Genomic DNA, 72,089 nt, shown 5'->3' with positions numbered 1-72,089 from the left:
GGAAAGGCTTTCTTTGTTTCTTTTTGTTACTGACAGGAGATCAGTTAGATTCATATTCACAATAATATTAAAAGAGATATAGGAGGATAAGGACTAGATACTAAATCCTAGTCACATGTTGGTAAAATTAGATAATCTTCCCATGTCGTTGAGGCCTAATTGATGCAAAACAAAGTCAAATCAATAACCAAAGCCAGACAGAACGTCATCTTTTATTATAATATCCAAAAGGAAATGTGAGGTCTTCATATGACTTGGCCAACTAATAAAAGACTCATGTCTGCTTTAAAAACATAAATGTATTTTATCATATATTATAATATTTCATATGTTTTCTAATTGCTGTTTGAATGATGTGACATCACCCCTCATGTGTTTGTCACTTTGTCTTTGTCCACAGTTAACAGCGTGTGTCCATGGCTCCACAGCCATGCTGTATCCCATGCACTGGCAGCACGTGTACATCCCTGTCCTGCCGCCGCATCTGCTGGACTACTGCTGGTCAGTATGCACACGGCATGGCATCTTATTGTCATGTAATGTTATGTCATGTTATGTCATGTAATGTCATGTAAGCAGGGACAATGAAACATTAACCTTGTATAGGACCCAGGAGAGATGCACTGCAGGCTTTCCCCCAGAAAAGTAGTTTAGCCCGGTTGTGTTTTTTTGAAGAGGGCCCAGCTGGAGCCAGTCCCAGACTGATGGCAGCGTTAATGGAGAGCCCAATAGTTTCTGATAACACAATCATGGATGGAATTGAATTTAAAATTTAAAGACAGATTCCATAGGGCCCTACATTAAGTCAGTGCTAAAAGCTGACTGGAGATTTGAAAATATGACTACGTCTAAAGGCCCTGACACACCAACCCGATTATCGTCCGTCTGACAGTCTGGCGAGGTCGGTGACCTGAGTCTGTTTGGTGTGTTCTGTGCTGTCGTCAGTCGGAGGAGCCGTCGGCCTTCATTTGGGCCGACCTGACTTGCTGGGTCGGAGGGCGGGCAGTCGGACTCAATGACCCATCTGATTGGTGGAGAGCTAACACGGAAATGACGAGCGGGATGAGCGTGACTAGAGTCTCTCAAAATCTGACGAAAAATCTTTTAAACTGACCTTTGTCGATCTGAAATGAAGACAGATTCAGCAACTGCACGGCCTATTTCTCTCTTCAAATGTTTTCAGAAACACGTTTCGCTGAACTATATTTGTAAAATATGAGATCGTATTCTAAACGAGCTGCCATTATGCCCGGTTGTAAAATCCGGGAGCAGCCAGACCCACGTGACGCGTTCGTCCAATCAGCTGCCGGTTTTCATTTTTCTGGGCGATAATACAGATTAGCGCCGCCTGCTGTTATGGAGACGTGTTACGTCTCGCACACGCACAGAAGTCGGCATTGCTTCGGTGTGTTCCGAGGAACTTTTTGGACCAACTCTGGGAGGCTGATCAGTCTGCCGACGGTCGGCCGTCGGGTTGGTGTGTCAGAGCCTTTAGTTTCAAACCAAGCCGCCCCACAGTAACTGTAGTTTAAATGTCTTAAAATACATTTACATTCTGAAGTCCCTGGGCAGGTAGGCAGCATGGATGTCCCAACCTGTCTGAGAAAGTCTGCATGCTGTGATGCTTTTATATTTAAAGGGCTAAAGTTAAGACATAAACAATAAGAGAAACTCTCAGGTAGTGTCCCTCTGTTGAGCTCCGCTGCAGAGAAAGGCAGGCCTCGCTACACAAACAAAAGTCTGAAACCTCTTATCTCACTTCAGGATGACATTTAGGATGTTTGGCATTACATAAACATGTTTCCTAACTGCATTTAGAAATCAAAACAATGTTCTCTTAGGATAGGAATCCTAGATTAAATGCTTAGAGTTGTGAGAGAGTCTCAGGTACTAACTGTTGTATGAAACTGGCTCTTTTCTTCCAGCGCCCCCATGCCCTACCTGATCGGAGTCCATTCCAGCCTGATGGAGGTGGGTGTCATCCAGCAGATAAAACCCTTCTTCATCTGCTACTGACAGGTTTATAATGGTATCCTGGTGACTCTGTGACTTGAGTTGACTGTGTGTGTGTTGCTTGTAGAAAGTTCGAGGCATGGCTCTGGATGATGTGGTGCTGCTGAACGTGGACACCAACACCCTGGAAAGCCCCTACGATGACCTGCAGAGCCTGCCCAGCGACGTGGTGAGGGACTGCTGCGCAGCATAGCCCGGCCCAGAGAAGCGCTCGGGGTGGGAACACTGCCAGATGAACGTGTTGTCGTAACCGCTGTGACTTCATGTCCCGCAGGTCTCCTCTCTGAAGAGTCGTCTGAGGAAGGTTTCTACAACCACCGGTGACGGCGTGGCCCGAGCCTTCCTCCGCAGCCAGGCGGCACTGTTCGGCAGCTACAGGAACGCTCTGCAGATCGAGCCGGTCAGTACGCCCTGTAGAGCAGCAGGGAACACAGACAGAGTGGGGGGGGGGGGCACTTTTATCAATCCTTTCCTGTGAGTGACACGGTGTGCCGTCCTTCACAAGGGACAGAGGGTAGATGCTAGATCAGATCCGCTAGACGTGTGGACGTCAAAGGACATGCCTCGTGGCCCGCCTTATTCTGCGTAGAACCCTAACCCTGGTATTCTTACCCTAACCCTGGTATTCTTACCCTAACCCTGGTATTCTTACCCCAACCCTAACCCTGGTATTCTTACCCCAACCCTAACCAATCCCCACTCCTCTTGCCTAGACCTAACTGCGTCGATCATTCTGGCAAATCTGATTTAGCATTCACCAGGAAAGAGCCAGATCAGTGTGTTAGTGAGCGGTGCTGAGCCTGAAGCCAGAGTTTCTGAGTCGCCATGGCAACGCAGACCTCCCAGTGTTTTTCACACTGTTGGGATAGAACTTCGTTGTTTATTCTGGTGAAAGTCATGTGGATGTGGGTGTGGTTTAGGCAGGTGGTAGGAGGCGGGCTCAGTGCTGACATCACGCTGACTCATTAGCCTGTGTGCTGGATGGGCCACGCCAGAGGAAGACGCTGACACTGTCCCTTCATGATGGGACAGTGTCAGCGCTGTAGAGTGAGCAGCTGTCACGTTACAGTCAGATAAATATATTCACTTATGAATTTACACGAGTCTTTTTCTGCCAGCATTCCTCTATGGCCATATCTGCAGCAGTAGTGTTGCTTTGTGCTGTGAACTGTTCTTAGAGTCTTCGTAGCTCTCCATTATAACAGTCTGTTCTTCTTGACTGAGTGGGCGCCACCGATCGGTCCATCTTGTGCGGTAGAAGAGTCACATGACACCAAACGCCCACTGTGCTCCGAGCCTAATGAAGAAGCCTGCTTAGCAGAGAGCGTGGTGCCCGTTATCTGTGAGCCTGGCTCTGTCCAAACCCTTGGTACTGCACCCCTCGCTATGACATGTTGACTGTGTTGGAGTCAGCCATCACTGTGACAGCTGTTGTGTTCTCCTGCACCCACAGGGAGAGCCAATCACATTCAACGAGGAAACCTTTGTGAACCACCGATCCAGCGCCATGAGACCGTTCCTCCAGAACGCCATCCAGCTGCAGCTCTTCAAACAGGTCACACACACATACACACACACAGACTGCTCACACGCACACACGCACACACGCACACACGCACACACACACACACACACACGCACATACACGCACTCACACATACGCATGCACACCTACGCACACATGCACACACACACACACACACACACACACACACACAGAAATACAGACATACGCACGCACGCACACATGCATGCACACACAGACTGCACACACACACACACAGAAATACAGACACATACGCCTACACAGACTCACACACGCACACACATAGACAGACGCACAAACGCACGCACACCGACAAATGGACAGACAGACAGACGCACGCACAGACAGGCACAGGCATGTACAGACAGACGCACGCACAGACAAGCGCACACATGTATAGACAGACGCACGTACAGACAGATGCACGCACAGACAGACAGACAGACGCACGTACAGACAGATGCACGCACAGACAGACAGACAGACGCACGTACAGACAGATGCACGCACAGACAGACAGACAGACGTACGCACGACAGACAGACAGACGACAGACAGATGCACGCACAGACAGACAGACAGACGCACGTACAGACAGATGCGCGACAGACAGACAGACAGACGCACTACAGACGACACGCACAGACAGACAGACAGACGCACGTACAGACAGATGCACGCACGCACAGACAGACAGACAGACGCACGTACAGACAGATGCACGCACAGACAGACAGACAGACAGACGCACGCACAGACAGACAGACAGACGTACAGACAGATGCACGCACAGACAGACAGACAGACGCACGTACAGACAGATGCACGCACAGACAGACAGACAGACGCACGTACAGACAGATGCACGCACAGACAGACAGACAGACGCACGTACAGACAGATGCACGCACAGACAGACAGACAGACAGACGCACGCACAGACAGACAGACAGACGCACAGACAGACAGACAGACGCACGCACAGACAGGCGCACGCACGTACAGACACACGTACAGACAGACAGACGCACGCACAGACAGACACGCACACACAGACAGACAGGCACACACACACCCCTCCTTTTACACTCCTTTGATTCTTGCTGCAGTTCATTGATGGGCGCTTGGACCTGTTGAACTCCGGAGAGGGTTTCAGTGACATCTTTGAGGAGGAGATCAACATGGGCGAGTATGCAGGTGAGTGGCAGAGTGCACGTATACTCTAAAGAAGGACAGAGTGCACGTATACTCAAAAGAAGGACAGAGTGTACGTATACTCTAAAGAAGGACAGAGTGCACGTATACTCTAGAGAAGGACAGAGTGCACGTATACTCTAAAGAAGGACAGCGTGCACGTATACTCTAAAGAAGGACAGAGTGCACGTATACTCTAAAAGAAGGACAGCGTGCACGTATACTCTAAAGAAGGACAGAGTGCACGTATACTCTAAAGAAGGACAGCGTGCACGTATACTCTAAAGAAGGACAGCGTGCACGTATACTCTAGAGAAGGACAGAGTGCACGTATACTCTAAAAGAAGGACAGAGTGAACGTATACTCTAAAGAAGGACAGAGTGCACGTATACTCTAAAAGAAGGACAGCGTGCACGTATACTCTAAAGAAGGACAGAGTGCACGTATACTCTAAAGAAGGACAGCGTGCACGTATACTCTAAAGAAGGACAGAGTGCACGTATACTCTAGAGAAGGACAGCGTGCACGTATACTCTAGAGAAGGACAGAGTGCACGTATACTCTAAAGAAGGACAGAGTGCACGTATACTCTAAAGAAGGACAGCGTGCACGTATACTCTAAAGAAGGACAGAGTGCACGTATACTCTAAAGAAGGACAGAGTGCACGTATACTCTAAAGGACAGTGTGCACGTATACTCTAAAGAAGGACAGAGTGCACGTATACTCTAAAAGAAGGACAGCGTGCACGTATACTCTAAAGAAGGACAGAGTGCACGTATACTCTAAAAGAAGGACAGCGTGCACGTATACTCTAAAGAAGGACAGCGTGCACGTATACTCTAAAGAAGGACAGAGTGCACGTATACTCTAAAGAAGGACAGCGTGCACGTATACTCTAGAGAAGGACAGCGTGCACGTATACTCTAGAGAAGGACAGCGTGCACGTATACTCTAAAGAAGGACAGAGTGCACGTATACTCTAAAGAAGGACAGAGTGCACGTATACTCTAAAGAAGGACAGCGTGCACGTATACTCTAAAGGACAGCGTGCACGTATACTCTAGAGAAGGACAGAGTGCACGTATACTCTAAAGAATATACTCTAAAGAAGGACAGAGTGCACGTATACTCTAAAGAAGGACAGAGTTCACGTATCATTAAAAGAAGGACAGCGTGCACGTATACTCTAAAGAAGGACAGCGTGCACGTATACTCTAAAGGACAGCGTGCACGTATACTCTAAAGAAGGACAGAGTGCACGTATACTCTAAAGAATATACTCTAAAGAAGGACAGCGTGCACGTATACTCTAAAGGACAGCGTGCACGTATACTCTAAAGAAGGACAGAGTGCACGTATACTCTAAAGAAGGACAGAGTGCACGTATACTCTAAAGAAGGACAGAGTGCACGTATACTCTAGAGAAGGACAGCGTGCACGTATACTCTAAAGGACAGCGTGCACGTATACTCTAAAGAAGGACAGCGTGCACGTATACTCTAAAAGAAGGACAGCGTGCACGTATACTCTAAAAGAAGGACAGAGTGCACGTATATTCTAAAGAAGGACAGAGTGCACGTATACTCTAAAGAAGGACAGAGTGCACGTATACTCTAAAGAAGGACAGAGTGCACGTATACTCTAAAAGAAGGACAGCGTGCACGTATACTCTAAAAGAAGGACAGCGTGCACGTATACTCTAGAGAAGGACAGAGTGCACGTATACTCTAAAGAATATACTCTAAAGAAGGACAGCGTGCACGTATACTCTAAAGAAGGACAGAGTGCACGTATACTCTAAAGAAGGACAGAGTGCACGTATACTCTAAAGAAGGACAGAGTGCACGTATACTCTAAAGAAGGACAGAGTGCACGTATCATTAAAAGAAGGACAGAGTGCACGTATACTCTAAAGAATATACTCTAAAGAAGGACAGAGTGCACGTATACTCTAAAGAATATACTCTAAAGAAGGACAGAGTGCACGTATACTCTAAAGAATATACTCTAAAGAAGGACAGAGTGCACGTATCATTAAAAGAAGGATTACTCAGCACACAGTGCGTTTACATGTACAGCAGTAACCGGGGTATGTTGGTGAATAACCAGGTTCTGCCAGTTCTCCCCGTATACATGAGCGGGGGAGAACAGGAAGAATACCAGGAGTAACTCTACCTCCGGTACAGTAGGTGGCGCTCTGTCAACACACAACTGGCTTTTTCTTCCGGTTGACCTATGTCAAAATGACACCAACAGGCCACTAAATTAAAGTCATATTTCATTCACACACACTTGTCCCAGCGTAGGAAAGCCCAGTGCTCTGCCAGGTGACTCTAGATCTGTAACCATTGCAGATGGACCGCAGGCTCTTTGCTGCCGATGGGCCCCCGCTGATTTGGGCAACGCTGTTTTGTTGTATCATAGCAACGATTTGTATTATTTCTGGTACAAAAACCACTCCAGCGGAGTGGGGAGGGGCAGTTGGAGCATGCACAGACGCTTAAACCGGTCATCCCCCGGTTACTGAAGGAGTTCTCTAGCTCCGTTAACTGGGTTATGAGAACTCAGATTTTAACCAGGGTTAGGTGTTTACATGGCATTTAAGAAATCGGGGAATTGCCTTAACTCAAATATAATTGTTTTTTTAAACTGCATGTAAACACACAGAGAGAAGACATGATACATACGTGTGTTGTTGACGATGCAAAGGCCAGACATTTCTTTCTCGGTTCCATTTCCTGTTTTGTCCTAGCCTTTTGCTGGCAGCAGAAACTACATACTGTTAATGAGTGAATGAGTTGTTTATTTCCGTGTCTGGCCTCTTCATGGCCCATGCATTATAGGATTATTCAGACACAATTTAAATAAACACGTTCCTAGTGCTGACACAAAACAAAACCTGTCACTGTAGTGATGTGACGTTATTAATATTATTTCCATTCTTTACAAACAATCGCTGTTGATTGGGACACTTTGAAACGGCTTGTTCGTTGTTATGAATGAACAGCGACCCAGTGATCAGTCCCCATGACTGGACCGACGGAAACAACAGCTGATCTCATTGAAGCCATGTTTGTCCAGTCATTCCAGTCTGAAGCATTACAATGACTTGACCTAGTCAAATTTCAAACAGCAGTAATTATGTAAGGCGAGAAACTATTTATTGCCAGGCAATATACAGAAAGAGAGGGACGCTACAAATTAAGGGGAAAGTCAAATGTTAAGACTCCCAGGTTTTGAACTAAAAGGACAAGCTTCTGTTTATCTGTCAGTGGCACTACATTGTGGAATAAACTACATAATGAATTAAAGCAATGTCTAAACATATTCCAATTCAAAAAGATGTTCAAAGAAATGATATTCCAGAATACAGAGAAACACGGTGCAATTAATAACCTGGGCTTATATTGAACAATTTGTGGTATGTGTATAATTATTGAATTACTGAATGACATTGCTCAGTGGTTTGACTTCAGATTGTTACCTGTCCCAGTACTTGTTGTTGACCTGTTACTGTTGTCCCCCCACCCAGGCAGTGACAGGACCTACCACCAGTGGCTGTTCACTGTGAAGGTGAGCCCACAGAAACAGCAGCCTCAACATCTGGACATGGCATGCTTTCTATGTCTGTCTGTCTCTCTGATTGTCTGTCTGTCTCTCTGTCTCTGTCTGTCTGTCTCTCTGATTGTCTGTCTCTCTGTCTCTGTCTGTCTGTCTCTCTGATTGTCTTTCTGTCTGTGTGGGTGGTGGTGATGGTGCAGTGGATATGACCCATGTCTTTGGTGTGGGAGACCTGGGTTTGATTCCCACTGTGATACATCAACCAATGTGTCCCTGAGTAAGACACTTAACCCCTAGTTGCTCCAGAGGTGTGATTCCAGTCAGACTTTGGTTTTGCTTCTGTAATGGACAAAGCAGTGTCAGGCTTCAGAGCTTCACTCATGTCCTTCTACTGTCTGTGCTGTCATGTTCTGTCTGAGAGCAAACCTTCATGTTACACTGTCTCCCTCTGATAACGGGTCAATGTTCTCTGACAGAAAGGAGGCGGGGCTATCTTCAACACGGTGAAGACCAAGGCAAACCCAGCCATGAAGACCGTGTACAAGTTTGTAAGCACGTCTCTGGCTCTCCTGTTGTAGATCAGAACATGAAGCGTCCGCTGGAAATGAGAACCATGTGGTTTTGTTTGACAGGCTAAGGACCACGCAAAGATGCGTATCAAAGAAGTCAAGAGCCGGCTGAAGCAGAAGGTACGTAGCTCTACACACGTAGCTCTACACTGCTGACAAACCATCCAGGACTATTGTTGTTGCTACGGTCACTCTGTTCCCCTGCTGTGTGAATGTGACAGTTTGAATCTAAAGCTCCAGTAGCACTAATACTGAACCCCAGTGTTCTCCTGGGCCCCCCCCACCCCACCCCCTGTGCAGGAGCAGGCAGAAAACGGCTTCTCCACAGCGGGCTCAGCAGTTGCCTATGACGACAACACAGCCAGCGGTGTGGTCAGGAGGGAGGGGCCTCTGCAAGCCCTGGACGACCACCAGCCAATCACTGTGCACTTCGGACAGGTGGGCAGACATGAGACGGGGGGGGGGGGGAGTTATACCAGGAGATTATTCCATACTATTTATGCCAACTACAGTTCCCATAATGCTTTGGGTATGTAAAAAGGAAGTATAAAGTTGCCTTGCAGTCAGAGAGTTAGTCCTTTTGGTAGTGTTTACACTGGAGCGGTCAGAGTCAGCTGACTAAGCTTAAACACCTGCAGTTCTCATAATAATAATAATAATAATAATAATAACAAGGTTCTGTCATTTATTTATGGTGTAATATCAACCGGAAGTGCAAGTCACACTGAATCGAAACATTTTGAGGCAAATTGCAGAAATATGGCACTAATGTTATTTTATAAATAAAATAGAATAGAATTGAATGGTTTTAAAGTAGCTAAATATTGTCCATGAGCTGTCCCAGCCACTGCTGCAGCTCCCCCTGATGTTAACCACACTACAGTAACTCACTCCCTGCATCCACCTCACACAGTACCCCCCCACCGGAGGCATATTCCACAAACACAGACTGTATATAAAAACATAAAAACAAATAGATAAGCAGGGCTGCTTTTAGACAATACTGGATATTTATAAGTCTGCTTTTTGCATGAATTTGATGATGTCCTTTGATTTGTCAGGTTTTTATTTGAGAGGAATAGTTCAAGAATAGCACGATGAGATGACTTCATTTTCTGTTCTCATTCTGTGCACTGCTCCCTCTATCTGAACACTGACATTGTCGACTGCAAGGTTTAACAGTTATATCTTTCTATTGCCATAAAAAGTCTCCGAACATTGTTCCAGCATAAGTATTCCTGTGGGGCTCTCTGATGATGTGGTAGCTCTGCTAAATGATTGTTCCTGTGTTGACATCCTGTTTCCTGCGCCAGGCTCGGCCCCCCACGCTGCTGAAGAGACCGAGCAGCAACGTGAGTCTGGAGAGCAGCGCGGACCAGTAAGCCTCTCTCAGCCCACTGGCCACACAGACTCACATTTAGCCAATGCATCAACTGTCAGGCACATTCTTTAATGTAACATTACAGCCCATAATAGATGGTGTTAACTAGTGGGTGATGAGGACCGGGTGTAATCTGCTTCACTCCAGAGAAAGTCTGCTTTTTCAAATGTGCTTTTATCAAATAGAACACAGACAGTACAACATATGAAGATATGATGGACAATATGTATGATACATTCCTATTAGACACAACATAGAAAAGGTTTTAACCCATACCAACAAGAAAAAGAAGCCTCTGTCAGTAGATAATGAATTGAATGAGAGAAACAGCCAATAAGCTACGAGGTTTAGCTGCAGAACACTGGAACAGAACAAAAGACTTCAGTCCCATGACGTGACCTATGAAGGCTTACCCTCTTATTCTAATTCATTAATATTGTGTTCTCTCATTCTAATTGTATAATAATTACTTCCATCCATTTAGTAAGAAGAGTGTCTGCTGCTCACAGACAGTTCCACACACATATCTAACTAAGGTATTTTTATTAAAAAATGTTCAGAGTATGCAAGATATAGACAAAATACAACCAATCAAAAGTAATCCTTAACATCTACCCAACCACCAGACCAACATTGCTAAATGAAACTTTATATGTTTATGTTTAGGAGAATGAGATAAAGAATAAAACAAATGATGAGAAATCAGTAACTACAAAGCAGTATACAATATAATTGGTGTTACAAGAACGGTTGTCAAATGGTATAAAACCTCAAAACAGACCCTGCGGAGAGAAGATCGTATCTGCTCTGGTTTAAGATATTGCACTCATCAGAAGAGGGTTATGTCAGGGTAATGCAGCTTGTATGTAAAATAGGCGCCATTCTTCACTACAGGTGGAAGGTTATGGAGGCCGTTACTAATCAGTATCAACTACAGTGGGTCAGACTAAGACTGCTACGTTTTGGTTCAAATCTTCTGCTACGTTTCCCCCTCTCATTCCCCCTGCTCTGGCGTTTCCCCCTCTCATTCCCCCTGCTCTGGTGTTTCCCCCTCTCATTCCTCCTGCTCTGTTGTTCCCCCTCTCGTTCCCCCTGCTCTGATGTTTCCCTCTCTCATTCCCCCGTGCTCTGGTGTTCCCCCCCTCATTCCCCCCTGCTCTGGCGTTTCCCCCTCTCATTCCCCCTGCTCTGGCGTTTCCCCCTCTCATTCCCCCTGCTCTGGTGTTTCCCCCTCTCATTCCCCCTGCTCTGGCGTTTCCCCCTCTCATTCCCCCTGCTCTGGCGTTTCCCCCTCTCATTCCCCCTGCTCTGGCGTTTCCCCCTCTCATTCCCCCTGCTCTGGCGTTTCCCCCTCTCATTCCCCCCTGCTCTGGCGTTCCCCCCTCTCATTCCTCCTGCTCTGGCGTATCCCCCCTCTCATTCCTCCTGCTCTGGTGTTTCCCCCTCTCATTCCCCCTGCTCTGGTGTTTCCCCCTCTCATTCCCCCTGCTCTGGCGTTCCCCCCTCTCATTCCCCCCTGCTCTGGCGTTGCCCCCTCTCATTCCCCCTGCTCTGGCGTTTCCCCCTCTCATTCCCCCCTGCTCTGGCGTTTCCCCCTCTCATTCCCCCCTGCTCTGGCGTTTCCCCCCTCTCATTCCCCCCTGCTCTGGCGTTTCCCCCTCTCATTCCCCCTGCTCTGGTGTTTCCCCCTCTCATTCCCCCCTGCTCTGGTGTTTCCCTCCCTCTCATTCCCCCCTGCTCTGGTGTTTCCCCTCTCATTCCCCCCTGCTCTGGTGTTTCCCCCTCTCATTCCCCCCTGCTCTGGTGTTTCCCCCTCTCATTCCCCCCTGCTCTGGTGTTTCCCCCTCTCATTCCCCCCTGCTCTGGTGTTTCCCCTCTCATTCCCCCTGCTCTGGTGTTTCCCCCTCTCATTCCCCCTGCTCTGGTGTTTCTGAGCCCCTAAAGCGGAGACATTAGGAAACACTTCTGACCCGTTTTGGTTCTGAATCTGCGGAGGTTGTGTTTCAAACGGAGACCTTTGGCAACACCGACACTGACGCCAACGTTTCTCCTCCTGATTGGGTCTTATCGGTCACGACGTCTCCTTCTCTGAGACTAAAGCTACTAACATTACCATGGCAACTACCAGCAGTGGGCGGAGTCTCCACGCTGCCTCCTGTTTATACCCAGTATACCAGAATGTTGATGAGATATGAGGTTTGGGCGTGTTAGTTTAAACAGAGATTAGTTCTACTACTGGGGATTAGGGGTGTTGAAATGAATCATTGCATCGATGCATGGCGATGCGGACGTGGACGATTCTTCATGGATGCAGTGACAGACCATAATGGATTATTGCCTACTGATGTTTCTTGTTGATTTTCTGGTCGCTGCTTTGTTGTTTTAGCCTTTTGTCTGCTCTCTGCTGTGTTCAGACTCTGCTACATTCAGGAAGTGTCTTTTTTAAGAGCAGATGCAATACAAAGGGGAGTTTATATAACAATAAATAATAATATTGAGGAGGTGACGCGTCGTCATGCATCGTGATATTGAATCGTGTCGAATCGTTGACAGGATAATCGTTCTCGAATTGAATCGAGAGACCAGTGAAGATTCACAGCCCTACGAAGATCGCTATTGGCTCAAAACTCTGATTAAAAACCAAAACGTAGCAGAGTAAATGTTACCTCAACCCGTTCCCAAATACAATTGCAAAGAGATTTCTATCAGCAAACACATTGAGTTCATTGGTTGGTTTGTCCATGTGGTCTAATTTCCTTTTCACCCATCGTCATAGCTTCCTTCAGGTTGGTTCAAATGAAGTGTAATGAATGAACAGTAACAAACTAATCCTAAAAACTAAAACTGAAAACTCTGAAGATTACTAATCCTCAACCGTCCTTTTCTTCATTTCCCTCTTTCTTCCTGCTCCTGTTGTCTTCCTTCTCCTCACCGTAGCTCTATGCGTCCTACTCGCCACTACACCGTCTTTCTGTCGGAGGATTCGTCCGGAGACGAGCTCCAGTACGACGAGGACTCCATCTCTGGCTTTCCTGACAGCTTTCTCTTCTCCGTCCCGTTTGAGTGGTCTCCTCTGTATGCATCTCTCTGATTGGCTTTGCACTATTGAACTCTTCTCTTTTCTTTCTGATAAAATGTGTGTGCATGTCTTTTAAAGCTTTACGCTCATTGGATAGGAGAATCCTGGGATTAGGTTTGGGTTAGAGGGCTAAGAGAAGAACTGTGATTGAGATGAGGCCCTGGTGGATCAGGTGTGTCTCATGTGTACAGGGATCCCCCCCCAGTGTATTCCAAGCCTGGTGGCCCACTGGGCCTAAGCTGCCCCCCACCTGGCCTAAGCCAGTGGGAATTATTTTTTTATGTATTTTAGAACGTTTTTTAAACTACAGTTACAGTGGGGCGGCTCGGCTGGAAACTTAGACGTAGTCATATTTTCAAATCTCATAACTGTAAACGGTTTCTCAGTTGATTTTCCCAAACAATTTGCTTGATCATGTTTATTTATCACTGTTGTGACGTAAAATGACTTATCCCAGGACAGAAGATTGTATCCATATGGCCCAACAGGTTTCAGGCCTATTGCGTCACATTAGTTCATCAACATGCTACTGACTTAAAGCATGGTACCAACCATCACAATACATGGGTCAGGTGTCCCCCAGAACCTGTGCCAACATCTCCGTGGTTCACCCTTTACCTGGACACTGAAAGGCATTTGTTGCTATGGATACCATCCAACACGACACTACTGTGAGTGGTCGTTTGATTTTCATTTCAGCAGACACAGAGTCTGTCTCTGTGGCCGGTCCTAAAGGTGACTGTTGACGATGAGCGGGCCGATACAGTGGTGTAAGAAGTTTGCTAACATTAACCTCTGACCTCTGAAGCCCTCTAGCTTCATTAGTTTCCCTCTCTGAACTAGATAATAGGAATGTCCTTTTCTAAGTGTCTCAGCAGAGTGAAACAACACTTTTTTTCTACACTTCTCTTAATGTCAACTAATCCCATAAAAAGACCAAAACTAACAATACAATACTTCCCCCTTCCATACACTGTGTGAACCACTCAGCCCTGAGCCCGCTGACTCCTACTGAAGCTGGCAACAGTTCCTAAAACATTACTCAAACAGAAGTAGTTAGTGTATTTTTTGTGGTCTATTTTAACCCGTGGATTAATAAACATGTAGTGGGGTAGTTATTTGGCTCCAAATAAACTGCAGTGCCCATGTTCATCCTAATGAAGAACTATTAGATTTCGTGGGATTTATTGACAATAAGCGTAAGAGAGATACTAAGTTGGAGGAAGTGCAGGATTAAGCCTGGCATGTTCATCGTGGACTCTGAAGAATAAAATGTAGGTGCATCTTTAGTTGGGGTCAATGGTCCTATTACAGGTTGGATACAGTGTCCCCGTGAAAAGAAGAGAAGTGCATAACCGTTCCACTGTCCCTGCAGGCCACAGCCGTACCGCTCCCTGAAGGAGGTCCAGTTGATAGAAGGGGACGATCATGGGTTTGGGGCAGAAAGTCACACTGCCCCTCCCAGCCCAGTTAATGATAAGTTCTCCAATGTCCACCTGCTCGGCGACATCTTCGGCTGCCAGGACGAGCCTGACAGCCAACCAGTCACCTCGGCTAAAAGCCTGGAGGACCTAAGGACTCCCAAAGACTCCGAGGAGCTACAAGCCAAGTTCACCTACCAGGTCAGAGGTCCAAATGCTCTGCAGCCAAACGCTGTTTAATACTGTCTACCAAAGAGAGGTCCAGAGGTTCACAGCAGGTTCACATGAGGTTACTTTATTGGTACCCGTAGGTAGATCTTGTAGGTCTTGCAGCAATGATAAGGATTGTTGTTGACCACCTGAATCTTCATCTAGCACTACGGTCGTGTGAAATAAAACCTTAGCTATGTTGATTAGGGCTTATTACTGTCGCACACCGGGCTGATGCTGCTGGCGACACATGCCATGAAGACTGACAGCGCAGATTACAAAATGAAGAGAGAGAGCGTAAATAGTGAGGGGCTAAGAGAAGAGACAGGCTGGGGAAAATGACAGAAAGTGTCCAAAGTTTGGAATCAGTTCAAACGTAATTAAAACTAAAACTCTGTACAGTGTGTCTACTGCAAAATCAAACTAGCTTACCACACTAATAGCACAACGTCAGCGCTTCAGCATCTCAACAGAAAACATTGAGTCTAAGAGGAGCCGACTAAAGTAAATCACAGAGTGGTATGGACGATGAAACTACACCAAACACAGCAACTACCAAAATCAAAGACAAGAACATACGTAGTGGTGACCACAGTCTGATCTAAAGAGACGACTTGTTGACTATCCCTTCGGAAAAACAGCTGATTGTTGACTCTCTCTCTTCACGGAGAAACAGCTGATCAACGATCTACTAGCAGAAGTGTAACAGAGCTGTGTGACATTGTCATCAAATATATAAATAAAAATAGGTTGAGTATAACTAGTATTTACATATAGGCCTACATACAGATCAGTCTCAGGTTGAAACTTGTAGTTCTGAAAGTTAAGTTGCACAACTTAAGGTCATGTTTATGTATTTTTAATGTAGGCCTTAGTTTGAGGTTGATATTGCATTTCAGAAAATGTTTTCTTTAAAAACAATGCACTTTATGTGTTTAGTTTTTTGAGAGATGATATTGTAAGCAATGTAGGCAACACAAATGTTGCTCTTTCCCGAAAATTAAACCAAACTATTGTATATTATTGCTCTTCAATAAAACAAAAATATTTCTTATCCGATTAATCGATGGAATAATCGGTAGAATACTCGATTACTAAAATAATCAATAGCTGCAGCCTTAATGTTGATTATATTATTATTATTTTTATATTATTATAATATATTGTTGGGATCAAGTCTGTGGGTTGATTTTGATATATGAGTGGGCCCCTGGACTTGAGGAAATGGTACGAAGAACACATGAATTAGGAAGTGGTTGTCAGTAATATGAGTTGTAAACTCAAAGGATTTACTGGTCCGATGGTGAAAACCCACTGGTGTGCTCCTTTAAGGTCTGAATGATGTCTTGTGTTTGCAGCGGATGGACCTGAGTGTCAGTGAACACTCCCGAACACTTCCAGGCCTCAAGCTGTCCAACCCTTACAACAAGCTGTGGAGTGGAGGGCAGGACCAGAGCGCCAGAGCGTCCGTTTGTGTGCCTCCTGCCTGCGACAGACCTCCGCCTGTCCAGACTTCCCACTCTCCGAGCCGGGAAAGCTCTGGCCCGGGCCCCGACCCTTTGGACTCTTTGGACCCTTCCGCCTCCGGTAACATCACCATTCCGCGTCCCCATGGAAGGAAAACGCCCGAGCTTGGTACTGTGCTAGCCCCCCCGGCGGCCCAGTCCCGCTCTAAAACAGCCGGCACGGCTGACGGAGGGACTACATCAGGGGGACAGGAGTTTAGGCAAGCCCTGAGCATGAGCACAGACGGAGAGCTGCTGAAGCCCAGCAGGGTGGCTGAGGACAGTCTAGATCTGATCAGCCTTCTGGACCCCCTCAACAGCTCCGCAGCCAGCTGTTCCACTTCATTGAGTGACGGGCTAGATATTGGCCTGTCGTCATCTTCCTGCAGACCAACACTAGCCCCCAGGTCTTACCCTCAGGGCCTGCCTCCCTTCCCACTGCATCATTCCCACATATCACTCAACCCTTTTGCCCAGTCTCTGCAGCACACTTCCCCTCAGATGCGTTACTCACCGACTGTAAGTGGCAATCCTTTCAGTGTGGTCTACGGGCCTGCACCAGGCTCTTACCACACACAGTCTTATTCTACACTACCAGGGCTCTACAGACAGCATTCGCCAGGCAGTTCCACTCTGCCACCCAACTATGGACTGCTGCAGCCAGCCTTCCCCCCCTCAGCCCCCTCCATGCCTCACTTCTCTGCCAGCAATCACACTCTGTCCAGTCTAGCGGACTCCCCGTCTGTCCCCAGTCACGCTGTGAACATTCTGGCGAAGCCACTTCATGCAGAGGGGGACAGCCAGAAGACTCAGGATCCTTTTGGGGATCTGCTGACTATGGCCAAGCCAGCTACACCCCAAAAAAAGAAGGTGGAAGACCTTCGGAGGAGGTGGGAAACATTTGACTAAGACCTGTAAATATGTACTGAGGTGCTCCTCTCTGTCCCGAGCCAATCTCCCCTCACTACTGAATCAGGACCTTCTACTGCATTTAATACTGCATTAGCTGTCAGACATGCTGCTCTGCTTATGCAACTCACAATGGTAGAAGAATAGGAGTTTCAACCTAAAATAAGTTAGTGAAACTGAACTAATCACCCTTGTATTATTTCCCCTGCACGCTAGCATTAAAGCTACTTTGTTGACTGACGTCTTTATTTCAACAACGTGACGTAATGAAGTGTGTTTGGCTGCGCTGACCCCAGTGGTTGATACAGGTTTCTTTTCACTTGCCAGTCCCACCAGTAATAACATGTACAGTACATAACAGTTTGTATTGATTTCTGAATTCTGTTTTATAGTGACGTGGTTTTCTTCTACTCTTGTGTGTGTGCATATGCATCAGAGATGATATAATTTACTGTGACAGAAGGTCCTGCCCCCCCTTACTCCCCACTTTCATCAGCTCTGCTGCTGACCATTGACAAACAGGAGTGTGAACTGTGTTGTCCGCCCAAAACCTGCACCTGTCTAAGGACGCCTGAATTTGGATATTTTGTGTTGTTTGATTTTCCCACCATTCTACCCAGGAAATGCCACTCAAAGCCAGCCTTGCTTCAACATGTTCAGATGCCACGCATTAGCAAATTGCTTAGAAAGTTCTTTACACAGCAGCCTTGTGTCGTCGGGCTTTAATGGCAGCACATTAGCGTAGTGCTCAGTGTAGATTTGTGACTTTAAATATAGCACGCAGTGTTTCCTGAAAGAGGATATATGTCACACTCACAACAGCATATGTCTTAGTGATGTCGACTTCTACAGGTAGCTAGTAGCTAGCCTGCTAGTTAATTAACATCCTATTGGCATTATACTACTGTAGCTAGTGTGGTGAATCTGATCACGCAGTTAGTTCCCCTGTACATGTTTTTTGAAGATGCACAGTATTTTAGTTGAGTTAGTTTAGCGTTCATGATGAATCCCATTCTTGGCTTCTCTCACTGACTGTGAACATGTGCTGCCTCATATTGTTTTCTAAAGAAACTTTGGAAGAAAAGCTGCAAGCCTCCAAAAGCCTGTAATGTCCCTAAATGATTTGAAGCATTTCTGTTTGATTATATATGTGTATATATATATATATATATATATATATGTATAGGTGTGTGTGTGTGTGTGTACTTTGAAACACTTAATTGTATATTCTGTTGTTTTAAATGGTTATTTCGCTAATTCTGACACTGATATATGAACTCTATGATTTCCTTCTGTCTATTTTTGTGTGTGTGTGAGAGAGAGAGAGTGTGAGTGAGTGAGACACTTTGTTCTAAGACTGCTTAAAAGCTGGGGACTAGTCCCCTTTTGCATTTGATTAAAATACAAATATTTCATAATAACATGTCAGCCTCACACAACTGACTCTGGATTGTGTTGAGCTACACAGGGCATTTTTCTTAATCACCCTGTTACTTTTGCCAATGATGACAATGTCCATCTGCCTGTTGGTGCATACATCTTGTTCACAGCTTCATGTTCTCTTGACATTTAATATGGAAATGTATGGTCCCCACCCAATGATTCCTGATTACTTTAACTTGTAATCCCCTGTCCTTTCCCTTTTCCTAACTCTTAATCCATAAAGTGAATCCATAGTTTATAATGAAATACATAAAAAAACATGGTCCTCTATGGCAGTGGTTCTTAAATTTCTTTCAGTAATGTACCCCTTTGGAGTATTTTTTCATCTAATTACCCCTTAATCAGCACTAAACATTTTTGGTAGAAATAAAGTGACACAATACAGAGCTGCACCATTAGTGTTTAATTTACTGTAAAAACAATACTGTCACTGCAAAATACTTAAATGCTACATTTCAAATGTTCAGAATAACTAAACTTAGGTTTTGGTGACTTTGACCTTTTCTTTAGTCTCTTCATCACACCAGAATGTCCACTTGTAAAACAGAAATATTAAAGTCAGTATCAAAATATCCACAACGCTCAGTTTTCTGTCTGGGTTTCTTAGACATGTGTTCTAACTTGCCCCAGTTAGTTAGGAGACATTGTCAAGCTAAGCTAACCCTGTACAGTTTACAGTGTACAGGGCTGGGTATCGCTCCTCAATACCTTTTAAGGTATCTACCGAAATAACCATGGGATATCGAAACTTCTCCAGTCAAACAATACCACTGTTTGGTTTTGCTCCTAATTACCACAAGTGTTCTTCTGAACAGCCACACAGGTTTTGTTCAGTTCTTCTGGCTGATTAGACTGCTCAGGCTGAAGGTGGGCCAGAGCTTTGATGGGAATTTATTACGTCACAAATCAGGATGGGTCTGGAGCTATCATAGCTAGCATGCTCACAATAACACACTACAAATGGAAAATGATGTACTTTATGGATCGTAATCCCTGTCCTCCCTGTACTTCTTCACTTGAGGGCGGACACCGAGGCCACTTGAACTCTCATCGCTATTTATTATGTAAGCAGGTAGAGGCCTTGGTCAGGCTGCTGCTAGTAGTACCAGTATCACGAAGCAGAAAGGAGCTTTAGTGCTTTAAGAAAGGCAGATCAACTGTCACAAGAACATCTAAAGCATGCTGCAGTCTGCCATCTATATAGAAACATGATGGGCAAACTGGATCTCAAGGCAGTATGTAGACAATGTGTGTATCAGTGAGGGGCAGATACATGTATTGGGTCATACACATGAACTTGTGGGTGCATGTATTAATATGGGAGGGGAAAGAAGACAGAGACATGGGGCCATGTTGAGGTAAACAAAGTAATCTGTTGATTTAAAGCTGCTGTACAGAGCTGGGATTGTACTGATAATTTCTGATCATCTTTTTTTGTGTACTATGTAGTCTTTGTATATCGTGTAGAATTGCTGGGAATCCAATGGAATATTTTCTGTGGGAGGATCCCCTGCCAAATTTATGTCCCCACCACTTCTCAAATCAAATCTACACCATGCAGTGCTCTAAAATAAACATTTTTGGAAAAAAGGACAACTGCCAGTGGTAAATTATTCAAATATTTTTATTAATTAACATGGTTTATGTGTGGCAAGTTTTGACTGAGCTGACAGTTGACTGAGCCGTGCCTTCTATTTGGCCTTGGGGCCGTTGATCGGCGGGTATGGTGGAATGAGGCACTTCCATGACTCATCCCAACCTGAGAACAATTTGACAGGCATCTGCTTTTTCAGACCACCAGGCCGGACTGAGAGCCTCCAAGATTCTACCCACTCCTCAAAGAACTTTTCTGCGGTTTTGTCCTCCATCTTAAGTGTCTTTCTGGAAGCCCGGCCTCTCTTGGGACGTGGTTGAGTTTTACCCAACAGGTGGCATCCTGCCCACTTCTTCTCTGATTGTTTCTCCTTCTCAGTGTTAGAGTACAAATTCTTCCTTAATTTGGCCATGTTTGGGATAATCACCCTGGGGTCAACAGGTGCCTTAGACGTTTTGTCTTTGATCTGTGCACTGGCCCCCTGCAGGAACTGATGGGAATTTCCCCATAGCTTGAAGGTTGCAGGGTTGTTGCTTAAGTTTTTGTTGATGTTGTTCTGTATGTTCTTTCCTCTTGACCACATTACTGTATAGTGACATTGGTTAGGAGAGGACTCCACCCAGGGTTGCTCCATGTGGGGCATGGGGTTGGCAATCCTGAACGACCTTCCCCACTTAGATCCATGCCCATTGTCAGTGGTATGTTGCTGCTGAGTAATGCCGCTCAAGCTTTTTCCAGGTATCCCTGAAGATCCATAATGACTAATTTGATGGCTCAGAAGTGACCCAGCTCTCCATGAAGCCTCCCACTGTTTCTCAGGATATCTTTCCCTGAACATCTGGTTGTCAAAAGACCGGCTCATTTTAGCTTTGGCTCTCTGCAAGGAAATCTTCTCTCTCTTAGGTTGAATCTCCATTAACACATCCACTTCATTCTCTCTAGCCACTTGCTCAGTCCAGTGCTCTGTGTGAAAGACAGACCACCTCCAGGCTTCCCTCCACTGGGTTAAGGAGGGTCTGTCATGGTGGAACTGAGTTTCCGACACCATCCAGGCCACCTGCCAATCATTAACTGACCTAGCATACCTTCTCTGTGCCTGTAAAACACCAGGATGGTGGGAAGCCACACTTGAGCTTGCTTGGCTGGTTTGTGCCCTTCCCTGACTAGGTTCTGATTGGTGCTGGCGCCTCGAGAACCTCCATGATTCTCCCCAAATGCGCTCCACGGTTGGCCCATTCTTAGGGTGTTCCACAGGCGCAAAGTGGTTCTGAACCCTAGCATGATCTACTCGGATTTGGGGCGTCGAGGACCAGCCCTGCTGCCAAGGCTCTGGCTCCTGGCGCAGGGGCTGAGAGGTGAATTTCCACGAGTCTTTCCACTCTGAGGCATTGGGCTTCATGTCTCCTCCCTGCTCAGATCCCCTGAAAGGCCTCGAAGGGTCAGGCCTCATTCTTCTTCTCTCCATTCTCATTCTGTGTTTCAGTGTCTTCCAGGAGTTAATCCATTCTGTGGCAGACATAACATTTTCCAGGTGTTTCAGATGGCGCAGCTTAGATTGAGCAAATTCTTTCTTTGGGTGATAGATCACATCATGTTTCAGTTGCTCATAGCATGAGTCTGCTTTCTCCAATGTTGAATAATGCTCCTTTGTGTTGTTCTCCACCTTTTGAGTCTCCAAAGCAGTCTCCATCCTTGGTGGCACGTTCTTCAGGACTTTCTCTATTTCTTCACATGGTTTTGAGTTGTTTTTGGTCACCTGCCAAGACTTGCTCCACTCAGACAGAGCATTAAATTCTTTGCAGAGCTGCACATACAGATCTCTATGTTTCTGCTCTCGAGACACAAGCATGACTTTGTGGAGATGTGACTCTCTCAGCTGGCTGTGATCCTCATAGGTACCACTGTGATCTTGCCTTAGAGAGGGATCTGAATTCTTGTGGTTGTTGAAGACCACCATGGCTGCTTTCCATGAATCGGCCCACTCTGGATTGTGAGATTTTTGAGGCAACTTGGATTTGTTGCAGCCATGGTGGTTGACAAGCCTCCAACATTCTTCCCACTTGGAGCTCATCCCTCTATCATTATCCTGCTTTTCAGCAATATACTCATTCATTAGACCATCATTTGAAACAGCAAAGGGATCCTGCTGACTTGCTGGCTTGGTGGATTTCCATGACTCGCTCCACTCCGATGAGGACAAGGCTTCATTTTGGTGCTGAGTCTCCACCAGTGAGGTGAAGAATCCAAATTTTGCGACATTTTCTCCATTTATGGAACATGCATCCTCCATCTTGTTTTTGTCAGATTTTCTCCAGGACATCTGCCACTCCTCAATGGGAATACTTAAGTCTAGCTCTTGTGATTCCACCATCCGGTAGTCAGGTTTCTTCCAGAGATGGAGGCTGTCAGCATCCATCAAGTTCGTGTTGGGTCCATTTAGCCAAGGGGTGTCTGCTTCAGTGTGAGGCTGCTGGGTAGCAAACATCCAGCACTGGCCCCAGTTTGATCTAGCTTCATCGCCCTCTGCTGGTAATGGCAAGCATTTGTTGTACTTCCATGATTTCCCCCACACCATAGCAGAAGGTTGAGTCTGGCTGATAAACATGAGTAATTGTAGCCTTTCAAAATGATTGTCCTGCCCCTTTTTGTCCTTGTAGTTGGGGGCTGGAGTGGAGAAGCCTCTGCTTTGGCCTCCTGGTCTTCCGATTGGACCTGAACCTTTACCACGAGGAAGAGTAGGAGCAGCCTGTGGTAGCTTGCTCTTCCAGACATTGTTGCTGTCGGTCTGATTGTCAGCAGGTTTAGGTTTCCTCTCCACCCTTTTGTAATGTCCCTGTCTAGCAGCCAAACGATTTGCCCAATCCTGGTTAATACTGTGGAAAAAATAAGATAATAATATGATATAATATAATAACAATATAAGAAAAAAGGTAAAAATGCCAACAGACAATACGAGTACATACAACGACAACGTCTCTTAACAACAGAAAAAATGTGTACTTTAACTTCCTGGAAACTCAAAATATATTTAATGGCAACCTCATTCTTGCACTAAAAACGCTATTGTTTCATGGAAGTGTTACATGCCTGCCTGTTGTCCAAAATGATTGACCTACATCACCGTCTTTAGACCATGCTGCTAACAGGGGAGAAGATATTGTGGTCAGTGATGGCTATCAGAAGCTAATGTTGTCCTCCCCCTCACACTTTGTGATGCTGTGTTGTGTAACAGCTGTACAGTAGAGTAAAGGGCTACAGTACAATGTGTATGATGTATTAATATGCATAGAGGAAGTCCAAAGGTGTGAGGGCAGCAGTATGTGTGACTGTACTGTTTATATTTCGACCTGTGGCGACACTCTGTGTGTGTGGGGGGGCTAATGTTTCTGAGTGATGGTGCAATGATACTACAGTACAATACTGACTGACAATAACAGCACACTCTTTCTGAGTATACAAAAAATGGCACTGTTCTGCTGCCAGTTCAATAGCCATGTTTAGTGGGTTAGGGTTAGACATTTAGGTTATTGTATATATCATCAGAAATACATTTGAGAACCTTATTTTTTACACGTGGATTTGTGTTACATACAATAATAAGAATGTGTGTGTCCATTGAAAAATATTCATGTGGAGTCATTTATATATAAATCCTGAAATACATTTGTGAATCCATAATAATATTTTTATATTTTATGTGTATTTAATCTAGAGAGTAAACTGAGTTCATATTTATGAACAGAACTCCACAACTAAACCTGGTCTTTGCTGTTATGTAACTCCACTCTGTGCAAACTGTAAAAACATTAGTTGTCCGTTTATCCAGCTATTTATTACACCTCTCAGTAAATGTGTTCAGCTGTGAAATAAGGCACAAGAGTCGTGATACATAATCTCTTCTAGTATGTAGCTCAGTCTGATCTCTGGTGTCCGGGTTTACTGCTGACCTTTATGTGGATGGATCAAATTTCCCTCACAAGACACTTTCATTTCCCTGCCTGTATTGCTTTTGATATCCTTACATGTCTTTTTGGAGTTTTGCCTGCTTGTCTTTTTTTGGCTTGGAAGCCTGATATCGGCAGATAAAGAACAGTCCATCAGAGAGTTGTTTGACCAAATAAGGACATATAAGATTTGACCAAAAATCTTGCAGAGCGGTGAGTCGACGGATGGCCGAAGTAGAAGAGATTCTGTGATTTATTTATGAATGTATTTTTTATGAGGGGATGCAGGGAGACTAGAATGTCTATTTCTCTATGTACATTGAGAGCAACAAAAAACTGAGTCAACTTCCTTATATGTGTGCACATACTCAGCCCAAGCCCAAGCCCAAAGCCGATTCTGATTTGGATTATGGTCTTTATTGTTCTAGTACAGTCAGCTCTGTACATTCAGATGAGTGAATCTAAGTTTCCTGACTGGCATGTATTTCTCTCTGCAGGTCAGTAAAAAGAGACCTTAACACCTCAGGAATGTAGAAAGGTCAGTATCATGTTCAAATCTTATCCTGCTGCTGAAGATATTCAATAAAATAAATAAATTATAAAAAAAATAAAATCTGCTAAAAATGGCAAAATGTAATGAAAAATGTTGATGTAGAGACACCGGAATTTCCCATTTTTTTGGGATCAATAAAAATCCATCTATCTATCTATTTAAGATTTCCTAAAGCCCAGGCCGTGTCAAAGACTTGCAGACACACAGACAGACAGAGTTTGTGTCCTTACGAGGGCAGAGCGCTCTTCTCTCTTCGTTCGTGCTCCTGCTGCAACTTCTGGTCATACTCTCTCGCTCGGATCTCCCACACGTTCTTCATGATGGAGGCTTCGCAGCTCACCACCTCAGGGTTCTTCTCATTCGACATCTTCAAACTTGCTTCAAATTTCCTGCACACACAGAAAAAAAGATAAAGAAGCCTCTGATGAGTTATTCTCTTGTCCACAGTTTGTCACTTTTGCATATGGCGATAGTCCTATCCTAAAGCGTGCAGAGGTGGACGGCTGTAGCTTACAGGAGTAATGCTGTGTAGGATCTGTGAGAGATGCTGCAGGCAACTCTGCTCCTTTATACTGTCACTCCCAGAGTCATGAATCTGCTGCTGGATGTCTGATGGGCTGTCTGAGCTTAAAATAGAACAGCATCCAACACACATACAAAGAGAGAGAGAGAAGAAGACCCACTGCTTTCTCTAGGAACACATTACTCTTAGTGCTCGCTCCAATAAAAGATATAGGTTTGGACTGAATAATGTTACAGGATCATAACACGTGACCTCACTCACAAAGGTTTTATTTTCTTATCCGGTAAATGTATTGCAAAATAGGGCTACAATAAGACATATAACACATCTGATTTGTTGGTGAATCCTGATTGTTCTCACACTGAACACAGAGTTCCCTCCTATTAAACTTCATATGGGACGCAAGTGAATCTTCTTCCAAAGCATTGTGGGATTTGATAGTGATTGTGATTTGCCAAAAAAAAGAAGAAAACAAAGTAATGAGGTTGGGGAGCGATTTAAGAGATTTTCTCACCACTAGGGGGGGGGGCAGCAAACATGATGATAACACAACAGTGACAAATGATCACCTTCTAAAGTTGTTCTGGCTAGCATGTTAGCACGCAGCTGCCTCCTTTCACACAAAGATCAAATGTTTTTGAAGTCATGTTGCACTTTTCCCAGGGAATTATTTCTATAAATTAAGTTTAGTTTTTAAAACTGCACATAATCAACCACAGAATGACATGTATTCTAGTTTTCAGGTTTTGTCACATAGCAGAACTGTAAGCTGCCATGTAAGCATGAAAGATAATCAGAAGAAAGCACTTCAGCTGAGAAGATGATTCAGCTCCACAAAGTCGTGTTTGTGTTCGCTCGCTGGATTTAAGTCTTATGTTCACTTATGTTTTAGCTCTGGTTTGGTCGCTACCAACTCCTGATGAAAATAACACACTCTTCAGCCCTGAGAGCTTCCACTTTCTTCAGCAGATTCTCTGGGTTCAGAGAACTAGCAGAGACACCGTCACACGTCATTGGATTCATTGATAATATAACAATATTGATTAAAGTTAGTAATAAAGATAAAGTTAAAGATGTTGATGTTCCCTGCAAATCATCCTTTCATACCGTATGCAAGTAATAATGGAACTTGAAAGAAAACATATAATCGTAGAACAATAAAACATTTGTTCTGATGATAGGGCTTGAGGAAAAGTATCCACAGCACATTCAGTGGAACTTTGGTCAGTACCTTCTTGTGAAATCTCCCTCTGAACTGTGAAGTATTTGTCAAAAGCATTCACAGCCATTTTTGTTCTGAGGCTTCACTGCTTGCAGGTCTAAAGCACCGCCTAATGGAGCTTTGAATGAACTCAGTCAGTAAAGTGAGACATGGTTTGGTTCCTGCTGGGCCCTGAGCCTGCATCACATCTGCACTGTTCTGTGTGATTTGAAGTTGAAGTTTGATGGTGCATGTATCCAGCTCACACCTCCTGCTAAATTTATAGCCGGCCGCATGGAACGGCATGCTGGGAATGTAAGCGCTTCTGGAACACAGACACGCTGACATCAACCAGCGATGACCTCATTTCTCTCCTGCCTCAGTAATGCGTATATACATCTGATTCAAACACAAGTCCTGTTTCAGGACCATGTCAGATGTTTGGAAAGTGCTTTTGGGGCTGAATGTGCATGGCTGTTGACTGGACACGTCCAGAGGACTGTATCAGCTGTGTTGACACACAATGGCATCTCTGGTTTTTATTCAATCAGGAGAGACTCCGTTGCAGATATGCAAACATTTATTAATAAGATATAACCAAGTAAGTACAAACATAATTATTTGGAGATTAGACTCCATTGTAAAGGGGTATCTATACAAATCTAATGTTTAGGAAAACCAAACACATCCCCCAAGGAATCTAGACACTGGTGGTGGTGAGAAAAATCCGAAGACGTAAAAACGAGCCATTAGCCGGGAGAAGACCGAGAACACCGTCGAAAATGCCTGGAGGTAGAAGGGGAGGAGGGTCACACTCTCGTCTGAAAATACAACTGACAGAAGCAGGAGAGGGAACAGATTTAAAACATGGTAGTATGCTGTGATTGGTTAGAACATAAGTGCCCGATTCTAATTGGTATACAGAACCGTACCACCCACTGCCCAGCTGATCAGTTAAAGAGAAGAGAGACAAAGTAATAGACGTCTCCCTGACAGAATTTACGCTGAGCTACATTTCTCGTCTCTCTGACTCCTCAACGGGAGGTGCTGTGACCTCTGACCCCTGGCCTCCAGTCCGTGTGGTGAGAGGTGGGACTCTCTGTTCCTCTCAGCCAGTATGCATATCTGTCATGAGAATGGCATTCAGAAAATTCATTGTCTGAAAAAATAAAAGGAATCACCTGAAATAGAAAAAAGAGATGCAGTTTCAAGTTACAGTAGAACAGTGTTTTCTATAAAGAATAACCTTGTATATAAATATGAAGATGATTTTAGCCACGCTAATGCAACATGTTGGATTGATTCAGACATTAGTCTCCAAAGGATGAATGCTAATGACTCTTCCACTAGAGCCACCAACAGATGAATCCTAAACCACCTAAGCTGTGTTGCTAATGTCTTTGTAGCGGTTCACCAGAAGGGCTCCAAGTCATCATTGCTCTTTACTATATGATGTCAGTGTGGAATAGGCCTACACTCTTATGTCTAGTTTTCCCTACTACAAGATTCTTTTTAAAGGTCCCATATCATGCTGCTTTTTGGATGCTTTTATATAGACCTTAGTGATCCCCTAATACTGTATCTGAAGTCTCTTTTACACAGGCCTTAGTGGTCCCCTAATACTGTATCTGAAGTCTCTTTTATATAGACCTTAGTGATCCCCTAATACTGTATCTGAAGTCTCTTTTACACAGGCCTTAGTGGTCCCCTAATACTGTATCTGAAGTCTCTTTTATATAGACCTTAGTGGTCCCCTAATACTGTATCTGAAGTCTCTTTTACATAGGCCTTAGTGGTCCCCTAATACTGTATCTGAAGTCTCTTTTATATAGACCTTAGTGGTCCCCTAATACTGTATCTGAAGTCTCTTTTATATAGGCCTTAGTGGTCCCCTAATACTGTATCTGAAGTCTCTTTCATATAGACCTTAGTGGTACCCTAATACTGTATCTGAAGTCTCTTTTATATAGACCTTAGTGGTACCCTAATACTGTATCTGAAGTCTCTTTTATATAGACTTTAGTGGTCCCCTAATACTGTATCTGAAGTCTCTTTTATATAGACCTTAGTGGTCCCCTAATACTGTATCTGAAGTCTCTTTTATATAGACCTTAGTGGTCCCCTAATACTGTATCTGAAGTCTCTTTTATATAGACCTTAGTGGTCCCCTAATACTGTATCTGAAGTCTCTTTTATATAGACCTTAGTGGTCCCCTAATACTGTATCTGAAGTCTCTTTTATATAGGCCTTAGTGGTCCCCTAATACTGTATCTGAAGTCTCTTTCATATAGACCTTAGTGGTACCCTAATACTGTATCTGAAGTCTCTTTTATATAGACCTTAGTGGTCCCCTAATACTGTATCTGAAGTCTCTTTTATATAGACCTTAGTGGTACCCTAATACTGTATCTGAAGTCTCTTTTATATTGACCTTAGTGTCCCCTAATACTGTATCTGAAGTCTCTTTTATATAGACCTTAGTGGTCCCCTAATACTGTATCTGAAGTCTCTTTTATATAGACCTTAGTGGTCCCCTAATACTGTATCTGAAGTCTCTTTTATATAGGCCTTAGTGGTCCCTAATACTGTATCTGAAGTCTCTTTTATATAGACCTTAGTGGTCCCCTAATACTGTATCTGAAGTCTCTTTTATATAGGCCTTAGTGGTCCCCTAATACTGTATCTGAAGTCTCTTTTATATAGACCTTAGTGGTCCCCTAATACTGTATCTGAAGTCTCTTTTATATAGACCTTAGTGGTCCCCTAATACTGTATCTGAAGTCTCTTTTATATAGACCTTAGTGGTACCCCTAATACTGTATCTGAAGTCTCTTTTATATAGGCCTTAGTGGTCCCCTAATACTGTATCTGAAGTCTCTTTTATATAGACCTTAGTGGTCCCCTAATACTGTATCTGAAGTCTCTTTTATATAGACCTTAGTGGTCCCCTAATACTGTATCTGAAGTCTCTTTTATATAGGCCTTAGTGGTCCCCTAATACTGTATCTGAAGTCTCTTTCATATAGACCTTAGTGGTCCCCTAATACTGTATCTGAAGTCTCTTTCCTGAAATCCAGCCTTGGTCCAGAATTACAGCCACTAGAGCCAGTCCCACAATGAGCTTTCCTTAGGATGTGCCATTTCTGTGTCTGTAGCTTTAAATGCTATTGAGGAGGAGAGAGGGGGGGGGGTGGCCTTGACCAACTGCCACGTTGCTCGTTTGAAAGCCATGATGTCTCTCTCTTTCTCATGGGTAGGGCCAAATTCTCTGGGTGGGCAAAGCAGAGAAAGGGGAGGTAACCTTTCCCCTTATGACATCATAAAGGGAAGACTCCTGATTGGCCCATCTGAGCTTTCATTTTCTCAAAGGCAGAGCAGGATACCCAGGGCTCGGTTTACACCTATCACCATTTCTAGCCACTGGGGGACCATAGGCAGGCTGGGGGAACTCATATTAATGTTAAAAAACCTCATAAAGTGACATTTTCATGCCATGGGACCTTTAAGAAAATGTGATAATATAGCCTACGTTTCAATTAATGTTTTTCTGTATATATTTAATTTAAACAATGTTTACTCCCTTCTTTTCTTACTGTGTATTTAAGTACCTTTCTTCATAAGTTTACTTATGTTATGTCATCACTATGTAAGGTTGTAATGCTCATTGAAAGGAAATTACCTTATTTATATATATTTTTTGAAGTATGATGCCGAACTGTTCTACAATTGTTTGTATCACGTGATATTTGTGACGCTATGCAAATAAAGTTGTAAAAAAAAAGAAATAGTCTAGTTTCCCCCCCTGTCTTGTGTTCTCCTGTCTGTCAGAATCCAGGTCAGGGGCATGGCCTACTCTCACCTGAGGCACCGGTGCAATCACCACAGCTGCTGCTCATCATCCAATCAGGGCTCTGCATTTAAGCCTCATTCGGACAGGGATGGTGGGGATTAATATTCTAAGGTTTTATATTCTTTAGTGGAATACCTGTGTCTCACTGCAAATGGGTATGTCCCAAGTCTTTGCAATCAGGGGAGCAAAATAAACTCTAAAACATATATAGAACTACTCACATTTTTTACCAGAAAAGTCCATATGCTTTTATCTAGGAAGTTAGTTGTGTGATGTCCAATGCCTTTTCTGTCCGACACCATGAGGCCAAATGGCTCTCATTTCCACATCCAGGCTTCATGTGGCCTGCATGGGTCTGCCTACATACACGTACAAGGCCGTCCTGTTTGAATCAGGTTAGGGATATATATTGTCTAAGCAAGCTCAGTCTCCAGACATAACTGCAGGTGATTGGTCGACTCAGTCAAGGCAGTCAGAGCCAAGATGGCGGTGGCTAACAGTAAAAGATCATTTTTCATACAAAACAATGGCTACATAACTGATATCGTTCTAGAATTATTTAGCAAAGTCTCTGAAAAGTCCCAGACATTTCAGGCTGAATGTCTTCTGGATGGCCTACAATCGTTATAACGGTGCATTTCTTTGGTTTTAAACGAACAAAGTGAGTCCCTGCACTGTACAGATCTGGAGATAGTGAATATGACATAAGAGTTGGCAGTTAAAGTCTCCAAAACATAACAGGACATCTCACGAGCCCCATAATCTCATCAAATTCAGATACTACGATTACTCTAAACGTCCACTGCCAAACTGGAGCTCATATCAAGCCTCCTATACTGGAAAGCTGACTTAGAAATGCAAAAAGAGATATTGGATAAGATTATGTGAAACACTGGACCCTGTATGACACCAGGCTCAACTGTGTGTGTGTGTGTGTGTGTGTGTGTGTGTGTGTGTGTGTGTGTGTGTGTGTGTGTGTGTGTGTGTGTGTGAGTGAATGTCAGCTCTTTATAGAATAAAACCATGTCGGCCTTAACAGAAAGCAATATCCAGAGACAAAGCTGACATGTTTGTTGGAGTTTTTCAATCAGTGCAGGTCTGGAAATGTAGGAATTGAGAGCAATGTGAAGAGGATTAATCTGCTTCAGTGGAAGCTGAACAGGAATTCTGGTAATAAAAATGAACTTCTTTTTTCATCATAAATGAAAAGAGGGATGCCATTAATATTGGTGCAAACACTACTCCCAGGAGAGACGGACTGTCCTCTGAACTATTGAAACATCTGGATGATTTTGTCCTTTCCCTGTTTAACACTGTGTGGGCAAACAATGGGAATGTGATCTGGGAAAACCCCTACCATCAGAACAATGGGACTCTATAATGAGATTTACAAATGACGTTATTAAATGTGTTCGATATAAACTTATACAGAGGAAGGTTTTATACCAAACATATATAACTCCACAGAAGCTGAATGAAATGAATTGTAATATGCCAGACTTATGTTGGCATGGCTGTGGAGAGAGGGGAGCTTTAATACATACGTTATGTTATTTTGCCTAGAAGTGTGTCTGTTGGGAGCCAAAGTGGACGAACTATAATCTGCAATAACTCAACGCATGATAACATTGGCATCTCTATCTGTGACGGATGCACAAATATGACCATGTTTTACCGCCTTTTTAGTAAAGTCTTAATGAGTAACCTGTGCCCTTTGGGAGAGGACGAGGGAGGATACAAGCAGCAAGTTAAAAAAGAGCCTGAACAGCATTTAAAAAATGCATGAGCAATTCTCTCCTCCATACAGAGGATATACTGAGAAGGGATTGATTTACAGCACAGCCATGTCTGTGCTGCTGCTGCTGCTGGTAAAAATAGAGCTGTACAGTGTGTCCCCATGCACGGCTCAGCTGGCACCATCATGCTACATGTATGTATGTATGTGTGTGTGTGTTGAAATTGAAATTTTGAGCACATCAAACACTTCATTTCCTGCATTCTAGTGAATTTTTCTGCAACAATTTATGGTGCAAACGTCTTTATGTAAAGGAAATTATTATTAGATATTGCACTGGCCAATTTTGATTATTGGGGGGTTGTAAGAAGCTGTGACCCAGACACGGTGCACCTTTACATATAAAGGTTTATTTTCACACATTTTGCCCTTGCTCAGGTTAAGAATCATCAACACTGTTACAGCACGAAGGTTGGAAAATGTAAAAGAAATATGGAATGCAAGAACATTTGGTGTGGTGAAGTCTGATGACTATTATATGCATATTACTATACATGGAAAGACAGGAGCCGCTCAGCAGCAGAGCCTGGCATGAAAAACTCTCCTCCTCCGAAGATGGGAATAACAGAAAGGTTTTTAGAGGCGCTGTTTGAGGCTCATGTTACCGGGTTACACTTCCAGCAGGCGCAGTTGATGGCCGCCACGCTACACAATGCTATCAGACTGGTTCACTGTTTCTCAAAGAACATGGCCTCAGTTATCTTTTCAAAGAGAAGTTGTTATTTTTGATGGAAAAGGCAATTTTTTGGGTGTGAGATAATGTTTAGAAATTGAAGACATTTTTGGGAAATAAAGTGATTTTATGGAAATTTAAGACGTTTATGGAAAGTGAAAACATATATTTTGAAGTCATTTTGGCAAAGTTAAGATATTCTTTTTCAATATTGTAGACGTTTTTTCAAAAAATAAAGTCATTAAAGAAAATAAGGGCATTTTTGTAAAGTTAAATCCTATTTCGGAAAGTGACATCTTTTTTTGGAACCTTAAGACATTTTTGGAAACTCAAGTTATTTTGGAAAGTTAAGATATTTTTGGAAAAGAGTTTTTTTTCTCCAAAAAGTGTAATTTTTCAACGTCAAATCATTTTTTGAAGACTTTTTGGCAAATAACTTTTTTTTGGAAGTTAAGACATTGTTAAAACATGTTCTTCTGTTGTCTAGAAAACATGTATATTAGTTTCTGCAAATTCCAAAGCATTGTCTTTTAAATGGTGCTCATATTTCTAAAACAGAACAAATGAAAAGATGTTTAGTTCCCCCTCACAGTCTGAACACTACAGGACACTTGCCTAATGCATGCTGGGATACGCTGCAGACTCTAAACACACGGTGGATAATCAGGACACTTCAGAACCAGTTTGACTTTATTGCATGTGTATAATGTGAACATCCTGACAGACATGCAGCCAACACCTGACTGTGTACTAAATACTGACATGAACATCTCTGTTTCCATATCTGTTTATTCCTTTCATTACTTATTTTGGTGCAGTATTTCAACCTTAGATCCTAACAATGTCGTCTACATATTGAGATGTTCATATCATCAAACCTGGCTTTAATATATTCAGCATTGATACACACGTTGCTACTGAAACATGAGCGGACGCTCCCTTCGTCAGGCGCTAGAATAAATATACAAACTGTACAGCGGTGACACAGGACCAGGCTGTGTACACTCTGAGATCAGGAACAAAATGAAATGAAAATAATGTTGTGTTTCTGTATGGATTTGTATGTGCACAGCGTAATTATATATATATTTTTATCTTGGTAGATGACCGATTGCCTGCTAGTTTGTTAGCTTGACTCCACCAGCTGTGAAGGTATCTCCAGGGGTAAGTTGATTAAATAGCTACCTCTTTTGAATTGTCAACTCTCTATATTATATCAGAGGCCCTTTATGATACATATACTTATCTTTATCATCTGCCACGATTGTATCCTTGTGTTCTGCTTGTTTATGTTGGATCATCAGGGGATTCGGGGCTGCACAGAGCGGAGCAGACTAAGACGTTATCCGACTGCTGCGCACCTAACGGCGGACAGCTCTGGTCCGCGGTCTACTGCAGGCCTCCGGGAACATGAGGAGCAATACAGGAGTCATTTAATGCTAACTATTATTGTTTAGTTCAAGGTCATGTTGAAAGGGCTGTTGGATTACATGTATGAATACAAATGATTCCACACAAAAAATATCACAAGCCATAATGAGCTGTAAAATGTTTATTACACAGACAGTAGTGTCACTAATTTCTTCCCCAATTTAATTTAAACACTAATTTGGTCTCTGTTAAATATTTCTGTTAATAAACTTCTGGTTACTAAATTATTCCTCTTTCTTAGCGCCAAATTATTTCTTTTTTGTCTCCTTTCCCCACCGTATTCCTCTCTTCTTAACACTTATATATATATACACACAATATTTATCCCTATTCCTCCACTTTGTTCTTGTTTTTCCAGTTAGATACACACACACACACACACACACACACACACACAACTTGTTCTTGTTGTCTCACTCATTGTTTAATATAAAAAAATACTATTTCATTCATTCATCCAAGCGTAATGAGTAAACAATAGTTAGGCTACTTTTTTTGTATTGTAGTGTAATAATAATAATAATAATAATAATAATAATATGATATAACTGGTCCATTTATTAACTGTATATAATATTTATAGTTTGACTTAAGATGGAAAATAAGCAGCTTGTGTTTTTGTATTTGATCACATGTGAAGATGAAGCCTGTTCTGACTGTAGCTATCTGTTCTAGTGTACATCTGGATATAAAAGACCTGACAGTCACTCTGGAAGTAAGAGAAGGTTTTTATTCTTGTGTTTTAAACTTGTTGTTGGGTGATTATTGATTACATTAATGACAGATTATGCCTTTAAGAAAACTTATAGTACAGATATATTATCTGTAGTGGGTTCTCATTTTCAATTGTCCTTTATAGTGTTTTTATAGTGAATGTTGTAGTAAAACTCTGGCTTTCAGTTGTCACCAAATGTAAATCTGATATTACTACAAATATGCAATAATGCAATAACAATCAAACAAGTAGTGGGTATGTGTTTTCATTTATATTTACCATTCAATATCGCAATCTCTGCTGTCAGTCCCATAGAAGAACATGACAGTGCGGCGTGTGTTTGGAACTATACAGGCTTACATGAACCACGTGACCACCCCGCTAGTGAGATCAATGAGTGTCTCAACTCTTCTCTGTCTATGGCTCTGCTGCCATGTGTACAGGGTACAGACTCCAAAATATGACCAGATGGACCAGTTCCACAACTTCCTTTTTGACTTTGTCAAACGATGCATTTAAACACTAGGGTGCATGCAGTGAGAGACAGTGAGGTGGATCCAGGGGTCAGGGACCCGCTGACCCTACGTCAGGAGTCAAACTGGCCGCGGGGCTCCTGACTACGACCATCGAGTGGTCCTGTAGCGCTCAGGGTGAGCAGCTGGGCGCAGGGATGTTTTAAGGTGCTGTACATTTCCTGGTGCTCTGAGGTGACTTCTTATGACAAAACTGCTTCAAACTGTTCTGCCATCAGAGGCATGAAATCTGATTGGCCACCCCATACATTACATTTTTAAACACAGGAATGTATGTAAATCTGTTTGAGTGTGTGTGTGTGTGTGTGTGTGTGTGTGTGTGTGTGTGTGTGTGTGTGTGTGTGTGTGTGTGTGTGTGTGTGTACTTCATGCCAGCCCTCTGAATCGGTGCAGTCAAAGTCTGGACACGCCAATGATGATGAGCGACTTTAGCGGAGAGTTGATTTGTTAACTGATGATCATCTATGTGATGTGTGTGTCAGTCAGTGGAACCACAAAGTGCTGGAGCCTCGCCCTGCGTTCACACACTGCGCTGATATGTGGCCAGGGTTGCACAGACAAAACTCAACTAAATAGAACGTTGAGCAGGATGTGTGTCCAATGGCATCCAGGCATTGACAGGAGGCCCGAAGGTGCAGTGTGGCAGCGCCAATTTTACTGCTGAGAAAAGTGTAAAAGTCCTCTTGTGTGTCTGAGTTTCAAGCAATGTGAAACTGCACTCTCCAATCCTACAATCTGCATGCAGTCTGTAGGCTCCTGGTAAACTGTTTGGGAATCCTTTATGCAATCTTAATCCTACTCTTTAGTACTTTGTAAAAACTATGCAAGCTTGTATGTTTAGCGGAAACTGGAGGAGCAAGCTGCAACCAACCCCCAATCTGTGAATATCAGCAGCTGGTGGAGCCATGAAACCATCGCAGCAGAAGAGGACACAACAGAATGATGATGGTGAATTAAAAGAGCTCCAGGTAAAGCTCAAACAAGAAGCATGGAGAAAAGAGTTACAGGAAGCTCACAGCCTCTTCAGTGACATGCTTCATGTATGAGGTCATTTCCACTCACGTTTGTTTTGTTTTGTGGACAAATTAAACCTGCTATGAAAACAGGTAGATGGAAATGCCCCTAATTCAACTAAAACCTCTATTTGTCTTTTAAGTGGAGCCTTTTTAGTCAAATGAATCTTCACCAAGACCCACTTTACAAGTAATTCTGGAAAAATCAATTGTTTTCCTTTGTGATAGAAAGGTTGGAGCATTTTCTCAACCCCTCCAGTAGAGGCTGAGAGTTTTCCTAGAGCAGCATCTAGTGGCCGATAGAGGAAGTGCAGCGTTACTGACTGCTGGGCGCTGCTCGGCCCTAACATCTACTGACAATGCTTTCCACAGCGTGCGTGTGCTCGTAGCTTCACTGTGTCATGCTTCCTGAAAGAAAGCCCAGAAACTGTCCTGTCTGCACTAGTTGGGACTATAAACACAGATGAAGGACCTGCCAGAGACAAACTACAGTGTGTACGGTACTCGGGGCTGTGACCTCAGAAACACAGCCCCTGCAGAGTTAATGCAGCGCCACACAGAGCAGCAGACCGGCTCAGTACCTGGCACCACCAGACAACACATGCCCTCAGTGGAGGATCTAAAAGTTTCCCATCATGCTCGGCCTCTGTGTCAGATGAGTCTTTCCTCTGGTGGCACTTTGAGCATGCTGTCCATCTCCAGCCGAGCTCCCGCCACCTCCTGAGCACTGGGGCTGTATGCGCCCTCCGACTGGCGCTTCTTCCTGGCTGTGAGCACCATGAAGGCCAGGCCGATGGTGAGGATCAGCACGCAGAAGCAGAGCAGTGGGATGGCCACCAGCAGCCAGGGGATGCCTTGTTTCTGGGCCTGTTTCTACAGAGGCACACACAACAGGATTCTCACACATTCTAGCCTTCAAATCAATCAAAAAAGAATTCAGTATGTTGGATGTTTCTTGGGATATGTGGTACATGTTGCTAGGAAACAAGTGAAAATGGACATCTCTTGACCTGTTCGTATAAAAGTAAAGAATAAAAATGTAACAAACGTACGTTAGTGTCACAGATTGGACCGCTGTAGCCAGGCGGGCATTCACACACAAACATGTTGAACCGATCCAAACAGGAACCTCCATTTCGACAGGGGTTAGACTCACACTCATCAATCTCCAGTTCACACCTGCAGGACGCAAAACACATGACAAACAGGACCACACTGTGCAAACGCTGAACATTTCTACAGACATTTATTCATGTTTGCTACTAAAGTCTCTACTGCTTTATTAGTATTAAAACACATTTCACAATGGAGGTGAATGGATTCAACAGCAACGTGTCTTTCTTTCTCGAAGCAGCGTCAGTGAACAGTTCTCATAATGACTACTTTGCAAATTTCATGTCAGACAAATCTCAAGATTTATCCAAACCTGGAAAAAGCTCATGTGACATCAACCTGAAGACTGCCTCTTCACCAGACAGATGCATTTAGGTCAAACTAATCATTTGGGTGAACTGACCATTTAGGACTCTGGCACTGTAGTCTTTTTGAATGATTATAAAATAACATCTAAAGTGAGCTCACCTGCTGCCTGTAAAGCCTGGCATACACGTACAGTTAGCTCCCCACAGCCCGTCATTGCAGATAGCATCATTTTCACACTGCACATCTTCACCACACTGGATCGGAGGATAGTCCCACCTGGTGGAAAAGGTATCACACTTAGCTTCAGTGAATGCTGACTGAAATGTTGCTCTGTGTGGGCACTGCACACTAACCCTAAAGCTAGAGCTAGCACTATGTGTCTGGACGGGTCAGTACTCACTGGCAGAGTGGGCCACTGTAGCCCTTGGGACAGGTACAGGTGTACATGTTGACTCCATCCTGGCAGGTGCCTCCATGTTCACAGGCGTGATGCTCACACTCGTCCAGATCGTCCTCACAGAGTGGGCCAGCATATCCAGGGTGGCAGCGGCACTCGTAACCAGCTAAGTAGTCCTTACAGCTTCCATGAACACAGGGCTGAGACGCACAGTCATCAGTGTCTGTCTCACACACTTCCCCTTCCCAACCCGAGTCACACACACAGTCAAACTTATTGAAGTGGTCTTCACAGGTGGCTCCATTCATACAAGGGTCTGAATCACAAACAGGGGCACTGGTACAACCCAAATGAATCTTTGCTTTTCCAACTAAGTGGAACTGAGACGGCTGTGGGGCTTTGTAGTCATCGACAAAAGGCAGGTAGACTCCGCCAAGCCTCATTGCACCCAAGCAGCCAGTGAAGCTCTCTGCAATGGCCAGCATGGCTCCCTTCTCCCTGAGAAAGCCAAGGCTTCCTGTGCGCTCTGGCCCGCTACTCGCGTCTGTGATTCCATCCACAGTGATGACCCAGGGAGAGGCTTTGCGCTCCTTCTCAGCCATTGAGATGTTCACGCGATGCCAGCTCCCGTCAGCCACCCGACGAACTCCTGTAAAGGTCAGCGCCTCGACACTGTTGCCAATGTGGATCTCCACCCGGACTGAGGAGTCCAGCAGACCCACCAGCAGCAGGTCCGAGCCCCAGGAGGCCCTCAGGAGCACAGCGTTCTCTGAACGAGTGCGCAGCTCCATGTATATGTCAGAGACAGGTTCAGCCAGGGAGCCTGCAGCACTGTAGTGCACCGCGCTGTTCTCAAACGTGGCATTGTACACACCTAAGGGTCAACATGGAGAAATATTTCATTTGTTATGTTATTGTTTTTATTGAGTTGATTCTATGGAACAGTCTGACAACAAAGAACGAACGTCTTCACTCCCAATGCCGATACCTCAACTAAGGGGGTCCACAGTATCATCTGATACCAAATTAACTGGTTAATACCAGAAACTGAGATTCTGCCATTTACCAAGAAGTATCGCCTAAATAAACTCCCTTTACCTGGGAAAAGAATTTTCATCATGTCTTTTTTTGTGTATCTGTGTGCACCTGTGGGTGGGCCAAAGAAATGAGTCATTTCTGACTAGCCACATACGTATAAAAAATATTAAGCCAATCTTACATTCATATCCATCAGGAAGGTCCACACAATGGCCGCCATTGACACAAGGATCACTAACACACCACACACGGGTTTCGCAGCTCTTTCCGGTGTATTCCTCCGGACAAGAGCACGTGAAATCGTTGAATGTGATGGTGCATTCTCCTCCATTCTGACAAGGTTTCATCTGAAGAGGAAAGCATTGAGATTTGATAAACAGCCAATCATAATCAGAACAGATTTAGCTGTGGTATCCAAAACTGTCAAGGGTCAATTCTGTGACACGTTTTGAGGGCTTCACATATCTATCTTTGAATGAGTGAATGTGAGTGCATGTATAGTACAACCGCTGCATCTATGGCTTATCTGTGTGTGAGACACTCTGTCGACCGTCTCATTTGAGAGGAGGGTTAGCATCTATACGCTACTATTAGCCAGGTGTCCATGCTTACGCAGGTAACAGAACCTGATTTGTTCAGGTCCTATCCCCTGACCAGTCGGCTATCCTAACCTTAACTAGTCAAGGTCAATGCCTAACCCCAACCGGCAGACCAACCAGCAATCGGGCTGCTTAGTAGGGCGGGACTTGCCTAGAAGTTGGTTGGGATCCATAATAACGTCTAACTGTCACTGATGGAGGCTCTGCAGCCATTTTGCCACCAGCTGGTTCATACTTTAGTAATTCTTTTAGCCAAGTGAGAGCAATCATAGCTGTCAGTAAATCTTGATACTCTGAGTCAGAATTACAACTGCGAGACTGCCTGTAGATACAGTCAGATGTACGGGGCTGTAGGAATATATTAGGGTGAGGACAGGACCTCTATTCTGTATTTCATTTAAAAAAGCAAGGCCCTCCTCAGAATTACTTATATTTTCTTTTTTTAGCCTGTCCTCAACCAGAAAACAACCATATGGGTTGATTGTGCAAGCATCTCAAAACGACCCAACAATTACGTTTGTTGTTAGGCAGCAACATCTGGGGGCTGTAGTAACTATTGCAACAGCAAACCAGGAAGTGAGCTGACAATTAAGACAGCAAAGGTTGGAGGGATGGGTGGATCAAACAAACACAGGACTATTAGTCAGGAGATCGCGATTCATGTCGTGTGTGAAACCAAAAGTCAACTCATTTGGAAATGAATTGAGTTTTACGGACTTCATTTCAGGATATCACATAACGTCCTCATTTTAGCAGTTTTACATGACTCATTTTACTAACCCTAACTAAGTATGTTTGTTGCCTAAACTTAACTAGTTATGTTTTACAACATTAACTACATGTTTAAAACTGCTCCTGTTCAGGGTTTATCCTGGTTCAGAATGGGCCTTGGGCCTTGTGTTACCTTATATGACAGAAATCTATGCATTTTCCTGTTATTTCTTGGCCTTTATTTTTTAATAGGACAGCTGAAGACATAAAAGGAGAGAGGGGGGGGGAATGACGTGTAGGCCGAGGTCGAGGAGTGAACTTCTATATATGGGCGTGCGCTCTACGTGGGGAACTACCTAGGCGCCCATTTTACTGTTATTTCTGACAATTTGATAAACAAAAAATGTATACTATGCTTGAGTAAAAAAAAAAACAATATTCATATTTAAATAAATCACAGGGAGAGTATGCCACAGGCTGACTCTGGAGATAAAACTAAGATTAGATCTCATATTCAAGTTTATGTTCTGCTTGTTCAACAGTTGTTTGGCATATCGCTCACACAGTTAGAGAGGATTTGAATTGCTATTTCTTTTCTCAATGCTTTTTATTTTATTTTAAAACCTCTTTGGTGGCGGCGGCAACAATTCCCCTATGCAGGAACAACCCTGCTGTTACGTTGAATACAACAGTCATATGATTGTGGTAACATGACCACCACCGTGCGGTTTTGGGAGTCTTCGTAAATCGACCTATAATGTCTTTAGAACCCTCCTCTTGACTTTTTTCCAAAAAAATGCAAGACTAGCTCTGAATGTATTAGTGATTGAACATTGTCTCTGCAGAGCCTGCAGCCCACAGCAGCTCCCCTCACCACTTTGTTCAGTAGAAGTAACTCACACTATAACTGTGACAGCGCTACTGAAAGGAACAACGCAGATTTAGGAAGTATTTCCTACCTTGCAAGTGTCATCACTGATGCAGCCCTTCTGTACATTTTCAGCATCACTTGGTAAATACACTTCCTCCTCATCCGAGCTGTTCCAGGCATCCACATCGAGATGCACCGAGTCTAACCGAAGGTCCTGCAGGCAACCTTTGTAATGCCCCCCCCACATGTCAGAGTCCCAGTCTCCTGGAAGTCCCCCTACATAGGCCTGATCCCCACTCTTAACATCCACTTCAGGGATCTCTCCTATTCCGTAGCGAAGTCCTGCGTGCTCAAAGATCACCTGTCTGTGTCGGACTTCCACCTGTAGAAGTTGCTTCTCGCCAGTAGTCACAAATATCGGAGCTGTCAGTGGGGCACTGTTGGGCAGAGAGCTGACAAACACCCTCCCCATCCCCAGGTAGACGGAGAAGTAGACGTCTGTGGCTCTCCGGAGCTGGAACAGCAGCCCGTCTGGCTTTAAGGAGCGCAGGAAGAAGGACACGTTGAAGTTGCTCTCATGGCTCTGACCTACATCGTAGACACTGAAGCTCACTGTGTCCTCATGGCTGTATGTCCAGGAAGGGAATTCTGAAAGAAGTGAATTCAAATATTTGGATTAATCACACAAAAATAGGACTAAACCATTTAGTAATAGGACTTCAGTATCAGGAATGCCACTGCAATATCACATAAGTTGTTTCAATCAACACTTTTTCCGGCCATCAAATGGTAAATAACTTTGTCATATGGATTAAATATGTTTGCAGTAGTAAACCGTGCTCATAGAGCTACAGCTCATTCTATTCAGCTTCTGTTTTTGGGTCCAGTGATGAGAAAACACGAGCTGTCATCAATCACAAAGTGCCATACATTACATTGTCAAGTCACGAAAATACAAAGCAACAGTTCAAGTTGCAGCCACAAGTGTTTATGTACAAAGTTAAATTACAGTAAACATACATTTTCCTTACTGGCTACCCATCATTCCAGACGCAGTCAGAAACATCGTTGCTAGGGAACGACCCTTGATCTGTGTGGTGAGTTTTTACCCTTGGACCCCGAATCATCTTTAAAAGTCACTTTATCTCTTGTTATTTATGTCTGTGGTGTCAATGATCAGAGATCAGTTCTGCTGTTACTCTCACACATACTTTAGCTGATTCCATGTGTACAGTGGTGCTGGAATGTCACTAGGTCCATAGTGACATTTTAAGGGTACTTGTACCTTTATGTTATGCTACTTTAAACTTCTACTTCTACTAATGCATTTCAAAGGGAAACATTGTACTTTTTCTCTTTTTTAACTTTTGTGCTCTGCATAGCCAGACTGGTTTTACAGTCAGGTGCATTCTGGGTGGAGCAATGTTGGGTTTTACATGATGTCACCAAACTATGTACTAATAAGAGAATCAATAATTTATAAGAATAGTAATGCTGGAGCTGCTCCCCCCGTGACCCGACACCGGATAAGTGGACGAAGATGGCTGGATGGATGGTAATGGGGAAAGTTTTCCCATTCTAACAATGCCAATCAATGTCATTGATGTTAATCAATGTTTGTGCATGCTTTGCAAATGCTTTAATGCACTGGTTCTCAAACTGTGGTACCAGTACCACTGGTGGTACGAGAGCCCCCTCTAGTGGTACATGGATAGAATCTCTAATCTCCGATATATTTAAATGAATTAATTAAAAAACAATACCATAGAAATCCTTCAACATTTCCAGTAATAATACTTAAACTATGATCAGTTAAAGGTAATTTAAAATAAGTGTTTTTTGTTTCAATATCAACTTGCTAATGTTACATAGTTACATTAATGAATGGAGTGTGCATACATCCATAATTAATTACAAGATGTGACAGCAAGATAGTTAGCAGAGGTAAAATGAATGGTTCAAAAACACTGCAATCGTGGTTTCAAACAGGAACTATTAAGAAGAGAAGTGTGGATGAGGAGGAGAATATTTCGAGCTGTTGAAACTCTAGTGGACGGGTGTAGTAGTTGTTCCATAAGCAGGTGGTGAAGTCTCCACAGCACCGACTGGCAGCAAATGATGCAAAACAACAGGGATGACCAGAGTCACCTTAAATTTGGATTCAGTTAGAGAGGGATGGAGAAAGTAAAGGTACAGCGTGGCTGTCAACAATAAAACTTGTTTTTAGTAATAAACCTGCCTTCTGCATTAGCTGTCCGTAGCTGAGTAGGGTACACCAACGCTACTCCATCTTAACGTGGGCCATAATGGTGGTACTTAGAGATCCTAATATTTTCTAAAGTGGTATGTGGTGTACATCATTTGAGAAACACTACTTTAATGCATCAGTATTAACAAAGCAATAAGAGTATTATAGTGACCAGGTCCCCTCTGCATAATGAGCACTTTTACTTTTGATACATTTTTCTCATAATAGGCCTATGCTGTACTTTCATTTAAGTACCATTTTGAATTGGACACTTTCTGCGGTGTTTGGTAAGGTGTGTAAGTAAAAAACACTACAGGTGGTAAAGTGCTTACCTTGAGAGCAGCGCTCACTATGGAAGGGCCGGTAGCAGTCACACTGGTAGCTGGTCCACAGGTCCACACAGCGTCCATGTCCATAGCAGGGGTCCGGCTGACACCACTCAGTCTTACTGCAGCCCAGCTCATGGCCTTGGTCTTCTGGAAGCGTTTGCGGTAGGATGGGCTTAGAGTCGATCATCAGGTCTTCCATACATCCAATGAAGCCCGCACCACTCTCAGAGTACTCCAAAAGCTGCTCTGGTGCTCCACCTACATACACCTGAGTGAAGGCTTCAGAGGGCTGGAAAGCTGGTTCATCAGCACCACCATCTGTAACTGTGCACCCGTCCCTGTCACAGCCAGTGCCTTTCACAATCAGAACCAGGCCTTCATTATCTACAAACACATGAGCATCCCGCCAGTCTCCGTCACTGACCAAACCAGGAAATGTTACATCCAGTTCAGACTCCTCAGAAAAGGCCTTTGCGTGAAGACCACCATTCACAATCTCCAAGATAAGGTGATTGTCCACATCCCCTCTGTAGAAGAGCAACATATTGTGTATAGTCGTGCGGAAGCGTAGCTGTACTCCGAAACCATGGTGACCACGGTGCTCCACCTCCCTGCGGGTCCTTTCTTCTAGAACAACCTGGATGTGGATGAATCCAGGACTGGAGAAGGAGAAAGTAGTTCTGGTGGCGCACTGCTCATCATAGAAGCCATGAGGGCACAAGCACGTGTGGCCGTGTTCTCCAGCCTCCAGCCACGCCTGGCACATGGCACCGTTCTGGCATTCATGGTCCACGCAGCCGTAGAGTTTCACATGGCAGTTATCTCCTCCCCATGGAAGTTCACCTGGCTCAGCCTCAGGGCAGTGGCAGGTGTAGGACGCCTTGCCGTCCTCACACCAGCCCCCGTTCTGACACGGCTGGCTCTCACATTCATCAATGTTGACTTCACACAGCTCACCTGCAGGGGGCGACACCGGGGGTTAGACATGGTGGTCAGGACTACAGGCTACCAGAGCAGAACCAAGGAGGGAAAGGGAAGGATGATGCTTTCCCCCATATTCTTCTTGTCAACAAATGTCATGTAGCTGTCATTGCTGACTTCCCTACCCTGTTTGTAGCTCTCAGGTCCAAGCCCATTGGTGAAATTTTTAAAAAACCTCATAAATATGGTTTCATTTTTAAAAAGGCTCAGTAATTTCTTAAAACATTTGGTCTCTGTCATTTTATTTATTTAACCTTTATTTATTCAGGGAAGGTTCACTGAGAGGAAGCATCTCTTTTGATCACATCATTCACACAGTTCCACATTCATACCTGAAGCTGCCCAGTACTACCACAGTCTGATCTGATCACATTCATACCTGGAAGCTGCCCAGTACAACCACAGTCTGATCTGATCACATTCATACCTGGAAGCTGCCCAGTACCACCACAGTCTGATCTGATCACATTCATACCTGGAAGCTGCCCAGTACTACCACAGTCTGATCTGATCACATTCATACCTGGAAGCTGCCCAGTACTACCACAGTCTGATCTGATCACATTCATACCTGAAGCTGCCCAGTACAACCACAGTCTGATCTGATCACATTCATACTGGAAGCTGCCCAGTACTACCACAGTCTGATCTGATCACATTCATACCTGGAAGCTGGCCAGTACTACCACAGTCTGATCTGATCACATTCATACCTGTAAGCTGCCCAGTACAACCACAGTCTGATCTGATCACATTCATACTGGAAGCTGCCCAGTACTACCACAGTCTGATCTGATCACATTCATACCTGGAAGCTGCCCAGTACTACCACAGTCTGAACTGATCACAGTCATACTGGAAGCTGCCCAGTACTACCACAGTCTGATCTGATCACATTCATACTGGAAGCTGCCCAGTACAACCACAGTCTGATCTGATCACATTCATACCTGGAAGCTGCCCAGTACAACCACAGTCTGATCTGATCACATTCATACCTGGAAGCTGCCCAGTACAACCACAGTCTGATCTGATCACAGTCATACCTGGAAGCTGCCCAGTACTACCACAGTCTGATCTGACCACAGTCATACCTGGAAGCTGCCCAGTACTACCACAGTCTGATCTGCTGCCACTGAGCAGCTCCACTGGAGCGGTTGGGGTTAAGGGCCTTGCTCAAGGGCACCTCGACTAAAACAAGTATTAAGTTTGTCATAGTTGGCTCTTTACTAATGTTTGTCCATTAACTCTAAACTATTTGGATTGTTTCATTTTATTTTCTGATCATATTTAATATGTATGTATAAGCGTAATATTTATTTTTAGAATAGCAGAAAATGTTAAATGTTGCATTGCCACTGATACAAAGAACATACAATATAGTATTCTAAATGTGAACATGAGCCCATTTATTACACGGTCCCAGACTCACCTAGAAATCCAGCAGCGCATGCACAGGTGTAGCCGTTGATCTTATCCTCACAAGTGGCTCCGTTCTGGCACGGTTCAGACTCACACTCGTCAATGTTGACCGAGCAGTTCTCTCCTGTAATGTGAAAGAAATGAAATGATTGTCAGAAAAATGTAAAAAGGTGTGAGAACTGATTGGTTTCTTTAGTTTTCCTGACCTGCAAAGCCTGGCTGACACTGGCAGATATATCCAGCTGCATCTGCAAAGCTGAGCTCCCAGTCCATCTCCCAGTGGGACGGATCGGAGCGTTCGAAACACTCGCCGCCATTCTCACACGGCTGATCGCCACACTCATCGATATCTATCTCACAGTTTGGTCCTTCATAACCTAGAGAAGACAACAACAGGACATGTAGTGGTATCAAACACATATGAAGTGTTCCATATGTCTTCTTAGATCAGTCACAATCTGTGAGGAAACAATAATAATTATTATTATTATTCTAATAACAGCAATTAATAATAAACTAAGAACAAAAATGAACCTCTGATTCCTAACATCGGAGCGCGGTCTAATGATATCAGAGAAGTAGCTTTCTTTCATCTCTGCCACAAGTTGATCCATTTCTGACATTTTTTATATGAGCATTTTAACTCTTTTGTGACTGGTCTTACAACTCAGATTATGTCTGTTACATTATACTGTTTTTGGCAAAGTCAGCTGGTCCACCACTTTGGGCTGCATAATAGTTAAATGTCTCAATAACTATAATCACCATGGAATGTTCTGCAGACATTCGCGGTTCCCAAAGGATAAATCCTTCTGACTTTAGTGATTCTCTGACTTCTTTTTGGTGCCACCAGGATTTTGTGGTTCTCAGTGAAATATCTCAATAACTATGGCTCATTTTCTTTAAGATGTATTTTACCTACAAAATTTATTTCTGCTCGAAATGTTGGCCAAGTGCCTGGACCTGAAGGCTGAAAGGCTAAGTTCATGAAGTTTGCTTTCCCACAGAAATATATTTAATTTCTCTCTGTCTAATTGTAAACGTCCTTCTATTTGGAAATGTGCTAGAGTTACTCTACTTCATAAAGGAAGTGAGGCATTAGAGCTTAATACATAATTGCACTACAGCTAAATATTTGAGAACTTAATTTTGAATCAATTATGACATTACAGTACATAAATGATCTCAATATTTTTCTTGTTCAAATGTTTACTACTGCCCTTGTAAAATTTACTGATAATGTATTCTCATCTTTGAAAAGGTCAATTTACAGATGCAATTTCTTTGATTTAATCATTCCATTTGGTTGAGCATCCTCTTCTTAATAAACTCTATGCTATTGGTGTTTCTTAACCGGCATTATTCTGGTTAAATTCTTACCTTCATAACCATTCTCAATGTGTTACTTTTTATCGCAATCAATCTGATTATTTAACTGGGTGTACCACAAGGATCTATTTTAGGACCTTTACCTTTCTCAATTGTATTAATAATCTTCCAAACATTTGTTCTAATTGTTTTGGTCATGGTTCTGATTCCAATATGACCAAAATTTAAACCTATCTGCAATCAGAGTTTTGCTCCAAAATGTTTTTCAAATAACCTCATTTTGAACAAGCAGATGTTTTGTAGCGTGTTGGTACTAGATATATGCTTAATCATTCATCTGCTGAGTTGACTATTCATTTTACTGATGGGTCTGATGGGTACAAAATAATATTTGTGCATTGGTCCTGAGGTGTCCTCATCACACGTCTTCATTGTTTCATATATGACACACTTCACGCTGGGAGACATTTTCATTGGTTGCTCTTTATTTTCAAATGCATTTACTTGAACTATCCTTTATACTTACTTATATTAAACAGCTTTTAGTTTCATTCAGATCTTCACACTCAACATTTTTTTATCATGCCTTTGACTTGATTGTTTTATGTCGTTGACTTGGTTAATTTATTATTTTTATTATTGTTATTATCATTATTATTATGATCAGTATTATTAATATTATTATTTATGTGCTTAAATGTGTCATGGTTTGTTCCTGAGCACCCCATTGAAGACAAGATGGGCATCTCAAGGGGTTTATCCTCTAATTACATGTTGAAATAAATAAAAATAATGACCATGACATTTTATACAGACATGTACTTTTCACAGTGAATTTTAACTTTGGTCATCCTCATAATTTTCATCTTGTGCCATCATCAGGTCAACATTTCTGTTTTTCTTTGGTTTATGACCAAATACCTGCTAAACGATGATTCCCATTAGCCTCAGCTGGACTTTGTGTTTATTGATAATAAGCCTGCTCAAATGCTAAACTAAGATGATGAACATAGTAAATATTATCTGCTCACATATTAATATTATTATTTGTTAGCGATATCATTGTGAGTATGGTAGCATACTGTGAAGCTACAGAGCTGCTAGCATGGCTCTCATTAAGTCTTGGTGATCCTTATTGATAACATAGTTCTGTAAATAACCAACTAAACAAACAACAAACTAAAAACATTTGCAATTTTGTGAGTTTGCACTTTATATAACTTTCTTTTAAGAAAACTTGTTGGATTCTGGTGCAAAGCTAAAATACTAGTTATTCTTCTTCTTTAGGGTTTTACGGCAGTTGGCATCCCATATGTTGAATTACTGCCTCCTACTGGTATTAACCGTCATCTAATATTCTATCCCATTAAAACTTTTTAGTTAGACCAATGTTTTTCTACAGTGACCCCACTGTCAAACACATCTTTGACCCTGATTTCCACTCGTCCTGAAAATACTAGTCGCTACTATTGTCCTGAGTAACTGAGAGAACAGCAACAGAGCGTCTTTTTAAATTCAAACGGATGGCTTTAGAAAGAAATACAAAGGTCGTGTACACTTGGTGTATAAGTTGCAGTTTAGATGATTGCCCTGTGGAAATCATCACAGGGCAATCATCCCCCTGGCAGTGATTGCCCTGTGATGATTGCCATGTCTGTAGTGGAGTACCTGGCCAGCAGAGGCAGGCGTATCCTCGGACTCCCTCTGAACACGAGGAGCCGTGCTGACAGGGATCGGAGGCACATTCAGGGATGTCCACTTCGCAGTAGTCACCCTGGAATCCTGTATCGCTGCAGTCACATTCATAGCTGCAGGAGACACAATGAGTGTTTATACAGAGAGATCCGACACATGTAAAGCAGCTGGCCAGAGCTTGTTTTTTCCTCTTAAGCAATATTACTAAACTGAGATCTGTAGTTTACACTGCTGCTATCTATACATGCATTTATATCATCGGGCATTAACTATTGTAATTATTGCATCTATTGTACTCAAAGGTAGAGTACAGATGTACTCAAGGACCCCATGACATCACCGTTGGGTGTGATTAAAGGCAGGGTGCAATTTGTGAAAAAAATTGATGTGGGGATGTTTTTTGATCATGCACAACCAAACAAAACATGCAAGAATGAAATCCCCCTTCCAATACCACCATGGATATAGAGCCACTCGACCAGCCATGCCAAAACACTTATTTATGAACTTCAATATCCAACGGAAAATAATCTCAGAATGAAATAGCACAACGTGGTGTCAACATGAAACACAGCGCTTTCAAGTCGGAGAGCGGAGTTCACTTCACGGCGAAAACAAAATACTTTCACCCAGGAAACGCTCATTTGTCCCTCGGGAGTGTTTTAATCCAAACCACGATCTTTTTCCTTAACTTAACAAGTCGTTTTGGTGCCTGAACTTAACTGTCATGGCCGCATGACGTTCACTTTTTCTGGCTAAACTCCACTACCACGGCCCCTGAAAGCACCATCATCTGGCGGTGCCTGTAGCCGGCTCACAGTCACCTGTTGGCTGCTGAACAACTGCTGCTGGTAGCCGGTGTCCTGGAGCTCTGTAGAGGCTAAATACAACCAGCAACTGCTGCTCAGATTTGATCCTTCTATGGCACTATAGACAGCGCTTTACTTAGTTTAAAATACTTCTGTTTTAGGTATATAATATATGGTCTATTGGTGAAGTAGCATTGATCACTTTGAGAGGGGGGATACATTTTGTCCCCACCGGGGGTAAAAAATAATTCAGCAGAGGCAGGGATATGTAAGCCAGAAAGGAGGAAATCCCACTCATGCCCCCCAGCAAAATCGCACCCTGGTTACAGGTATGACACTGCACACTTAAAACCTTCCAGCCTGCTGTTAAAGATGTGTTGCTGTTTGACTCTCTTTGAATTACGTTATTGACCGCCTTAGAACAAGGCTGTCTGATGGTTGTCACAGTGATAGTTGTATAATATAGCTCCAGTGTGTTCCTCTCATGTATTAGCATTACGTTCCAGTTCTGTAGCTATGACAAGCCCAGAAGGTATTCTGCAGCCATGAGGCTATGTTTCCAGAATCCTTCCAAACTCTTCTAGCAGTCTGGATGCTGCTGTCCGTCACTGCATGATATAATATTAGCAACTCTATTTCCTAATCCAAACAAAGATGCTAGCTGGAAAATGCCATGTCACTGTCCAAAAACTTTTCAATCTCAGTAATAAATCTCTATATTGTTGTTCCTTTTTGTACTCTTTCATATTTTCATACTCAATAAGATGTTTATTATGTCCTTTGTGTCGTATAAAAGGAGCAAGAACATATGTTGCGCGATAGGAAACAAGAAAATCAGTTTTACTGTGCAGCTGACCGAATATGTTAAAATCCAGAGTCTGAGGATTCTAGGAACACCCTCAGAACTTACTGTTGTTAAAAACCTTCTGGGTATTTGTTGGGTATATCTTTTTTTGCAGAAAAATTGAAGTAATGATAACAAACCAGAGGCACAAACTGCGCTAGGTCAAATAATAAAAGTCCCACATGCACAAGGTCCCCGGTAGATCTGCCTTTACTGTTGAAGCTCCTCCAGACAGCAGGATGTTGACTGGCCTACCTGTTCACCATGTCATGGCAGCGGGCTCCGTTCTGGCAGGGCTCACTGGCACACTCGTCCACATCCAGCTCACAGTCGATGCCATCGAAGCCGGGCAGACACTCGCATGAGTACGTGCTGATCAGGTCGTGGCAGGTGGCCCCGTTTTGGCAGGGGCCGGACTCACACTCATCAATTTCCACCTCACAGTTGACTCCTGGGGGAGGAGGGCAGAGTCCGCATCAGTCAGTAGAAATAACTGGAAGCAATGATGAAGATGGTCATATCTGGTAAAAGTTGCTATTGTTAATTGTGTTAATCCAGAGATCTTCAACAGGGGGTCTGGGACCCCTAGGGGGTCCTCAGAGTTGCTGCAGGGGGGAGCCGCCAAATTAGTGTTTGATGGTTTAAAGAAAAATTCAAATATTTCATATCAACATGAATCCAACATATTATTGGTAAAGATACATTTTTTTTATGTACACAACATTGATGATAGGCGTACTGGAGTATGGGTACGGTAGCCATTCCCAGATACAGTTGGAGCTTAAGGATTCACTGTGGCCCATTTTAACATTAAAACATGATGTATAAGTATATGAATATGTTAAAAGCTTAGTATTATATGCACCATTAAAAAGGTATGTGTAAAGGCTTTAGGCCGCCCTACACGTTATTATAGGTCCAGTTAATGCAACTGAATTTTATACAATATATGTAGTAGGGGGTCTCTGTGTTAATCAGTCCAATTTTATTAATCAACACACCATCCACACTGCTCTGCCCTGATGTCTGTATCAGTCTATTCTGGTCTGCAGATAGCTGCGGTATATGATAGTGTGACAGCAGAATGCAGCGGTGCTGATCTAACCCGGCCGCTCACAGATAACACCAAGTTCCTCTGACACAGAGCAGGCGGGTGGAGAAAGAAAGGAGTGGTAGAAAAGCAAGATGGGAGCGTGAGAGTTTATCTGAGCTGCAGATAAGATGGCTGACTAACAACATCTTAGTGTGCACTTAAAATACTCCTCGTGCCTAGTTTATCAGAACAAACAAAACACTTAAGAAATGATGGCGAGGAACAAGACGTAGGACAACAGAGCAATGCTGTGAGCGAGCAGCAAGTCTCTGCTAATGTGTTCTGTTAGGAGATGATGGTAGCACTTTCTAATAACTATCCATAATTCATCATTTATTAAGCATTAGTTACCTATTAGTTAATGGTTTGTTCATTATTATGTATTTATTGTTCATACATAATTTATCATTAGTAAAGCATTTGTTCACACAGTTCTAAATGGTTTGTTCATATTAAATAAGCCTATCTAAAAACATACGTTTGTAAGTACATAATTTATACTTAACAAATAATGAAACAACCATTTATAAATGAAATCATTTTCCCATTATAAACCAGTTGCTAACTATTACTAAATGCTTTGTTCATCATTTGTAAAGCATTGCTCCTATGTTAATTCTCATAAATAAAGCATTTGTATACACACTCATAAATGGTTTGTTCATAGTAAATAAAGCTCTCAATAATTATGTTTATAAATAGATGTTTGACACTTAGTAAGTATTGCAAAAAACATTGGTAAATTAAATAATGTTCCCTTTATAAACTATCTACAAACTATTAGTAATGTCTTTGTTTATCATTTGTAAATCATAGTTCCTACATTCATTCTAATCAGTAAAGCATTAGTAAATACAGTTAGTGAATGGTTGGTCTATAATAACTTTAAAGAGGCTAATGTTTAGTGCATTCTTTCTACTGTTACCGGTGCAGGGAGGGATAAATAAGCACGCATGTCTTAATGCCTCTAGATTACAACACTGTAGCTTAAGTTATGGGGAAATAATACAATTTCAGAGATTTTTACATGCATTTATGCAATTATATTAAGAATAGTGTTAATGTTACTAAGGTAGGTTCCATAAAACTTGAATTAGAAATGTATTTTATGTATAAAGGTTACCTGTTAATATAAATGTACTTTTGATACCTGAAAGGGATTTATATACTTTTGATACTTAAGAGAAGAAATTTAAGAACGGTTGTATAACTGAATAGAGATTTAGATATTTCAGTATGAGTTAACTGAAATATCACCTCATTTTATTTCCAGTGTAGCCTAACAACTGATGTTATTACTGAATAGTAATTGAGAGAACTGATTTGGCCTTATCTACAGGTGGAGGAGGTGGAGGTCCGGTCCAGAGAGGGATACTGGATCACATTGACTCTTCAGATCCCAGAGTCTTCCAGGGTTTAGAGATTCCCAGTTCAGTTGGCTGGGTGGCGAGCTACAGGATCCAGACTCTGAACTTAGACGTGTTGCCCTGGATTCCTTCTTCATGGTGGTAGGACCAACAGAAACCAAACTCATATGGGCCCCAACGTTGAACATCTCTGAACTCTTGTCATCAAAGAACAATTGAGCTCATAGAACTGAAAAGGGTTTCTGTTATGTGCGCACTTTATTATTTTAGTTGTTATTTTTCATACCTGTGTTTTATCTGTATATGTGTATGCCATGTTTCTGTGTATATTAATACACTTCTCAAACTTCATCCTGGTTTCCTAGTCTCTTTATTGATGTTCAATTCTCTGGCTCTTAACAATCTCGTTTTCTTCTGGTTCTGGTCCAAATTCACACTGATATCAACTAAATAACACTACTATGAGCTATTTCATAAATGTACATTCTTACTACATCGTAATAAGGTTTACAAATACTGTTTTTACTTGTGTTTCTGTTGTATCTGCTAGCCTTTACAACTCATTTATAAATGCTTTGTAAAGCATAGCAAGTCCTCACTTTAGATGGGCTCACGCCATGTAGTCAACTAATCAGTAATAACTCATGAGTTAATCATGAACTGATGTGTTGGTAAGTGCTTGTTACAGATGCGTTAACACACTAACTATCCATAGGCATATTTCTGAAGGCATGTCCAAATACAACAACACGTGTGTGTCCAGTTCTGTTAGCCTTTGCACCTCATTTATAAATGCTTTGTAAAACATAGAAAGTGCTCACTTTAGATGGGCTCACACAATATACTTAACTAACCAGCAGTAACTCATGAGTTAATCATGGATTACATTATTGGTAAGTATTTGTAACAGATGTGTTAACACCCCAGCTGTTAGTTTAGGCCTTTTTCTAAATCATAACATTTTATTTAAGACATGAACAAATGTAGGTGTATATAGTCTGTTAATCATTAACTTCCTAGTTTTAACAAACCTTATACATTCCTGAGTACCTAGTTAATAATGGTAAAATTACTTCATTTATAAATGGTTAATGCATCATTTAGGAATTATTAAAAAATAAACTGATAAACATTTTACATGAGCTTACTTATTATAGACCAACCATTCACTAACTGTATTTACTAATGCTTTACTGATTAGAATGAATGTAGGAACTATGAATTTACAAATGATAAACAAAGACATTACTAATAGTTTGTAGATAGTTTATAAAGGGAACATTATTTAATTTACCAATGTTTTTTGCAATACTTACTAAGTGTCAAACATCTATTTATAAACATAATTATTGAGAGCTTTATTTACTATGAACAAACCATTTATGAGTGTGTATACAAATGCTTTATTTATGAGAATTAACATAGGAGCAATGCTTTACAAATGATTTAGTAATAGTTAGCAACTGGTTTATAATGGGAAAATGATTTCATTTATAAATGGTTGTTTCATTATTTGTTAAGTATAAATTATGTACTTACAAACATTTTTCAAGATAGGCTTATTTTACAATGATGAACAAACCATTAACTAATAGGCTTGTTTACTATGAACAAACCATTTATAACAAATACTTTACTCATGATGAATTATGTATGAACAATTAATAAGTAATAATGAACAAACCATTAACTAATAGTTAACTAATGCTTAATAAATGATGAATTATGGATAGTTATTATAAAGTGCTACCGGAGAGGATTAATGATGACTTCTTCATTCACAGCTCCACAATAAAGCAAACACACATGCAGGAGGCTGAGCAATATGAAGTAATATTACTGTGAATCTGCAGTACCTGCAACTGTGTACATTGTGTTTTTCAGGTCTCACCATCCTTTACATGTTTTGAAAGTCTTTATGTAAGTTTCAGTGCATGAAACAAATGATCTGCACCAAGGGGGCAAATAAACTCAGTGTGATGCAACCGGACTAAATGAGGCAGGTGTGAAAGCCCCCTAAGACCCTGTAACAAAGGAGTATGTAATGACAATGCATTATGTAATAAAACATCAAAATGTAATAAAAATTCAATTTATTATGTAATAACACCCGCATTATGTAATAATCTGCTGCATTTTGTAATAAAAAACCTGAACGCAATATGTAATAAATTTCTCCGCATTTTGAATAAATTATTACATAATGCGGCAGTTCTTACAAAATGCAGGGGTTGCAATTTGAACGAAAATGTAATAATATGGTGCATTATGTAATGTAATGTACCAAAATGAATGTCTTCATTTATTTTTTATAATGTCATGTTTATTTAATAAATTCTAGCAAGACTTAAAGATAGTACATCAAAGAAAAACACACTATACTACACTATCTTTTAATTTAGGTTCCCATGTTACCCTGGCGCCATGGCGTGCGTGTGTTCGTGCGTGCGTGCGTGCGTGTGTGTACCTGCAAAACCCAGCAGGCACTCGCACTCATAGTGGTCCTTCTCATTGATGCAGGTGGCGTTGTTCTCACAGGGTCGCGAGGCGCACTCGTTGATGTCGATCTCACAGTTATAACCCTGAAACCCCGGCACACAGAAGCAGTGGAACTCTGCCACTCCTTGTATGCAGATAGCTCCGTTCTGACAGGGCTCTGACAAACACTCATTCACATCTTCCCCGCAGGTCTTCCCCTCGAACCCTGGTGCACAGCGACATTCAAAGCCCTGTGGTCTCAACACACAGGTGCCATTGTTGCTGCAGGGTTCATCGATGCAGTCAGTCACATGTGTCCTGCAGTCCCATCCTCCGTACCCAGGAGGACATCTGCAGAAGTATCCGTTCAGCTGGTCTACACACAGAGAGTGGGGCTCGGAGCACGGGTTGCTCTGACACTCGTCCACCTCCTCGGTGCAGTTATCCCCTGTGAGTCCGTCCGGGCAGATGCAGTGGTATTCTGCCGTGCCCGGGGTGCTGGTGCAGTCGTTACACGGGGCAAAGGAGCAGGCATCATAGAGCTCATCACAGTCTTTGCCCATGTATCGGACCCCCTCTCTGGCACAGAGACAGGCATAGTCATCCATGGTGTCCACACAGGTGGCTCCGTTCTGGCAGGGCGCAGACAAACATTTGTCTGAAGTGGCTGTGCACAGGATTCCTGAAACACAAGCACATGTTTGGAAGGATAAATGAATGCATGTGCAGACAGCTGTATCAGAGCTGAATGTCCTGTCACAGTCACTGCTAATGCAAACATCACATTTCCTACAGGAAATGCAACACATTGTCCCAGAAGTTAGCAGTACTGTCATGGCAGTGAACACGATCCTGTCAGTGCTGGGGTCTTCTGACATACAGACAAGCCTGGGCTGTCTGAATAAATAGAAAGCATAATAGACTTAATGTCAGGTCCGTCACAAAGTGCTTCGGGGACACTTGCAGGACGGTGGGCAGGGTCCGCTCATTAAATATATTTCCATGACAATATCTCCATTTAACAGCAACAAACAAGTGGATGACCTGAAATGACCAAGTGTGACTAAAATAGGTCACCTGCTGTTAAACCTGTTTCACTTATTCAGTCTGACATTTCCTCTAATCTGCTCTCACTTCATGAAAGAGTCCTCGCACCCAAGTTCACATGCAGATGTCCTAAATCCTGACATAGACTGTACAGCTGAAGCCCACACGTGGCCCGCTCAGTCCAGCCTTTACAAGTCACTTGGTAATGATAAAGACAGGATGTGTGCAATACTTTATGTGCGATTTATTGTTTTGACTGGCAGAGCTGGTGCTGTATTTTGTGTTTTTTGGAACTGTCAAGGCATTTATTTATTTGTGCAACTTTTGAGTCTAAAATGAATGTCCCTAGGGGCACAATAAAGTATATCATATTGTAATGTACGGTTGCAAAAAAAAACGTTCTAATGTCCACGACATTCTCTGAAGTAAAAACTGCACCAGCTACTCTTTGCTGTTTGATTGAGGATTCATATGCTAATGCTGAAAATACATTAACACACAACAAGATGGGAAATGAATGCAAAGTTTAGATGAAGTAAGAGTCAGGTCACTGGCTCTTGTCCCTACACAGTGAAGTCTCTGTAGTAGCTAGCTAGTATTCTTCTGTGTATCAAACATATTTTAAATGTTTGTGAGAACTAAGAAAGAACGATTGATATTGTATGGCGTGGCATTTCCACAGAGCTCTGAAAGCTGTTTATAAAGAGTATTATTAAGGGGTATTTTCGATGGAAGTAATTGTTTTTCATATATAATATGTGAGCTGAGCAGCGCATCGCAGCACAGACATACTTTGTATTTAATATTTGGGGAAAATACTCTCAGTATATTATGTATTTATGTTGAATCTTGGAGCATTAATCCTGGGAACTTCAGGGCTTTTTAAAGGGAAGCATGCATGTACAACAAGAGATTTCCTAATGCAACATACAGTACATCATAAACTACTACTGCGCTGGCTTCAAGTCCTGTTGTCTGGTGACCCCTGACCTTTCCTCCACAGCCATCAGCAGGCCAGAACACATTTACTGAGTGTATTCTTTCCTCCTGCTCGATGTTTTTGCCGTTCCCTGCTGTACTCCATGCACAAACCACTGTGAGTATCACCTCAAACTCTGAGCAGTCTCTACTCCGGCATCATAGCGGAAACACTGCAGCAGCACTGAGAGGCTCAGCAGAAGCTGCTACCCTCACACCACTGGGATCCTAAATGATACTTAAGACAATTTATCAATTCATGTCATTTTTCAACTGTCTACTTAATTAATACAATTATGACCCATCTACTTGGATACCCAAAATAAGTAAGCAAGTCAAATATGAATTGAGTTTCTTAGTAGTGGTCTCACATAGTCAGACCTTCCTCCACAGCGCTGCAGAGGAATGTCTGGCTAGTCCACACAGCATTCTGGTTTATTGACATTTCTTTAAACCAATCACAATCGTCTTGGGCGGTGCCAAGCGCCGGACAGAGTCACGGTGCCTCTGCTAAATAGTCTCAGGAAGGAACTTGTTTTGGTGGAACATGTGTACGTTCTAAAGTAGTTTTAGTCGTGCAACAGAAAACTCCGATTGGACAGATAGTCTAGCTAGCTGTCTGGATTTACCCTGCAGAGATCTGAGGAGCAGTTAACCATAGTCCTCACAAATCCACCAGAGGTTAGAACGCCAACACAAAGAAAGAGGAAGGGGACGGACATCCGGCCGAAATGAGAGACATCCGGCGGAATTTCCGGCAGCACCAGAACTATCCAGGAAGTGGACCGTCGTGGATATAGACTAAGTTGACAGTGATAGCAGAGTGTCAGTGGGGATCAGCCGTGGCTGGAAGCTTTGGACACCAGCTAGCATCTGTAGCGGGAACAAAGTGTTACTTTAGAGTGACAGTTAACCTGCAGAACCAGATGTCAAACACCTGCCGTCTGTGCCCAGAGGCCCACTGTCTGGCCGTGGCCTCTAGGGGCTACTACTGGGATCTTTAGACAAAGACGCCTGCAGGCACAAGTTCTCCTGTTAATGAACATTGGCCCAGCTCCACACGTTGTTCCTTCTACTAGCTCTAATTGTGTTTCTTGTCTCAGTTAGCTTGTAGCCAGAGCAGATAATGACTGTACTGTGCCCTCTCGTCTCTTGGAGCCTTTAGGGTCAGTTCTGTGTGTCGGTTCACCGAGTGGATGTGAACACTAGTTCAGTGAGGATCTGTCTCCCCTCAGCACCCAATGACATGCGGCCTCTGTGGAATTAGTCCACATTCCTTTTATTATGGCAGTCCCAACTCCCCGTCCACTACTCGCAGCCTCGCTGCCCCCGACACTTTGATCAGCGTCCTGTTCCCAAACGTTCCCTCAAGTGGAAAATATTCACAGTGAAGGGAGTTATGGAGGGGAAGCAGGGGGGCAAAGAGAGAGAATATGGAATCAGATCAACCGGTTGGGAAAAATTCACTTTTATTAGTTGTTGCAAGTAGTTTTTTCTTTCTAACCCAGAGCATGTGCAGCCCAGCAGACCTTGTTCAGCCGGTCACAAAGGATTCCAATGTTCCAGCACAGCCATGCAGCCATGCAGCCATGCAGCCATATAGCATCAGAGACATCAGAACTAGTCTCTGTATTTAATGGGAACTGTTTCTATTGAAAAGAATAAAAGAATGTTAGACTGCTCTGTATTGTTCCAGTAGACATGTGATGTTGTTAGTCTAATGTGAAGCCAGCCCTCATTAACATGAGTTATGCATATAAGATTAAGTGCATGAATACATTACAGCTAATGTCCTTTGTTTGAATGTCTCATATTACTGAATGTATAATTCTGTCTGTGGTTAAAATGAGTGGCATTATTAAAGTCTCTGAACAGACACACAGGTGTTTTCAGGTAATCTGTCTGATTGGACCAATCAGGACTGTGTGGGTGTGGTTAGACTGATTGATCGACATGTTCCTGAGTCTCCTGTAAGGGCGGGACAAATGACACCTTACCATTCTAATTGGTAGAAAAGATTTGTGACCTAATAAATTCTTCTACCTGAGCAGAGTCTAATCAGTCAGACGAAGTGTGGTGTTCAGGGGCTTTCATGTGTGGAGAACAGGTGTGATGATGCAGCTCTGGCTGATGATCCCTGATGGTCACTCTTGTTATAACAAGAAAAACATATGAGAAAACATTCTGCTTATAAGATGAAATAATCACAATAAAAGAGAAAATGTTTTAATGACGAAGCAGTGTTGGCATCCTACTGCATGCACCTCAGCCCTGTCCATAATAATCCATTGCCTCTATATGATTTAAGCTTATTGGATATACTGTGGCACTAAAGCATGTGTTAAAAGTTTAAAATATAACATACCATAAACATGCCACAGGCAGTGAGCCCCAGCACCCAACCCTCATGATTGGTCATTTTGCGTAGAAGTGATCCAATCTCGGGCAGCTGCTCTCAGCTTTACACAGGGCTTAATTTGAGCCGGAACACGGCAGAACATGTTCCGGCACCTCCGACGTTGGATCCGGAACCTTTTTTATTGGATCCGGCACCTCCTGTGTCACTATGAAAAATAAATCGCCTAAATGAAAAAAATAAATGACTGTTTGTGTAGTGTTTAATGTTGCTATCTGTCTTGTTAGTCTTTATTCCCCATGGAAGTTCAACTAAAATCTTGTGTTAGCATTTTCGATGCGTTTTGAGGTGAATTTTCAGGGTAAGACAGAGGGGGGGGGAGAGGGACGGAGGGAGGGGACGCACTTCAAGTGACACATGCGCTTGTGCTGGTTGAGATTGCTGTTAGCCTCGTTTCACTCAGGGGAAAAATGTCAAAAAGACAACAAAGTTTGCTTAAGCGTTGTTTAGTTTTTTTTAGTCAGAGAAGCTACGTAGGCAGTGTCATTTTTGTTGTTGTTCCGTTACCTCCAACCCCGCTTTTGAGTCGCCGGATCCACCCCCCCTCTGCGCTCCGAGACCTCCCACTTTACAAATTAAGCACTGGCTTTACACCATGGCCCAGCGTCGCCCTCTGGAAGCAGAAGGTTGCTGTCATTTCCAATTTTTGTTGAGGTGCGTCTTCCGTCAGTGTGAACCGTAGACACTAACGGTGTTTGAACTGTACAGATTACAGAGGACAGAAGAGCCTATGCTTTCCAGATTAGGCTCACGTCTGCTTGATGTGAGAAGAGAGCAGGATAAACACGAGCGTTGACTGAGCAGGTGATCCTTTGCTTGCTTGGTAAGAAACGTAACGTAAGTGCTGTTGGGTCAAACATTGGTGGAGTCAGGAGAGGCCTCTCACATTCTAATGAATTCAGTTGATTTCATTGATTCATCCCTGTCTTTAAAGAATCCCTTTCAGTATTTTACAGCACAGTGTTCATCTGGATATGTTCTGAATGTCACATCAGCAACTTCATATGCTCCATTTCATTGATGTTCATCAGAACGTTCGGATCATCAGGTTCACTGTCAGCTCATGTGTTAAAGATGCCTCATTCAAATATAAATTCTCACTTCCTATGATACCAGTGCGGGGGAAGTATGGTATGGTTAAGGTGAGGGAAAGACCATGGTTATGGCAAATAAACTATGTTAAAATAAGTGGCAACACTTGGTTAATATTCAGGTTTAAAAAAAAAAAGCAAACATTAATTGCCGGTCTCACACTATCTCCGGCATTGGCACTGAATGCAAAAAGTGAGATATTTAACCATGCAACATGGACCAAATTGCTATGACACCATGTTGCTCATTCAATTCTATAATATATAATAATATAATATAATATATCCTTTATTTGCCAAGTACATTTTACACATACAAGGAATGTGTCCTCTGCATTTAACCCATGCTAACTGACCAGGGTCCAGCTGCAGTTGTAATGCCGTGCCTTGGTCATGGGCAAGTCAGAGTTCCCAGCATGCATTTCTTTACGGTGGGAGAACCTGCCCTACATAGAGCGGCCCTGACCGGACCTCAGCAGTGCTAACCGACAATTCTAATGCTGCCATAAAACCAGCTACCATTCTAACAGCAACATTTAGGATTCAAATGAATTAAATTATGAAATTAAGTAAATAAAATAACCCAACCCTGAGCTCCCATAGAGGGCATGTTTGACCCCTTTCTGAACTTTGAACATGAGGTTCTATCTTTCCAAATCAGTGCAAAAAAAAAGCCTGGATTTTCTTTGACATTTCCTAAAATAATAATCACCGTCTGTGATAATAACGTCAAATTGACAGGTCTTGTATTTATTTTGATATGGGATCTAGTCTGTCACCTTGTGTCTCTCTGCTTCATTCATGCATTGCTTTTCACTGTGCACACCTTCCTCTCCACCCCCCACTTCAGTCTTCCCCCCGTCTTCCACCTGAGCAGGTCTGGCAGCCTCCCTGAACTCCAGAGCCAGTCCATGGTGTAATCCCTCCGGCCTCTTTGGGCCAATCCCCTTGCTCCTCTAATCTCCGGATGGAGGATACGTGCACAGATTACAGCTCGAGCATGTGTCCACTCTCTGTCTCCAGATTGTCTCTCACATACTCTTCTTCTTCTTCTCTCACTTTGAACTCACATTCCCCCAGCTTCCCATACTCAAACCCTCATTAAACATGGCACACATTGGAATTACACTATAACATTTCACAGTTTTATACCGTTTATTTCATCCACACTATTTTCATTTACATTCACAAAACCTCATGCAAAATGAGCTGCTTGAGGGGCTGTAGCTTTAAATGAGTCTGTGATTGTATTGCTCCTATAAACATGCTGCAGTTATTAGATATATATTTTTAATACAAATAAAGCAACATATGTAGTACTCTATACTTATACAGCTCTATACAGCCAGATTTGATCTCCAACTTGGTGTATGATTGTACTAATACGCCATAACTTCCTATAATCTTCACAACATTGTCCCATACAGCATTATGGGTAATCCACAGAATACAAACAAGGTTGATCCTGACGGTTCAGACACGTGTACCTATCAGACGTGACGCAGAGGACACGGAGCAGACACATCACACACAGCAACTCTGTCTCCTCTGGTTTCCTGTCTGCCTATCAACTGTCCAATCAGGAGCTCCAAACATCTTCTCTTGAGGTCCACAGCTCAGCACCAGAGCATTCTGTCCTTCACACACTGATTTCCTCTGTCTTTTGTCTCTGCCTCCCTCTGAGACAGAACAGCGTATCTAGTTTTCTCTCCTGTGAATGAAACAGAGTGACAGAAAGCAGAGCGTGTCCACACTCAAGTCCATGCTTCCATAAATCCAAGCACGCACGTATCTACAAACCTCAATTCCAATGAAGTTGGAACGTTGTGTAAAGCGTAAACAAAAACAGAATACAATGATTTTCAAATCCTTTTCAACCTATATTCAATTGAATACACACCAAAGACAAGATATTTAATGTTCAAACTGATAAACTTTTGTGCAAATATTCACTCCTTTTGAATTTGATGCCTGCAACACGTTCCAAAAAAGCTGGGACAGGGGCATGTTTACCTCTGTGTTACATCACCTTTCCTTTTAACAACACTCAATAAGGGTTTGGGAACTGAGTACACTAATTGTTGAAGCTTTGTAGGTGAAATTCTTTCCCATTCTTGCTTAATGTACGACTTCAGTTACTCAACAGTCCGGGGTCTCCGTTGTCACATTTTGCTTTTCATAATGCATCACACATTTTCAATGGGAGACAGGTCTGGACTGCAGGCAGGCCAGTCTAGTACCCGCACTCTTTCACTATAAAGCCACCCTATTGTAACACGTGCAGAATGTGGCTTAGCATTGTCTTGCTGAAATTAGCAGGGACATCCCTGAAAAAGACGTTGCTTGGATGGCAGCATAAGTGGCTCCAAAACCTGTATGTACCTTTCAGCATTAATGGTGCCTTCATAGATGTGCAAGTTACCCATGCCATGGGCACTAACACCCCCCCATACCATCACAGAAGCTGGCTTTTGACCTTTGCGGATGGTCTTTTCCTCTTTGGCCCGGAGGACATGACGTCCATGATTCCCAAAACCAATTTGAAATGTGGACTCGTCATACAACAGCACACTTTTGCCACTTTGCTTCAGTCCATCTCAGATGAGCTTGGGTCCAGAGAAGCCAACGGCGTTTCTGGGTGTTGTTGATATGTGGCTTTCGCTTTGCATGGTAGAGTTTTAACTTGCACTTGTAGATGTAGCAACCAAACTGTGTTGACTGACAATGGTTTTACAAAGTGTTCCTGAGCCCACGTGGTAATAACTAATACAACTAAGTAACCATTCCTGTTTTACTGTGGACCTCGGACATGGTAAAGGAATGACTGTTTCAACATGTTGTACCACCTGACCACTTGAAATGATGTTTGTTTGTCATTGCAAATAGCAGCAGTTTATCGATCCCCACCTGAATCAGGCAGTCCCTGCCTTTTTTCTGCCACCATGGCTTTAATGTTCTTTACCATGACATTCAATGGAAAGAGTCCATGGTTAGAAACAACTCCCAGAGTTCACATCATCACATCACATAGAACTTCTTCTGCCTGATGTCCCTTTGCCTTTTAAATGTTAATGGAACATAACTTTCAGAAACAAAACGTAACCTTTCTGGATATTGTGTGACCTTATTCATGTGCAGACAGATATGAATGAGATTTCACCCATGTTTGCTCTGTTTGAGTGTGCATGACTGAGGAGCACTGCCTCTGATTCAGAACCAGTCATGTGTCAAATTACAAAGACAGAGCTAGTAAAAAAGAACTGAAATAACTGTCCATTGACCATCAACACCTACAATCAACGATCTAAACTTACACCAGCGGCTAATGTTTAAGAATCCAGTTAAGAGATTTGTCTACAAAACATCTCACAGTGTCAGTAATTACAATAATGATCCCGCACTTGCTCGAGGTTTCTCAATATTGTGAAATCCACTGGAAACTAGCCAATGCCCTCATCACTGTTGTAAGTGACAAAAGACAAACGACAACCTGTCTCCATCTATTTGAGTCTCCTAATACAGTGGGAGCACACAGGAGCCCAATAAGCACCTCCCAAAAGCCCACTTATGTGCCATTCATAGAGCAGCACCTCTGAGAGCCTTGCTGACATTCCTGAGGCCTGCTCCATCACGGCTCCTCTGGACTAACCAATAAAGCACTAATATTCTTTGTGTTAGCCAATAAGCATGCTGCAAATATGTGAGCTAAAATACTTGTTTGATTTTTATATTTATGTCCTTGTAATAACTCTTTCCATCAAACCTGTTGCTTTTACAGGAAAAGTACAAACAGCACAGAATATCTTGAGATATACAATGTGATTTCCTTCAATTACAATTAGACAGACATCATCCAAAAGGAACACTTCAAACTGTCCTGGAACACAACAGTTGTCTTACTCACCCCATTTGAACATCATCATCGTCAACAGTACTGTCTTTAGATTCAGATGAATCTTCCCTAACTCCATGGTTAAACCACGGACTAAAAGGTAATATGTAGAAAAAAAGAAGTGAAAAGTCCTAAAGTAGTGACATGCGGCTGTGTGGTGGAGAAGCTCCTGGCTACGTTGCTGTTGCCCAGCGTTTAGAGGCTGGCATGCTACACACTGCCCATGCTTGGCTACTAATGAGTGCAGCAGTGAACTCCAACAGACAGTCCTCCCTGCTCTGCACTCACAGAGTGTAATCAGCCATGAGAGCAGAGAGACGACAGGAAAACATGAGCTGGATTAACACCTGCTAATAAGGATGCTCATTCTCTGAGCTCCTGGTTAAAAAGGATACTGTAAGGGAAGGCATAAATACACTATATGTTAAAAAACAAATGTATACTGTAGAACTGGTAAAAAGAACCAAGATTAAAAAAGAATGTCATTAAAGGTATAGTTATCCCATTAAAGTCGTTCATACTATGAGTAGAGTAGGGGGTCATGAGTTAAATTAGAATAATTGCAGTTGAATTGTAATTGACACTGTTAACCCTTTACTAGTCCAACCTACACAAATATCATAATTATTATAATGCAAGACTTAATTTCTTTTGAAACAAACAACAAAAATCAATTATTTTTTCAACTGAACAAACTGTCTTTTAGTTATGGGCCTTTACCAAACGATAGGAATCCATTTATCTCTATTAAAAACACTTTTTAAATTATACTTCTCTTTTTGTGGACTAGAGCAATGTTAAAATCGCCCTGAGAACATAGTACCCTGGGAACATAGGGCCCTGAGAAGATAGGATTCTGGGAACATGGGACCCTGAGAACATACGGCCCTGGGAACATAGGTCCCTAGGAACATAGAACCCTTAGACCATAGGACCCTGAGAACATAAGATGCTGGGAACATAAGAGCATGAAGACATAGGAACAACATTATAACATTATGGGAACATAGGATCCCAAGAACACGGGACCCTGAGAACATTATGGGAACATAGGATCCTGAGAACATTGGACCATGGAAACACAGGAACCTTGGAACATAAGAACCTAGGAACATAGGACCCTGGGAACATAGGACCATGAGAACATAGGACCCTAAGAAGATCATGGGAACATAGGACCCTGGGAACACAGGACCTGAGAACATAGGACCATGGTAACATAGGAACCTGGGAATATAGAACCCTGGAACATAGGACCCTGGCAACATAGGGCAGGGAGGGGCTGGCTGCCACATTTAGATGGAGCACTTTACCTAATGAATGCAGACTGAGATGACCACGTGGCTCATGTGCATATAGCAGCAAGGGAGGCTCCCCTTTTGCCATAAGGCACATGAGGTGGCAACGCATGGATTGAGTGCACTTGTACCCAGGATGGGACAGGCACACCTGAAAATGTATAGGCCTGCTCAATGGTGTATCTACGACCCATTGGTACAGCCTTGGCTTTGACAAAGGTCTAAAGGGCCTGTATGCACCTGATGTAATCTGCTAGGGCCCTGACCGGGTACAACATGGACTGAGGCTACTGGACCACCTGTCCCTTCTCAGGAGAGGAGAGTGACTTGACAGGCTGAGTCAGATGGAACCCAGACCTTAGACAGGAAAGCCTGCTTGGGGCAAAGGATTACACCCGAAACCATCCGGTAAAAACTGCAACCTTCACTGTGAACAGACAGTTCATGGAGCTTGCCTACACTTCTGGTAAAGGTTATGGCCAAGAGGAACCCAGTTTTAAGGGAGAGCCATTTCAGATCAGCAGCCACAAGGGGCCAAAAAGAGGGAGGGAGGATGTTGAAGCTACAGCTTGGTAGCCAGTTTGCAGAAAACAAGGGGTGCCTAGTCCCCCTTGCGTGTGGATGTTGGCTGCCACCAACGTGCTGTTGATTCTGACAATGATGTGATGACCTCTTAGTCTGGGCAGGACATGACGAAGTGCTAGGTGAACCGCTCACAGCTACAAAACATTGATATGCTGAGTCACTCAGAAGCTATTTCAACAGCCGCTGACCCCGCAGCCTTCGTGGACAACACCCCATCCTGTCTGGGACACATCTGTGAAGACTTACTGGTGGGAAACCACTGGTTTTAGCACACTTCCCTTTGCAATGTTAGCTGAATTCCGCCACCAGCAAAGGGCTCTTTGCCTCTGCAAGACCACCACCATGGTCTAGTGGGACTCCTGTGGACAAAAGGCCAAAACTGACCTTTGGACAGATTTCATGTAGATGAGGATTTGGGGAAGGGTAGATCCACATTAAAGTGGCATTACCACTCCGACAAATCACCCAATCACTGACATGACTGAGGATCCTGAGGCTTTTCTGCCTGTGACTGCAATGTCTGCAGTCATACAGCGGTTCAAGGTCCGGGGAGCCAGTGAAATGCCGAAAGGCAGAACCTAAGAATCAAACACCCGGCCCTTGAAGCCAAACCTGGATGGTAGCAAACCAATCACCTGCTGTGATGGTTTGTGTGAGCGGCTTTGCATATCTTTAAACGGGGGCCTGAGGTCTCCTGGTCCTCTTACCCCCCTTGGAGCGGCCCCCTGTAAACCATTGCTGACCTATAAACACACATTCTGGATTTACATAATAAGTCACTGTATTTTCACTGAAAACTTAAAAAATGTCCAAAACAAAAGCATACTGATGTAATAATACATCAGTAGTACATACTGTCAAAATCATTTTTCTACACTCACCAGTGTTTACAGATATCCAAAAACAAATGACCATAATATTCTATACTCCTATAACTGAAGGCATGATTGCATAAATCCACCACACGTCCTTGTGTGAGCCAATCAGCCTCTGGCATTGTGTTAACCTGTGCAGTCCAGTGAATCCAGGCCAGGTTTTAGGCACTGGCTCATTCGTGTCTTCAGCAGCTTTAGTAGCTCCTTTGTAGTATGGAGCTTAGCAGTCAGACATCCATCACTTAGCCTGTTAGAGACTTGTTACCTCCCTTTACTCCTCCATCCCCCACCCCTCCCCATACACCAGCTGTGCCTGACACCCCATGGCCTACCAGACAGATTTGCACCCATGAACTTTGTGTCACCTGCAGTAGCTGGCACATGATGAGGATATTGTGAATTTAGGTATTGTTATGTGCATAATGTCAAAACTTAAACTGTGAGCTGGTATTCAGCCTGAAAATAGAACCACAAGGGTCTATGTTGGTGTGTTGCTTCAGGTACCTGGTGAGAAGATAAAATACAATTAAACACAAAGTTTGTGTAATACAAGATATCTGTTATCAGAAACCAAAACACTGCACAGCAGTTTAGAGTTATATGAGTTTGGATTTTACACTTCTGGAGAGTTATCAAAATCATTGTTTACTCATTTTTAATTTACTTGTTTCTACAATACGATACAAAATACTTTATTAATTCCCCCATGGGGGAAACTTAGTGCCATTATACATATAGGACAGTTGAGACAATAGGAGAGAACATACACAACTCAAGGCAATACAAAATTAATTATACTTTTTATTGACCAGTGGGGAAATTACAATTTTACACTCTGTTGTTAGAACACACTACACACAGGCCTGAAATACACACATGCTCAGGTCTTATACATGCACTAAAGGTGGGTTGTCAGAGTGAGGGGACTGCGAGTGCTGGACACGCGCCCTATAGTGTAACAAATAGTGTAAACCTCAATGTGACTGCATACGACATCAGCATATTCATGGACACCAGCATTACCCCAATCTTTAGGAAAACCACTATCAGTCATCAGTGTCAGATCATCATTGTGATCATAAGGTAAACAGTAGAAGATGGTGTTCACGTTCAAGTTATCTAAAATAAATGTGTGCTTTAAAAAGGTTAAATGTGCCTTATTGTCATTTCTAGGCATACACAGAAAAATGAAATTCATCATTTGTATTTAACTCATCCTATAGGCTTACAGAGGAGCAGTGGGGGGACAAACTCCAGTCTTTTGGCCATTGCCTTTGTTCATGGGGCGCTGACAGGAGCTGTTTTTGGTGGTAGGAGGAAACCCACGCAAACATGGGGAGAACATGCCAACTCCACACAGAGAGGCCGGCCTTATTTTTTGCTGAATGACCCTGCTGCGTTTATTGATGCAGTTCTAAAGTTGAGATCTCCAAAGTTGAAAATTTTGAAATTTTGAGCATATCAAACACTTAATTTCCTGCATTCTGTTGAATTTTTCAGCAACAATGTGTGCCTTTTCTGAATCAAGTTATGGTGCAAATGTCTTTATTTATGTAAAGGAAATTATATTAGGTTTTTGGGGTGTGTTGCACTGGCCAGTTTCGATTATTGGGGGGGTTGGAACCCCCCCATCCTCCCTGTTAATTACACCTATGCCCAAACCACACACTGTTTTAGGATTAATTTTGTTTGTTATGTTACTGTTTACCTACAAATCAATAAATGGCCTAGCTCCAACCTCTCTCTGTGAGCTAAAACAACCACACGTCCCACCGAGAGCACTCAGGTCAGCTGACCAGTTGCTCCTTGCGGTCCCAAGATGGAAGTGAAAGCACAGAGCCAATCACACCTTTACTGTTGTAGCCCCCAAACTCTAGACAAGTTGCCTCTACACTGCCTGCTTTTAAATCCAATCTTAAAACACATAATTATTATCTGGCTTTTTAATCACTGTGAGAGTTGCTTTTCTTTCATATTGTCCTCGTGTCTTTGAAACTAGTCTTTTGCTATAGTTTTGCTCAATTTTCAGCACTTTGGCTACATGTTGTTTTTAAATGTGCTTTATAAATATGGTTTGATTGATGATTTATTTATTCTAAGTTTTACCAGTACTGGAGCTAAACACAACATGATATGGTGATGGAGGAAAGATAATCAAAAGGGTACATCACCTTGGGAGTACCAATGTGCTCAAGACATTTGATGGAAATGTGCCAAACACATTATGAACAATTTTGTGTCAACAATTTGATGACATGTTGGCACGAGAGGATGGCCATTGGGGTGTTGACAGAGTTCATACAAGTTACAGTAAATTTCAATCACAACCTGGCCTTTAGATTTGAATGGAAACTAGTGGATAATGAATCCACTATCCTGCAACTAATCAAAGTATGGAGTCGTTAATGTAATCATCCTCCTTGGACCGAGAATATCTAGAGCAAAACCATAAGATGTGCTGATATCTTACGTATCCCAAAGAACATTTACAGGCCCTGGTGTTTGCATGTTGGCATGATGTGTGTGAATATGAAACTGGTGATGTGGAGGCAGGTAGGAATATTGAGCTGTCCCATGAAGACAGCTTGGAATCTGAAGCTGTTCACTAGTACACGACACAACCTCAGACAGCACGCAGCCCAACACTTTCATCCCTGCAAATGCTTTATCACTGAACAACTTGCAGCTAAGTGATAACATATACCCTAACTCAAGTCAAAGACTTGAGTTAGAAACTTGAAACTTGAATGCAAGCCGTGGGGAAATCCAGCATGATACAGCGTAAACACGGAGGGAATAGACGGCTGCAGCAGATCTGCTGTTGTGTCCTTGAGAGGTTCCTTCTAATCAGGAACAGATACGGATGGAGTGGTAAACAACACGAGGACTGTGCAGCATACACGACAAGTGTTTTTAACACCATCTATTAGTCAGCCATTATGTCAGCTGAAAGACCTCGGTCCTTGCATCTCTCAGGTCTTTTAGCCCCGATCAGTCCACTCTTTGGCGTCAGTGTTTCAGCATGATGAGCTGACAGGACATGACACTCTGTGCCCTACGCAGAACAAACAGCACAGACATGACTTATTACCGTGTTATCAGGGATATATTGATGTGCTTAGCTGACTCTTGGGATTTTTCCTACTTTAGTGGAGAAACTGACAGCAGCACCTAAAATCCAATCATAGTTCAACCATGAATCACACAGTGTTTGGATGCTGATCGGACCGTCATCTTTTGAACCTTCTGAACCCCCCAGTTAATCTGTGAGTTATACTGTTGATAGGGTTAACTCCACTGTTACTCTATTCAAATGTACTCAGAAATGTGACATTTCCAGAACAGCCACAGTGTTTTTTTTTCAGTTTCATTCACTTGTAGGGGCCCCCAGCAGCTTAATCTGACCCTTGGTATAGGAAGGGTTCATCTTGATGTCTGTCAATCATCTTTTAGAAAGTGCAGCTTATTGAGTTGACTTTTGTCCAACAACAATGGGGCCCAGTAGGAAAGGTAAAGTTGTTGAGATTGCATCGCCAGGTTGTAGTTCCCCGACTTGGTAGATACAAAAACGTGTTAGAGCAGTTACCCAATCTTAGCCAAACTCTACCTTGGCA

General features: G+C 42.9%; 2 protein-coding genes across 3 annotated transcripts in view; one reads left to right on the top strand and one right to left on the bottom strand.

The window, feature by feature from the left end:
* Positions 1-24,185, top strand: part of dennd1a (DENN/MADD domain containing 1A) — a 31,874-nt gene extending 7,689 nt beyond the window's left edge. The window contains exons 10-23 of one of the 2 annotated variants that reach the window (XM_078270865.1): positions 401-501; positions 1,926-1,971; positions 2,081-2,182; positions 2,288-2,413; positions 3,467-3,568; positions 4,669-4,756; positions 8,289-8,329; positions 8,794-8,865; positions 8,950-9,006; positions 9,187-9,324; positions 10,200-10,264; positions 13,205-13,342; positions 14,722-14,968; positions 16,336-19,220. In XM_078270865.1, coding sequence (XP_078126991.1) covers positions 401-501; positions 1,926-1,971; positions 2,081-2,182; positions 2,288-2,413; positions 3,467-3,568; positions 4,669-4,756; positions 8,289-8,329; positions 8,794-8,865; positions 8,950-9,006; positions 9,187-9,324; positions 10,200-10,264; positions 13,205-13,342; positions 14,722-14,968; positions 16,336-17,391 — 2,379 coding nt within the window. In that variant the 3' untranslated portion in view covers positions 17,392-19,220. Of the gene's footprint in view, positions 1-400; positions 502-1,925; positions 1,972-2,080; positions 2,183-2,287; positions 2,414-3,466; positions 3,569-4,668; positions 4,757-8,288; positions 8,330-8,793; positions 8,866-8,949; positions 9,007-9,186; positions 9,325-10,199; positions 10,265-13,204; positions 13,343-14,721; positions 14,969-16,335 lie in introns of both variants that reach the window. The other variant, XM_078270864.1, reaches the window with a different exon arrangement.
* Positions 24,186-36,643: 12,458 nt separating this feature from the next.
* crb2a (crumbs cell polarity complex component 2a) lies at positions 36,644-65,796 on the bottom strand. The gene is made up of 13 exons (XM_078271440.1): positions 65,730-65,796; positions 56,283-56,975; positions 51,611-51,806; positions 49,676-49,815; positions 46,885-47,055; positions 46,689-46,802; positions 44,279-45,232; positions 41,787-42,346; positions 39,699-39,864; positions 38,483-39,353; positions 38,242-38,358; positions 37,713-37,839; positions 36,644-37,533 (listed from the first exon to the last, which is right to left on the bottom strand). The coding sequence occupies exons 1-13, from the start codon at positions 65,794-65,796 to the stop codon at positions 37,312-37,314; spliced, it is 4,398 nt and encodes a 1,465-aa protein (XP_078127566.1). The 3' UTR covers positions 36,644-37,311.
* Between the last annotated feature and the right edge of the window lie 6,293 nt (positions 65,797-72,089).

The sequence above is a fragment of the Sander vitreus genome, chromosome 16 (genome assembly GCF_031162955.1).
Source record: "Sander vitreus isolate 19-12246 chromosome 16, sanVit1, whole genome shotgun sequence".
Lineage (NCBI taxonomy): Eukaryota > Metazoa > Chordata > Actinopteri > Perciformes > Percidae > Sander > Sander vitreus.
This window is presented reverse-complemented; position numbering and strand designations above follow the sequence as displayed.

What these genes read in the sequence shown, in the direction of transcription:
- crb2a (XM_078271440.1), bottom strand. Translation starts at nt 65,796, where the DNA reads ATGGAGTTAGGGAAGATTCATCTGAATCTAAAGACAGTACTGTTGACG. An exon ending in TGCCATGACATGGTGAACAG is followed by an intron (nt 49,816 to 51,610) that starts GTAGGCCAGTCA and finishes TGTCTCCTGCAG; the next exon opens with CTATGAATGTGACTGCAGCG. An exon ending in TAGTGAGCGCTGCTCTCAAG is followed by an intron (nt 42,347 to 44,278) that starts GTAAGCACTTTA and finishes CACTTCTTTCAG; the next exon opens with AATTCCCTTCCTGGACATAC.